Source organism: Ziziphus jujuba, chromosome 8 (genome assembly GCF_031755915.1).
Source record: "Ziziphus jujuba cultivar Dongzao chromosome 8, ASM3175591v1".
Classification (NCBI taxonomy): Eukaryota; Viridiplantae; Streptophyta; class Magnoliopsida; order Rosales; family Rhamnaceae; genus Ziziphus; species Ziziphus jujuba.
In genome coordinates this window covers 13,351,720-13,423,808 of record NC_083386.1, presented here as the reverse complement: position 1 = coordinate 13,423,808, position 72,089 = coordinate 13,351,720, and the positions used below count along the sequence as shown (strand labels likewise).

Below are 72,089 nucleotides of genomic sequence, written 5' to 3'. Positions count from 1 at the left end.
AAGGACTTATTAACCGATTCTACACATAAGTTTGATAAAAGGCTATATTTTCACTTGTTAGTGCTTCACTAATTAGTTTATTTGTTTTTAAAAGTTTCAATCCTAATAAATTTTTTATTTATTTTTCATATTCATATTTTATTTTCTGTTTAACCTTGCAAGTCCTATATAGGTTGATAAAAATTATTGAATTGGCGACGCAAGTGAACAAATATCACGTCGCTTGTTCGCATAATGGTTGTTTTTTTCCCCTCTTTAATGATCTTGTTTTTCAAGTATTGTTTATTTTTTGTTTAAATCTACAAGTTGCTCTAATTGAATTTTATTTATAAAAAAAAAAAGCACTAGCGACGTAGTTACCACATTATACGTCGCCGGTTCCCTTTCCAAAATCAATATGGTGATCCAGTTTCTTCATACTGCGTCGCCAATTCATGTTTTAATTTTTTCTTCTTAATTTTTTTTTTATTGTTCATCTACAAATATATCTATGTAGCAATCCAATGAACATATATTCCACTGATCTAAATGTAGAATTGTACCACACAACAAGGACTTATTTACCAATTCTACACATAAATTTTATAAAAGGCTGTATTTTCACTTGCTAGTGCTTCAATGATTAGATTGTTTGCATTTAAAAGTTTCAATCCTTATAAAAATTTTATTTGTTTTTCATATTCATATTTTATTTTCTATTTAAACTTGCAAGTCTTTATATAGTGTGATAAAAATTATTGAACTGGCAACACAAGTGAACAAATATCACGTCGCTTGTTCGCATAATGGTTGTTTTTTTCCCCTCTTTAATGATCTTGTTTTTCAAGTATTGTTTATTTTGATTTTAAAATTTGCAATCCTAATAAAATATTTATTTGTTTTCATATTTACATTTCATTTGTTATTTAAACTTTCAAGTCTTCATTTTGTTTTAAAAATGATTATTGAATCAGCGACCCATCTAAACTTAATCACGTCGCCTGTTCCTCTCTATGATTTTTTTTTTTTGGCCCCTTAATTATCTTGTTTTTCAAGTACAGTTTATTTTGTGTTTAATTTTGCAAGTCATTTTAATTGTATATTTTTTTTAAAAAAAAGTAGCAAAACGGCGATGCTATTACTATATAACACATCGCCAGTTCCCTTTTAATATTTTTTTTTATTTGGCTTATATTTGAAGTACAATTTATTTTGTGTTCAAGTTTGGAAGCCTCTTAAATTGTTTTTGTTTTTTTGGGGGAAAAAAACTTACTAGCAACGTAATATTTTTTCCCTAGAGTCGCCAGTTCCTTTTGAGATATATGTATATATATTTTGGGTCTTTAAATATATTTATTTGCCCCTAAACCCCTAAAATTACCAATAATAATGAAAATAATAAGAAACTAATATGGCACGTCTTCCAACGGGCTTTCTTGTCAACCATTAACACCAAGTACATATGTTAGGGGAAATTGAGTTTTGGAAGCAATCTACAAAATATTTTAAGGATTTGAAGGTCTCTCTCCCATTAGGCTATCGGGTTTCTTTGAAGGGTTTGAAGGATTTCAACGGTTTATTTCCTCAAAAATTTTCCTTTTTCATATTCTTCTTCTTGCCGTTGGTTGGATTGTGAGCACTTCAAGTTTTTTCCGTGGATTGGGTGGCTGGGTTTTCGCCTTCGCCAGTGCCTACTGTGGTTGTTGGGGTTTTACCTTGCCATCACCATTGACTACTTTGGTGGCTTGTTGTTCCTCTTGCTTGATGGATTTGTAAAGGTGTGCTGTTTTTTTTTTAATGATTGTATGTTTAGCTTCTTGTTGAAAAACAATTATATTATGTGTTGATATTTTACATTCAAGATATAGCCGTTATAAAATGCGAAGGAAATAAAAAATGATGTCATTTTAGGGAGAAATATGCCTCACAACAAATTACTGATCTTGTTGCCTTTTATGGTTGAAAATGTTAAATGACTATTAAGGGAGATACAAGTTAAATAAATTACATGACCTATGGATGTTTATTTTTGTTATTAATATTAATCAGTAATTATAGTTAATATTTTGTTTTAAATGTGCATGTATGTAGAATTATGGATCCTTTTAATGATCATGCCCTTTCAGATAAGGATGATGATGGATCGCCATCAAGTGATATGGCCAGACCGACTACGTCATCCACAGAGCGTAGAAGAAGAGGAGCTACATTGATGAAAGGCCTTATGACGGATTTGGGGGGCAGAAAAAGTTTGAAACCTCAATATAATGAGGTTGGCGTTGCTATTAACCATGTGGCTGTTCAAATTACCAATTTAGAGGGCTCGTTGGTTAGGAGTACAATTCCAATTACTATTAAAAAATGGAGAGACGTGCCAAAGGGGTTAAAAGATAACATATGGGGTTCGATAAAGGTAATACATTATCGTTAATTGTTTATTATTGGTCAAATTTATTTGATGCATATTTTATATGTTTTTGCATTAGTAAATTTATGCATTTTACTTGTATTTCTAACTTACCATATTTACTTGTTAACCAATAATAATAAATATATATGTTTTAAATTTGTAGCAATATACGAAAAAAGACAAAAGTTTAAAGAAGAGAACTTTAAGCAATTGTGCTGAAAAATGGAGAAAATTCAAGAATAAATTATATGTACAGTTTATTAAACCATATATCGACACATCCGAAGTGTTTGAACATCGACCCAAAATGTATACATTCATGACCCCAGAGGTGTGGAATGAATTTGTGAAACAAAAGTTGTCAGATGAATTCAAGGATGGTTTTATGTAATGCATGTTAATGTTACTTGTATAAAATGTGTTATGGTGACTTACATTATTTGGGTTTTCTAATATGTACATGTGTTTATAATTTTTGTAGGCAACAAGTCGCCAATATTCTGAAAAACAGAAATTAAATAAGTATCCGTATCGAGCGGGTACAATGGGATATGCCCGATTGGAACAAACCATTGTATGCAATTTGTTTTTATTTACATTTAACTATATGTAATTTGGCCATTGTTAATAACTTGCATTATTAAAATTTATTTGTAACTTTTGAAGCAAAAAGAAAGAGGCACCCAAGAGTCTATCGACCGAGATGACTTATGGATACGGGCGCATATGGGGAAGAATGGAAAATATGCAAATGAAGAAACTGAAAATATGGTGGAAAAAATTATGAGTACACTTTTTTATGATTATTTGTTGCATATATTATGATTTTGTTAAATCTTATATCGACTGAGACCTTTAATCATTTCATAAATATATTGTAGAATATCCTAAAGAACAAAGCAGCAGAAGAAGAAATTGATCATTCACCTCCAGTTGATATCCTCACACAAGCATTGGGGCATGATGAATATGGAGGTAGGCTTAGGGGTCGTGGCAAAGGATACACGGTGGCAAACTTCTTCCATACCCCTAAGCAACGTCCATGGAAAAAGACTAAGGCCCCGGATAATGAAAAATATAAGAATATGGAGAAGCTGATTGTTGGTCTTGTGGGCATCCTCGAAACTGAAAGCAACAAAGAGAAAGTATGCAATCTCCTATCATCATGTGGTTTTACCCTCACGTCGCTTTCTGCTATATCCGATGATGCTGCTTAGGAGACCCCATCTGCAGCTATGGTAGATCCTCCTCCCATGACGTCTGCAGAGGTATTTTGACAAGAAAAAAAAAACTGTATTTTGTGCATTAATATGTATGTTATGCGGTTACATATATGTTTAAGTGAATGTCATGTTGTCCAAGTGGGTAGCTCCCGTGGTTAAGTACCCTATCTATGCCCATGAGATCATGGGATCGAGTCTTTCAAGTGACGGAATATTATCATGTGAATATATATTAATTTGTTTTTAACTTTGTAGGGCGTAAAATGCAATCTTGCACAAGGCAATGTCGGCCATATTGTAGCACTGACACTTTGGTACCTTTTATGCCAACCGATATGTGCCATGGTACAAAGCTAGGTGCACAAAATTATAAGGTCACTATCGATGAGGTGATTGATGCATTTGCACCTTTGTCTGTTCCCTCATTTGACCTTACATGTGTCGGTGATGCTGAAGGTGCCTTTGTTGTATGGCCGAGACATTTTGTTATTTTGCCATCCGATGAGGTATTGTTTGATTGAGCTATATATAATAATTAATTTTGTATATGTTTTAACTAATTTCGTTTTTGTTATACTTCAAATTTTGTTTGTTGATATTTGTATGTTTTGACTAATTTCGTTTTTGTTATACTTCAAATTTTGTTTGTTGATATTTGTAGGGGAGTCTGAAAAGTTCACATGTTGAGGATGATAAAGATGATGATGTTGATCCCATTGTCATTACCCCACCGATCCGCAAGTTGCTGCGTCGGATCAAAAATGTCAAGAGCGATAATTTACATACATTTCAAATGAAAAAAGAGATTTTTGCGGAAGAACAAATGTTGTGCATAGCTAAAAGTGACATATCTGATTTTTGCTACATGCAAGAATTGTCTGCCGAGTGTATCTTGTTCTATATAAGGTAACCTAAATTTTGGATGTATTTATAATTAATTATTTCGTTCAATTATTTATAAATTTTTTTTTAAAAACTATATTTACTTGTAATTGGATTACGCAGGTTTTTATGTGATGGATTGACGGGCACACCATTTGAACGGAAATTTTGCTTTGTTCATCCAGCTATTATTGCGCCGGTTGGTCATACAAACCCTCATGAACTGATGATACATATAGTGAGTAAATGGCAAGATGCATTGCCAGATCAGCTATGGTTTTTTCCTTACTGTGCAAGGTATATTGTGTTAGTTTTAATTGAATTATGTTGTTAAATATTACTTTAATAAAACCTCATATTAACTAAGATATTTATTGGTGTTTTTAGCAATCATTGGATGCCTTGTGTTGTTGATGTTTTTAGCAATTTCAATGCTTATTTGATGATGAGGTAAAAATTTACTAAAAGGCAACCAAAAAAAAAAAGAAGAAAAAAAATTGGAACAAAGGACAAATAAGTAATGATTCTGCGTCGCCGATTCCATCCAAAAAAAAAAAAATTTTTTAAACAAAAAATAAAAAATTAAACAACCATAATCAGTGCTTATTTAAAGATAAGAAGAAAATTATAAGAATACAAAAAAATATATCAGTGGCGACACATTATGAAGGATTATGCATCGTCGGTTCCATTCCCAAAAAAAAAAAAAAAAAGTAAAGTGATGCCAAATTTTCAAACATGATAACTTGTACTGGAAAAACAAAAAAATTAAACAACCACCTAAGAAATATTGCTTCACATATTTAAGAAATAATTTCAATGGGTATAAGATTGTAAGGTAAAACAAATTCCCAAAAAAAAGAAAAATTTTCTCCAGCGATGCATAGTAAAGACTTATGCGTCACCTGTTCCCACTAAATATTATTCCTTCACATTTTGAAGAAACAATTTCAATGCTTATTTGATGATGAGGTAAAAAGTTATTAAAAGACCAAAAAAAAAAAACAAATTGGAACCGACAACAAATAAGGAAGTATTCTGCATCGCCGGTCCATTCAAAAACAAAAAATTAGACAACCATAATAACCTGTACTGGAGAATGAAAAAAGTTAAACAACCACCTAATCAATATTGCTTCATATATTTAAGAAATAATTTCAATTCTTATTTGAAGATGAGATAAAAAATTATTTGAAAACAAAAATAAAATATTTGAAGCAGTGACGCGTAGGGTTGGATGATTCATCGACGGAACGAAAAAAAATTAAACAAACACCTTAAAAATATTACTTCACATATTTAAGAAATAATTTCAATGCTTATTTGATGGTCAGATAAAAAACTATTAAATCAAAAAAAAATTATAATCGGCGACACAAAAGTAAAATTTATACGTCGCTGGTTTGTTTCAAAAAATATATTAAAGCGATAGCTAAGTTTAAAACATAATAAACTGTACTAGAAAAACAAAAACAGTAAACAACCACCTAAAAAATATTGCTTCATATATTTAAGAAATAATTTCAATGCTTATTTCAAGATGAGATAAAAAATTATTCAAAAAGAAAAAAAAAAAAATTGGAACCAGCGACCCGTAGGGTAGGCTGATGTGTCGCCGGAATTAAAAAAAAATTAAACAAACACCTAAGAAATATTACTTCACATATTTAAGAAATAATTTCAATGCTTATTTGATGGTGAGGTAAAAAATTATAAAAAATCAAAAGAAAAAATTATTTATCATCGGCAACCATAACGAATGTTTATGAGTCGCATGTTTATTTTAAAAAATAAATTAAATTGATAGCAAAGTTTAAGTCATAATAACCTATGCTGGAAAAACAAAAAAAAATTAAACAAACACCTAAGAAATATTACTTCACATATTTACGAAATAATTTCAATGCATATTTGATGGTTAGATTAAAAATTATTAAATCAAAAAAAAAAATTTGAACCGGCAACACAAAAGCAAAATATACACGTTGCCTGTTTGTTTCAAAAAATATATTAACTTGGTAGCAAATTTTAACACATACTAACCTGTATTGAAAATACAAAAAGGTTAAACAACCACTTAAGTAGTATTGCTTCAGATATTTAAGAAATAATTTCAATGCTTATTTGATGGTCAGATAAAAAACTATTGAGAAAACAAAAAAACAAAAAAAAATCATTTGGAATCGGCAACACAAAAGGAAGTCTTCTGGGTCACCTGGTCCATTCAACAAAAAAAACTTTAAAGGGATAGCAAATTTTAAACATAATAACCTGTACCAGAAAAACAAAAATAACCACCTAAGAAATATACTGCACATATTTAGGAAATAATTACAATGCTTATTTGAATATGAGAAAAACATTATTAAAAAGGAAAATTTTATTTTCTGAACCGGCGACTCAAAACTAATGTTTCTGCGTCGCCGATCCATTTCAAAACCTCAAATGGGTAGCAAATTTTTGAAACATAATAACCTGTACTGGAAAAACAAAAAAAATAACCAATCACCTAAGCAATATTGCTTCACATGTTTAAGATATAATTTCAGTGCTTATTTAAAAATGAAAAAAAAATATTAAGAAACATAAAAAAATTAATTTCATATATCAAGCGACTCATTAGTAAATAGTTGCATAGCTGGTTCTCGAAATCATAAAACAAAAATACTATTTGAATTACTTGCAAATTTTAAAAGAAAATAATCTGTACTTGAAAAATAAAAATATTAATCACCACACTAGTGAGTTTCCTCTATATTTTAAGAAATATTTTTAGTATTTATTTGTAGATAAAATAAAAATAAAAACTAATTAAAGAACAATAGAAAAAAAGTTGATCTTCTTATATGCAGTGACGCCGAGAACCAGAGTCGCTCATTTTTGTTTTTAGCGACCTTCGGTTTATGCTTTTCGTATCGTCGCTTTATGTCACTAAATGTCAATTTTCTATCTATTTAGGGATGCCGTATAAAGTGCGTCGCTTGTTGTTTTATTTAGCGACATGTTATTTCTCATTTTTGTATTACGTCGCATGTTTGGTGACGCTAAATCACGTAGTGCTTGTATTTAGCGATGCCATGGAAAGTGCATCGCTTACTGTCTTATTAAACGATGTTTTATCGCGTATTTTTTTATTACGTTGCAAACTTGGTGTCGCTAAATCGCTATTTTCGCATAGTATTTTGTGCATTTAGTGTTTGTATATTTATCGTTTTTGCTGGTCATATTGCTTGTTTATTGGGTGTTGTCATTGCATGGACTGTCACTGCATGCTTTAGTCGGATGAATAAAGGCAGACTTTTTGCGTTTTCATTTTCTGTTAGGGGATTCTATTTATTTGTAAATTATGATGTATTGAGGGTTGGTGGTTGTATGAAGATATTCTTGCTTGCGTGGTTTCTTTTACACTAACTTGTAGGTAGACTATTAAAGGATTGGAAAGAAAGCTTTCTCCCCCTTTTGGATTCATCCCCCTTTTGGTTTTATATCTCATGGCCTTCAGTCTGAGAGGAGGTTGTATTGGATTTACAAACAGTGGAGTTCATTTCCCACGTATAAGCAATTGGACACTCCACCATTGTCTTCATGGAAAGCCACTTTAAGGACTTGCCTTCTGCTATGTCTAGTTTTGCCTCTTAAACAAGTCATGAACTTATTGAGAATTTAAGTATTTTTCGGTCAGAATTGAATTGTAATGTTCTACGGTTCACCAATAAAAGCTCAGAACCTTTGCATGCCAAATTTTTCATATATTTTATATGTATAAGACTTCACCGGGAAAAAAAAAAAAAGGATAATAAATATTTGGGTGGCAAAATGAATTTTTATTTCGTTGTTTTAGTATCAAGTTTGGATTTTTTTTTTTTTTTTTTTTGCCCTTTTCATCCAATTTTTAATTAAAATAAATGAAAATTTTAATAATTTAATTTTAATTTATTTCTAAAATTATATATTAATATAATTTATAGGTGTAAAATAAATATTAAAATTTTGTATGTAAATATAAATATACAAATTTAAAATTTTAATTCAATATAACATTTTTTATTGTAAATATAAATATAATTTGTATATTTTTCACTTTTAAAAAAATAAAATAATTATAAAATAGTTCAATCCATTTTATCCCGCACCAAATATGAAACAAAAAATCCACCTTCAGTCCAGAATTATACAAAATACAAAACTATATTATTCTATCCCGTCCAATCTAGTCCATTCGAACCTATCCTATACACCAAACGCAAAGCTCATAATAAAGTGGGTAAATGAGGTTAATGGAATAAAAGTTCCAAATATGTGTCTTTAGATGCAACATAATAAGCTTAAATAATGGAATTGAGGATATAATAATGATTAGATAAACTAGAAAAGGCTCAAATTCATAACAAAAATGGCTTAAATCACTTTTTTTAGTCATGTAATACTTCACGATTTTGCCTCGAGCTTAATTATGCAATTCTAGAGTTTAATTTAATCAAATACTCCAAATTTATTGAACTCTTCTTTAAAATACGATCTAGATCATGTTAAATGGATTATGTGCTCAAATAAAAAAAAGAAAAAGCAAGTAATAACATATTAAATATATCTTAGGCATATAAGCATACATAAAAACAATAAAATAAAATAAAAAACCGATGAACGGGGCAAGAAAGAGGCACATTTTAGGAGGTTGGGCGAGTTATTTGGGAAGTCACCACAATGTTTTAAACGACGAAAGCGCCAAAAAGAAGCATTTTTGTTGTTATGAGACGGGTTGTAAGCGTTAGGGCATTGAGGTGTTGGTTTTTAGGGAACTAAATTTTAATATTATAAGAGTTAAATATACTTTCAAATGGATATGGAATTAAAACATAAAAAGTATAAATAATTTTTAAACAACAAAAAAAACCAATTAAAATTTACATAAACATAAAATTAATAAATATACAATAAAACTTGCACTTCTAAATTAAATAATAATTTATAAAGGTAAGATATTTTTTTTGTAAAATGAAAAATAAAAAGATTAAACTTATCTATATTCGTAAGGCACGTGCCTCACTATTCAAGGCACAAAAATATGAATTTTTGTATCGAGGATATATGCCCCATCTCCTGAAATGTGTGTCTCACTGAATAATGCCCCAAATTTTAAACCTCTAGACATATTATATATGCTTCGTTTTATAAGGCAAGCCCCAGGCGTAACCCCAAAACAATTCTTTGAAAAACAATGGCTACCCCAACCCGGCCTTTTCCATTGTAATTTCTATTTATCTTGGGACTGTGCCAAACATATTACAACATTATATATGGCTTGCCTAGCCTCTTTGATCTTGAAATAATAAACCTTTTGAATCCTATGCAGTAAATACACTTTCAAAAATTTTTAATTTTAATATCAAACTAAATTACCATTTATTTTAGAAACTTAAACATATAAAAGATAGATCTTTCATTGTCAAGATATTTTTATCTTCCTTAAAAAATTAGGATATGACAATTATTTATACTTTATTAGGTTACCATTATGTCTCCAATTGTACAATTTGAGAGATAGGCGTTCTCAGAAAATAAAATATTTATATATAGCCGCTTTATAATTACTACCTATCAGATCATGTGCATATTTGATGACATGACCAGTTGATGTGTTACGCTTATAGAACCTGTCTTTGTTTACTGTTTTGGACAAGAAAATGAGAGATCAGAAGCAAAACGTGGTCGCTGAAATGAGGGTTAATGTCATCATCATCATTTATACACTTCTTGTTATTATAAATGTTGTCAACATTAGTAGTTGGATACATGATGTTAATTACACAGTACAAATTTCAATTGCTAGCCAACTACTACAACATTAAAATTTAACTTATTTAGCCACTATACAATCGTCATCCTTTGCAACTAAACTCTAAGCCAATTGGATGAGGCTCTTTGTCCTTTTTTTTCCTTTTTTTTGGTCTTTATTCGTATCAGACTGATGATGAATCTTAGATCACTTTAAAAAGCAGTTTTTTTTTTTTTTTTTTTTTCAAATCAATTCTTTTTTTCTTTTTTTTTTCGGTTTACTGAGCTTGACTTTTTGTATTTTGATATTGATGATTTTAAATGTGATGATACGTATTTTATCATTGGAGTATATGGAGTAAAACTGAAAAATGAGACGCGAGATATGAGACAAGACAATTTAATGTTGAAAATTAATTAAATATGGGGTTAATTATAATTTAAGTTTTTTTTTTTTTGAAAAAAATTATAATTTCATTTTAAAAAACTATAATTTAAGCTTTTAATTCAATTTGTTGTATTTTGTTCTAATCAGGATTTTTTAGCTAACGCCGGTTGATAGGCCTGTCCCATATAAATCTAAATCTTTGCATTTTGAACCCTGTTAGTGTTGTTTTGTCATAATTTAGCCCTCTAATTTCAAAATTTTTATATTTCCCTTAAATTATCTTGCTTAACATCAATTTGGGATGGGACCGCAAACTGCTATTTGTAAAAAGGAAAAAAAAAAAAAAAGGATTGGACCGAGAAACAAGAAATAAAATTTGAAAGTCTAAATTTAATATCCTAAATTTAACATATGAAACAGTAATTTTAATGATTGAGCACTTTGTTTTTATATGCGGATTTAAATTTCATAGATGAATGGGACGACCTAGGACGACATAAGGAACAGGGGAAAAAAAATTGACAGTCAAAAGCGCAAAGTTTTTTTCAAATTAAAGGATTTAAAATGCAATTAACAAGTTGGGTATTGGAAATCGGTACAGCTGAAGGTAATATTCATCAAAGAATTAATGCAGTTGACTTGATCATGGAGTAAGAAGTCAAGAATGGCGGCATGTTTCGTCGTGGATGCTGCCTACACGAAGCTCTTAGGGAGATAAGTTGAAATGTGTTTTCTCACTTAGGGAGATAAATTGCCATGAGCTTGCAAGATATTTATATAAATATAAATATTCGCACATGTTTTAATTAACTTGCATACGGATATACATGAAAAAGAAATTTTGACGGCAAGAGAGCAATCAATATCACCTGATTAGATATAATCAATAAAATATTTCCTCTATCCACCAAACATACAACCAAACGAAAAAAAAAATACATATATATATATATATATATTCATGCCAGATTACATATAATTAAGTCATATCGAATAGCACAGGTTGATCAGCAGAATATTTTCCTATGTATATTATATACTTAACTATTGTACTATGTTTACAAAATATTTAATGCGTATATCGTAACATGGATAGAAGACCCAATTAAGAGTATTGTCTTTACCCAAAAAACAAAAAAACAAAAAAAAAACAAAAAAACAAAAAAAAAAACTAAAAGGGTATTGTCTCTCCAATAATGATCGGTAAAATTTGGTAGAAAATATTACATATAAATGTTGCATTATATCATGTGTGCGACATTTAAAAATTAAATGTGATATAAATTTAACAAAGTGGAAAAAGAAAAAAAAAATGGATCATTCAATTTAATTATTGAATATTTAATTATGGAACATTTGTTACATCATATTATCCATTTAATGATATATATATATATATATATATATATAATTTTCGAAATTTTAAAGAATAGTTTCTCTAAAATTAAAAGTATCTCTAATCAATTTTATAAATAAAGAGTTGAATATATTAGAAAAATCCAATGATGCTTTCTATTGTTGATGTTTAGTTTGTTATTTATAGAAAAAGTGATAACGAAATTTACCTATTAACACCCTCACTTAGTTAAAAAAAAGAATAAAGAGTAAAATATATTGGTGAAGTGTTGTAAAATTAAATTCAAAAGTGATCATTGGAAGTAATGTAATTGAATAAAAAGTGCATTTATTATAACAAATTATAGTAACAATCAATTACATAGTGAATTTGGAGTTGCTCCCATTCCTGACAGTGCCATTACCCTTCTTCTATATGTTATGTTTTTACATGGTGGATTACATAGTGAATTTGGCGTTGCTGCCGTTATTATTTAGATTTTATGGTTTGTTATGTTTTTCTAATGTTAGCAAACAACGCAAATATATATAAATAGAAATAGAAGAAGAAAAATAAAGTTTGATTCTCCACATTTGAAGATTAAATTCACTTTTTATTTTGATTTTGCACATGAAAATATATATTTTACAGCTAGTTTACCGACATTTGTATTTTTTTTTTTTTTTTGTGAGATAAAACATACATGAAAAATAAATTATTATTATGATAGCCATTTATAATGGCAAAAGAAAATTGTCTATCAAAATGAATTTCATTTTAACATTTTGAAATGGCTGTCACTTGGTTTTTTTTTTTTTTTTTTTTTCCTTTTTTGAATGCTTATAGTTTAGTAAGAAGGGTAATTATCATTTAAAATATAAACTAATTATACACATTTTAAATAAAACCTCTAACAAAAAATTAAAAATCAAAAACAAAAAATATACACGTTACTAGACGAGGGGGTTAGTTGTTTGCTCTTTAAAATAGAAGGGGGGGAATTTCATTAAGCTCATTTATTTTTGCATTAATTACAGTTAGATTCTATACTTTTGGAAAATCTTCACTTATACCCCATCTATAAGTTTTTAATGGTTAATTTAATAGTTAAAGGACATAATTGTTTTTTTAAAGTATTATTCAATAAGAAAATATTAATTTTAACCTTTTTTATAATTTTTAATTGTAAAAATTAACTGAAAATTTGACAAATTGTTCTATCTTGATAGATATTAAAAGTTACAAAAAGATTAATGATGATTTTTTTTTTTCCAAATTATAAGGGTCTAAATGTAATTATAACTAAATTGAAGGGGTCCAAATAAAATATATCTTTGAACCAAAAGAAAAAAATAAAAAGTTCTTTAGAAAATAATGATTTATTTCTCTTTTTAAAAGAGAGAGAGAGAGAGAGAGAGAGAGAGAGAGTTTAACGTTATTAATGTCAGCTAGTCTTTAAGAATCAAATTGTCAAATGAACAAGACGATTTTTTATTTTTTATTTTTATTTTTTGGTGGTAATAATGGACAAGACGATTTGATCACATGATAAGAGTAGAACACGCTAAGCACCTTGTGGTTGGAAGATAGAGGTAATGCTCATAATAATGAGGATTTCTTTGCTGTGGTTGACTAATGACACTTGATTGGGAACCGAAGTAATAGGTACTACTATTATTGTTATTGTGTATTAATTTTAGTTAGGTGGAATCATTACTTTCATCTCAATTCAAAAAAGAAAAAATAAAACTCCTAGCTCCTTTTTTTTTTTTTTTTTTTCCAATATCAATGGGGTAATGTGTGTTCTACATTCCCCATATTGAGTTGTTTAAATATAGTTCAATTTTATCTAATATTTGATTAATTGAATAAAAAAATTATCAAACGACATTCAAAATTCGTAAATCTTATATCAAAGTAAACTCCAGGAGATAGATAATACAATGGTGTGCTCATCTTGGTCCAATTTCATCGATGGAGGTCGGAATCTTGTAAAAAATTTCAATCAAATTTGATTTTGATAGATCTCTCAAACAATGAGTAATCTTGACAAATAGAGAGTTGGAATGGATTTAAAGGTTTAAAATTGGGTTGAAGAAGGTATGGCACAACCTAAAACAGCTAATATCTGACAAAATTTCAAGCCAATGTGCGCATTCGACACTAATTTGGCTAGAAATTTGGAAGGCTTGGTCAGACTTCCATCGTAATCTGGCTATAAGGTGCATCGATCAAGATATGACCAAAAAACTAGTTAAAATTTGATGAGAAGCTTAGTAGTGAGCTATAGCTTTGGACCATAAATTTGGGTGTGTTTGGTGGCCGTTCAACATGAAATTTAGTGGTCTGGCTTCTCTTTGAGTGGGCAATACAATGCTCTAATGTATGTTACTAGTAGGTGGCCAAAGATGAGTCAATTTCAGCAAAACCCAATGATGCATGGTGGTGATTTCCTAGGTTTCGATGGGTTGGGTTAGGTCTAACCAGGTCACATTTTGGTATTTTTGAAACTTAATGAATGCACACTCCCCAATGCATATATATAGGGCCTTGAGTCATTAATAAATAAAAAATCGAGACTGATTTGGACATTGATATATTATTGATACTCAAAATTTTTCAGAACCATAATAATTCAACTATAGCTCCAAATTAAGCATATCGACGGTCTATAAACTTGTATGATGAGCTTTAGGCAATGGTTTAAGAGTAAAAGCCAAAATCCATCTCTAAACAAAAGTCAAACTTCGACCCACTTAAAAGTTCAATCCAAAAATTTCAAATTCTAAATGCTTTCTTGGGATGGATCATTACAACAGATCAAAGAAAACTCATCATTTATAATTCCAATATTTCTAATTAAGTAATTTTAGGGATACCATAATGTTTACCAAATATTATGACAAATAATAAAACTACATATTAATTGTTGAAAAAATTAATGCCATAGTACATGAAGAGTAAGAATGTTTTGAAGAAGAGTTCAATAATCATGGACACAGCAAAATCATATGATTTTTAAAAGAAAATTAAAATCTATGTTTGAAAAACTAAACGGATATAAAAGTTTGTAAAAGTGATGGTGGGTTTGGAGTTTAGAGGAGATGAAATAGATTGTTGCAAAAGCAAAGGCGATGGTAATGGATTTTGGCATAAATAGGGGTATTTGATAATTAATAGTTTTGGCCATTTGGAAGAGACAGAGAAGGAGAAGGAGAAGGAGAAGGAGAAGGGAAAAGAGTGCCCACTTGCTAATTGGAATGTGATGATCACCATTACACTAAAATATTTTTTGGTAAAGCATTCGTTTTATGTTATTGAACTTCGTGTTTTTTTATTTTTTTCACTTAATTAAAAATGTAGCTTATTTAGAGCAAGCTTTAAATGTCAGTTAGTGTTAGTTAAAGTTTGTTACATGTCTTCAGATTAAGAAAGAATCACCAAAAGTTCTGCTAAAGCAAAAATTAGTTTTTTGACAATCTGATTGATGTTCAATAAACAATTATTTTAAGTTAGTTAAAAGTTATAAAATTAGAATTTGAGCATTTGATTAAAAAAAAAAAAAAACCAAAATAGACATGAATGGTTATTTCCTTATGTGTGTGTGTGTATATATATATATACATATATTGCTACTATATATAAATGTGTAAGAAAGAATTTTATTATTAGTTAAAAGATATAATAGTAATTTTAATTTCAAAGTTCTAATTATGTTAGAAGGAGAATCTAAGAAGCTATTCCTGACTACGTTTTAGATTCTAACTTTTGAAAAGTATAGTATTAAAGAATTTAAAATTTATAGGTTTACCAAATACTACATTTAATGAAAAATTCACCTATAAGCAACAAGTGGAGGTCTAAAGCAATCTCAAGCACACACTTAATTAACTACAAATTTAAAAGGGAAAAGATGTAAGCACAAAATTGAAAACCATTGAAATTGTGTTGGTTTTTGGTTTTTATTTTTCTTTTTTTTCAAAGCATAACTATTTTTTCTTAATTATCAATTAAAGCTATTTGAAATACCTAAAGGAACCCAAAAATCTTGATGAAGAGAAAAACCTTAGATTTAATTTAGGCAGTGCTTCTGCTTTTAAGTATACTGAATTTAGTACGATGAAAGAATCTTTATACAATTAACATGGAAAACACAAAAATCAAAAACAAAAAATAATTCTTTGTTATGGGATCGCATCACTAACCTCTATTTTTTTTTTTTTTGTGGCTTACTTCTTAAGCCAATAAATGTTGTGGGTACGTTTGTCTTGTGGAATGAAAGTAAGAGTAGAATAACTATTCTATCAGATTATTTGTTCCTATGTTTGGTATACTTTGAATTTCGAGAATAGCTATTGTTGGGAATAGTTATGTTTTTCAAAAGGCTCAAAATTATTATCCCTTCATTTAAAAGATAAATATCTTTACATATTTAAAATATATTTAAATTTAGTTTGATTATCTTAAATCGAAAATACATAAATAACCATAAAATTTAACTCTAAATTAATTTTTACCTAATTTAACATTTTTGGAAAGAAAATAATATTTATAATGACTAAATTTGAGCTTAATTATGGATAATAACCAAATTTATCAATAAGAATATCTATTCCTTTTCCTTTTTATAATTTCTATTAATAAATATTTATATTTTATTAGAAATAATTATTTTATTTACCAAATATACTCTAGCGAAATTATGAGTGGAGATTAACCTCCTAATCTAAAAGCAGTAATAACAATAAAATAATAATAATAACTATAACAATTCCTGATTAAAAAAAAAAAAAGATTTATGAGCGTAAAAACAAAGGGTATATACCAATTGAGTAAACTTTAGTTGGCAAAATAATAATAATAATAATAATAAAATTGAAAAGAAAGCAACTGTTCTTCAACTTGTCCCATTGATGTATCATGGACATATCATGTATCGCCTTTGAAAGTTTACACTACATATAAATATAAAATAAAATTGGTGTTCTCCTTTTCTTTTTTTTTCTTTTTTTCTTTTTCTTTTAAATGGAAAATTGGACTTTCTTGAATATTTCTGTGAGAGACTCACGCATTTAATAGCCTTGCCATTTCCCTACCTCCATCCCATTTTACACCATTTCCATCCCATTTCACAACTGTCCCATTGATGTGGACATATCATGTACCACTTTTAATGTTTATACTACATATAAATATAAAATAAAATCGTTTTTTTTTTCATTTTCTTTTAAATGGAAAATTGGACTTTCTTGAATATCTTTGAGAGAGACTAGCGCATTTGATGGCCTTGCCATTTCCCTATCTCCTTCCCATTTTACACCAATCTCCATCCCATTTTACAGGATTTTCTTTTGCCTCGTCAATTAATTAGTAAGGGCTTGTTTGATAAAGTTTAGGTATCGTTTCGTAAGATATTGGTTTTTGGTTTTACTATTTAAATTTGTTTACTTTGTAAATTTAAAAATGTTAGTGTGAATTAAAGGTTTATCATAGTTAACTACAAATTAATAAAAAAAAAATGGAACCCAAACTCAAAATAATTGAAATGGTTTTCAGAATGGTATTTTGTTTGTTTATTATTATTATTTTATTTTCATTCGTGTTTACAATTATTTGAGATGCCTAATAAGTTTTAATTAATATTAATTAACACAGTCAAACATTTGAAGTAAAATAATTATACATAATTAAGTAAAAATAAAAAATCAACACGTTTAGAAAATGACAACTTATTTTTTTTTTTTTTTTACTATTTAATCTATTATGTGAAGTTTGCTTACTTCAAATGCTAGTTAGCATTATTTAGAATTTGTTATACATTTCAACTAACTGCAAATTTATTAGAGAAAAAAAAAGAACATAAACAAATTAACAGTTTAAAATGGATTTTAATTTGGTATTTATATATATAGTTTTTTTCCTTAGCAAATTTGTTATTATTTAATATATCTAACAAATTCTAACCACTCCTAAATTAAACTTACAAAAATTTGAAGTAAACAATTACTACATAATTAAGTAAAAAAAAAAAACCCAAAAAATAAACATTATCAAAGGCACCATCATTAATGAGTTTTCTAACGTTTTTGTATACGTTTTGAGACAAAGAACTATTTGCTTTATTGATCATAAATCTAAGAGAACTAATGAAAAGAAAATTAAGGCATTGCAACTTAATGATCACTTTATATCCACGATTATTAATCGGGCTTACGTACAACATGATTAAAATATAAGACAAAACATGTAGCACATAGAGCTTTAGCTAGTACCATATTGAGTTTTATACCACGCCATCAACCGCTAACGGATAAGCGGGATTCAACTATGTATATCAAAATGACGTAGGATCGAACCGAACGAAGTTTAGATATTCTTCGTTGATCCAACCATAGGTCTCCTTGAAGGGATTCACACCTGAACTACGAGGGTAACTATCTATGCAATCTCTCCACACATTAACATCATCCAAATCCCTAGTTACCTCCCAAACACAGTTGTTGCATTTGAATCCTGCTCCTAACCCTATCATCAAAATCTTGTCACCTTTCTTTAGCCTCTTTTTGGCCTCCATATAACCTAAAGCATACCAAAATCCACCAGATGATGTATTGCCAAACCTGTGAAGTGCCATTCTAGATGGTTCAAGATCATATTCACTTAGCTTCAAGCTCTTGCCAATACCATCGATAACACCACGACTACCTGGGTGGACGCAGAAGTGATCGATGCCAGACTTGATGTTCAAATCAATCCTGGCATTTTCAGTCTTGGAAGAACTAATAATTCTAATTTTGTTCCGTGCAAGTAAAATCATGTAGCGAAGTTGTTCGCTTAGTGGAAGAATTTTAGGTAAAAGAACTTTAAGGTTCGATGTCAACGCCTTAGCTGCTACTTTTGTGAGATTCTTGGAGAGATGAAAACCTTTATATCCTTCTTCATCTTCTACTTCTATGCAACAATTATACGCTTCATCATCCGAACCTGTATGGGTTCGAACCAGGCAGTTCAATTTCAAAATGGAACGGTGCTTTAAAGCCTTTTTGTTCGTGAAGAGCATCGAACAGCCTCCGCTTCGGAAGAGAATGTTGGAGATCATCATGGATCTTTCTTTCCCGCAGTACCAGTTGGTTCCCATGCATTCGGTGCTCACAACAATGGCATACGAGTTCTTTTTCGTGACGAACAAGTTCTGGACGACCTCGACAGCGATGATACTAGCACTGCAGCCCATTCCTGACAGGTTGAAGGACTTGATGTCCTCCCTCATTTTATACCTGTAAAAAAAAATAATATAAATGTAATGATGACCCATTTTTTAGAGTAAAGTAGTAAATCAACTAAGCATAAGGATTGATAATTGAAATACGAATACCTGTTGACGATCCGAGATGTAAGAGAAGGTGAAGGAGCAAATAAAGCGACGTTGACGATGAGTATGGAAATTTCCGACGGAGGAATTTGCGTTCTGGCAAAGAGCTTGTCGAGGGTTCCGAAGATGATTTCATCCATCTCCGAAAAGGCATCGGAGAGAGTTGGACATTGTTCTCGACCGGCCATGACAGTTTTCGGACCATAGGTTTCTTCGCCAAGGCCTGAACTGGCCATGGTTTTCAACATGAATCTGTAGTCTTCGAGTCCCAGATTCTTGTTTCTCAAGATGATTTCGGCGCTGGAATGGACATCGACCTTCTGGAAGTCGGCCGGTTTGAAGCATTCATAGGCTAGCATGTAGCAGGTTCTGTCTGATGATCTCCATTGAAGAACAATCTTCCAGAGGATGGAGATGGTATAGAATACGGAGAATAGACAGACTGCCAACATTGGGAACTCCATATGGTGAGAGATATTCATTAAAGAGTGGTACTTAGCTTGGTATTTTTTTCTTTTTGCTTTTTTCTTTTTAATGGAACACGAACATATACGTATCTCCTTTTATAGTCATTTTTCTTTGGACAATTCCTTTTATTGAGTTTTTATTTTTATTTTTATTTTTATATTTTTTTAAATCTTTTGTAGAGTTTGAAATGTGATTGTGCTGAAAGTTCAACATTTCTCTTCAGTCAGCCCACACAAAAAGAAAAAAAAAAAAAAAAAAAAAAAAAGAAACTGTCTATTAATTTTATAATTTTCGTCCACTCTTTCCTGGATTGGAATTTTTCGTCCACTCCTTCCTGGCTCCAACCATGTCCCCTTCATCACAAATAGACACTCATTTAAAATTTCCAGCTCTTTTATATTTTTCCAACCATGTCCCCTCCTACTGATTTTTCCAAACCTCTCCCGTCACCATACTCGCCATGTCAATTTTGATTTTGTTTTGTTCTTTAATTTTTTCCAACCCCTTGTACTACTACAATTATAGCTCGTATGTGTGTACATATATATATATATATATATATAGTCAGCCTTGTTGATTAATTTTATATTAGAATATTTATTATTAGCTTTTGAATTGACTCAAAAATTAAAATTAAAAAAAAAAGAGAACTTTTGTATATAAATTTCAAATATATTTTTTAAATTTAAATTCTTGAATAGTTAAAAAACAGTAACACCACTGCTAAAATGTGATGGATCTTAGTTCTTTAACAGTACCAGTTTTATTTTTGAAATTTCCTCTACTTTTCTTTTTTTAAAAAATAAAATAAAAGAATTAAAAGTGTCTCCAATTTCCACACCTACTTTTATTTTTATGTTTTTTTTCAACATATCAATATAGTGTTGATAAAAACTAAATTACTAAATAAATAAACAAAACAGAATAAATGTTAAAAAAAAAAAAAAACAAAACAAAACAAAACTTGTTGAGATAACAAAATAAAAATTTGACCAAATTATATTTTATATTTGAAAACATTAAGCTTGTAGGCTGCATAAGCTCAATTTTTTTATTCTTTTTTTTCCTTTTTGGTAATGGCATAAGCTCATTCAGTTGGAAAGTAAAAGGAAAAAAAATATGGATAGTCTAACTTGCCAAAACGAAAATTGATTTTATTAAATTATATATCCTTATTAAATGGTTTAATATATTTTAGGACTAACTGCACTTTAATATCATGAATTTGAACTTTAAACTTTAAACTTGTACAATTGGGCCCTCAGATTTTGAAATTCGTACAAATTAATCCTGTTACATATGGACTATTCATGGCCATTGTCTGTATGCATTGCATGCTACTTCTTTTACTTACAATTATTATCATCAACATTTAAATTTTTACAATTTAAACTCCCAACTTATAAACGTACTGTTTAGGTATTCAATTTTTCAAATATTTTATTTTTAAATACATTTATATACTATTAGCCATGGGAGATACTATAGGCCATGGGAGAGAAAATGACAGTAAAATTAAAAGAGAGTACCAAAATCAAGATCATTTACATTAAATTCGATGGGGCCCAACAAAATGTTGAGAAGAAATAACATGTTTTTTCGATGTGATTGACATGACAAATATGGGTAGAAACACGGAGTTAAGAGATAAAATAGCGGGAATCATTACAACTAGGGTGGCAGAAAAGACTTAAATTAATTTTTTGAATTTTGAATCTTTAAATATATTTTTAATGATTTTTCCAGATTATTAATTAATACTTCCTATGCATTAATTTAAATAAATTAATTCAAGCAAAAAAAATAAATAAATAAATTAAATTTAAAGTCTTGTCCAAGATAAAACATAAATAATTAATATTCCCATTTTCTGAAAAATAAAAGGGGGAAAAAATTATACTATAGAGTATGTACACGTCAAGTTCATGGTTTCATATTAGTTATAATGTACCTCATTAATTATATGAATCTATAACTGTTTGAGGAAAAAAATAATAATAAGAGAAAAAAAAATCAAACAAACAAAATGGTTTAATGATTCATGGTTTGACAGTTATGGTTAACCTTATTAGTTGTGATGAAGTATGTCTAGGATCTCGACTACCTATATAACTCTAGTCACGTCTCTTTTGCAGGCATTAATTTGAATGTATATGATGGATTAAGCGGTACTCAGCATTACACAAAATTTAAGTTTAAAATATATTTTATGGAACTCAGTGGATCTAGGTGCTGACACGTCTATTTAATTGACCAACTTATCGGCCATTTAATGTCCTTCTTATCCTTGTTTAGAGGGTTTTTGGGCTTGGACATGATATTTGCTTGATATTGGTGGGCATTGTTTGCCGCTGTTGGTGGGCATTGTTTGCCGCTGCTTTACGGTGACTGCTTTGGCCTCGTGAATTAGCCTTACCCATCACATCATCTTGAAATGCTGACTCTTCCCTCCTCAACAAGCTCCACCTCTGAACCATAATGTCTAGAGCATTTCATATTCTTCGGTACAAATTCATATCCAAAAAAAAGTAAAGCTTTAACTTAGTCATACAGATTTTTAGTTAGTTAAAAGAAAGAAAAATATATATTTAAATTTTTAAATAACCTAATTTTTTTACTACCATGTATGCATGGATCCCAGTTTATGATCACAAGCTTTATTCATTATACATATGATTGTGAAAATTTTAATAATCATAAATAAATGTTTCACTTATAACTTATTAAAAGTATAAGAATTTATTAAAATTATGATTCAATTATATCTTAGAAGAAAACGATTTTGAAAATATTTTTACAACTGCATTCAGTTGTTATATTGAGCTACCTACATACCCATTCTAAAAGGATTAAGCTAGTTGTAGTTCTTAAAATATTTTGTTTGTTTATTTGGAAAACTTAGGAATTTGGATTTAACTTGACGATATCGGAAATTTTGAAATTTGGAAATTTTATATTTGAACTACACTTAACATTAGACTAGGCTACCATGTATCCTTTACCGAATAAAGTCAACCATAGTTCATTGGAAAGGATCTGGAATTTTTAGAATTTTTGAGTTTGATTGATTTTATGTATAACATTCCTTACAAAATTGCATTGGAATTTGTTTGCTTTTGACTAAGTATGACAATTTGATGGTGTGGATATTGGAGTAGACTTTTTATTTTATAAAAAATATGCTTTAATTTGTATACCATTGTACAGTGCTCGTTATTATAAGTTTATATACTGGTAGCACGCTTAAATTGAACCTATGATTAGAAAATTATGACTTTGTCATGAAATTTATAATTTATTTTTTGGTATTGGTTTTTGGGGATACATTTTATAGAAACACATGAAAAAGAGGGGAAAAAAAAATTTCAAAATATTTGCTAACATATGTCGCATGTCAGCATTTGGGTGGTTAAGAAATTTGGATCCTATGTGAACAAAGACCTCAATTTTAAAAGAGAGAGAGGGAGGCTGACAAGAAGGAGAGGGAGGACAAAAGCAGCTACCTTCCTAGCCAACTTCCGGCCACCATCTTTTCTCACCGGCCCTACCATAAAAAAAGCAGCCCAAATTCCAGCCAAACTGCAAATTTTCACTGCTACATTGTCTACGACTCACCACAATCGGGCCAATTTTCCATGATAGTGACAAGTTGTCGTTTTCCTTTTTTCAGAGAGTTTTCGACTGAATCACCACCTGTTTTCACAATTTTTGACCCTTTTAAGCTTAAATCCAAGGTTCTTTTAGCTCAATTGAGTTATTTTGAGAGATACAATGAGCTTATGTTTGGATTGAACTTTTCTAGCAAGATTCCGACCACCGCTAGTCATGTTTCTGAGAGATGACTTTGAATATGCAATCCTCGTGCGTCAAACTTTGCTTTGATATATGTGTTGTAAGATATATATATATATATATATATATATATATATATATATATATATATATATATATATATTTGTAAGCATTTATAATCTTGGTATTATTTTAGGCATCCGTGTGAATTATAGAATAGATCCTATGGATGAGCTGGAGAAAATTGTATTTTAGGTGAGCGATATGTTATCTATAAGTTATATTTTGGGGATATAAAATTAATTAGATTCATTTATTTTTCTACTTTAATTAATTATCATATTTGAATTGAAGTGCAAATTTCAATATTCTCTTAAATTTGATGCAGATTATAAAGTAAAACTGACCTTTATGAGACAATACAAAGAATACGTTCTAAACTAAAGTTAAGGATTATAATTGATAAACAGTTGGAGCAATTTTAAAATGCAAAAAATATATTTGGTATGGATATGGCTATTCAAATGGGAAATCAAAAGCAACAAGGTAAAATATTAAATTTAGTTACATTTAGATTATATAAATTAAATTATACATTAAATTTATTTGTTTATAGTTTTATATCTTTATGGTGGGAGCCATTTGGTGGAAGTTGTAAAGAGCTTCAAAATCTTACCATTTGAATTAATAGTTTGACTTGTAGTGCCATTGGATGTGAAAGAAATTGGAGTATTTGATCAAGTATAGTATTTTACTTATTAAATATTGATAAATATTATACATGGTGCAATTTAAATATTAATATTGTTCTTTAAATAGATGCACTCAAAGAGAAGAAATCGTTTAGAACAACAAATATTAAGTGTATTTGTTTTTGTAAAGTAAAATCTTCAATTAAATGTAGGATATAAGAAAAGAGTATTAGAAGTTGAGTCCTATGATTTTATCTACCTATTAGATTTAGAATCTGATTATGAGTGGATAATTGAAAAGAAGATTCAATCGTACCTGATGATACATTTTAGATGAATGTCAATCAATGTTTCAAACTTAAGAAGGAAATAGCAAAAAAAAAAAAACAAGTAATTGTAGTATATTAAACAACTTAAGTATATTATCTTTTGTAAAATATTCACTAATATAGTAACATAATATATTTACTTATTTGTACATCTAAGAGATTTTACCAGTGAAGGAAAGGGAAAACAAATAGTTAATATTGAAGAAAATGATAGTGATGATGAGGAAGCACATGGCAATCATATAGAGAGTGATGATGAGTTGAAGGGTGACGATGATATTGATCCTTATGAATTTGAAAGTTGACATTATTTATAATTTACTACTTATTATTCATTAGATTTTTTTATTTTTTTATTTTAAAAAAGTAGCATACATTAAAATTTTATTTTATGGATGTAGCTACCATTTTATAATTTAGATGTTGAATTTAGAATTAATAATCATATTTAGATTGATAAATGATAGATTGATATTATTATTATTATTATAATTATGGGTAGATTTAATTGAATATTAGATATATTAGTATTACAAATAATACAAATTATTGATTACTATCTGCGACTCAATTCGATAAGTTTCTTTTTATGAAACATTGTTCCAATTCAAAATTATTGAGTGCATTGTTTCAAATCAAAATTATTGAGTGTATCATTTCATTTCTATGTACATTTCACAATTTTAACGAAATGATTTACGTTTCAATTCACATTTTGACAACATTGGCTACATGCACTAGCTATTAAGCCATGACAAGCCGAGCCAAGTTGCCAACCAAACAGTGCATAGAAGCTGCCACATCATCATGCCACACCATCAACCACATCAGCTACCACTTGTGCCACATCACCTGACGCATTAGCAAATCAACCACGTCACAACGGTCCAGTTTTTTCCTAAGGTTGTAGATATCCATTTATTGTTTTTGGTATTTGCATGTGTATTCTAGAACTTTAGTATTTGTAGCTTTGCTACAACTTTTTGAAATTGCATTTTTGCTCCAAATTTGTTGAGATTTGAATTTTGACCCTGAAAAAGTCAAATCCGATGTTTTTGATAGTTTTTGATTAAGCCATTGTAATACACGATGTTAATAGAGGAATCATCATTGGGAGCTATGATCAAGCTTACTATCATAAACTACACATTTTAGAGACCTTAGATGGAAGATCTACTAAATCATAAGGATCTGTTTTACCCTTTTTTATGCCAAACGAAAGAATCATGATCTCACCAAAGTAGCAATATGGAAGAAGTTGCACAAAAGACAAATGCACATGCCTTCTGAAAGAAATTGGAGTGCATGTATCATGTTAAGATTGCTTGGAATAAAACATTGTTAATGAAGCATTTGGTGAATTTGAAGTTAAAGAATGGAACTTTTGTAGCTGAGCAAATCAGTGTGTATAAGAGCTTAGTAAATTAACTATCGATGGTGGACGTACAACTAGGGGACGAGGAATAAACACTTTTCCAGACAGTTGGGAGACATTAGTAGTCTCTCTCAGTAATTTGGTCCCAAACAACAAACTTACCATGGCTATGGTAACAAATGCTCTATGTAAAAAGGAGGTCAGAAGAAAGGCCATAAGCAACAATCGGTCACATGCCTTTGTCACTGGAATCGAAAGAGATAGCTATAGAAGATAGTTAAAACAGAAGGAGAGGTAAAAGCCACAGCAAAAGCAGATCCACAGATGGAAGGAGGCTAATGTACAAGTGCCATTATTATGGCCAAGAGGGTCACTTAAAGAAATACTATAGGAAGATGTTACAAAAGTAAAGATAAGAAGCAATAAGTTAAACAAGGATGGTAAGATGTTAGTAACTGTTAAAGAAGAAATGACATATTGTTCCATACATGAATAAGCATGCCTTTACATTTCAAGCTAAAATGTTGAGTGGGTAGTCAATACTATAGCATCTTACTCTATTACTCCACATATAGAATTTTTAAAATATACAAAGTAAGAAACTTTAGTACCATGAAGATGAAAAATACCAGTTTTGCAAAGATTATTAGAACTAGTGATGCTCAAATAAAAACCAACATTAGACAAACAATTACTTTGAAAGATGTTCATCATGTTTCAGACCTTCAACTCAACTTGCTCTCAAGAGTAACCTTTGACAAAGAAAGCTATGACAACCACTTTACTAATGAAATAAGGTGCCAAGGTCATTCGAGAACATATTTGTAGAACACTTTACAAAACTTATGTGAAGATTTGAGCAAATAGCCACAATATTATAAAAGTTGAGGTGTCTTAAAATCTATGACATCAAAGACTCAGTAACATGATTGAGAAAGGATTGTTTACCTTAATGAAAAAAAAAAGAAAAAGAAAAAAAAGCTTAAAGAATTGTCTACCTTGATGAAAAAGAAGTTTATCACTATTTTCAAGGATACTATGTTAGATCCTTATAATCATTGTTTGTATGATAAGTAACAAAGAGTCTTATTTAATCATCTTCAACAAAAGATATCAGAGTTGCTCAATTTGGTGCATCTAATGTTTAAGATCCCTTAGAGATGGAATCAATAGGTGGCAATAGATGCTTCCTGACCTTTGTTAATGATACATTTCAAAAGGTATGGGTTTATTTTATGAAGATAAAGAACAAAGTTTTAGATCACTTTAAATAATTTCATGCCATTATAGAGCATGAGACAGGAAATAAGCTTAATTTTCTTTACTCAAACAATGAAGGTGGATATATTTCCTGAGAATTTGAAGCCTACTATAGAGAATAGAGTATTTAATCTCAGAAGATGGTCCTTCACACCACATAACATAATGGAGTAGCCAAAAAAAAGAATCAAACGATCATTAAAAAAGTCAGAAGCATGATCAATATGATTAAGCTGCTAAAGCCATTTTAGGGAGAAACTATTCATGCCGCCTGCTTTTGATCAACATATTGATATCAATACCAATGAATTTTGAAATATCTGGAATGCCTCATACTCTCATTTAAAAGCATTTGGATGTTTAATCTATGCTCATGTATCCAAAGAGCTCAAAGAGAAGCTTAATGTGATGACTACTCTATGCATCTTTGTAAGATATGGAGATAAAGAACCCAGATACAGATTGTGAAATCCAAAAGCAAATAAGGTTATTAGAAGTAGGAATCTAGTATTTCATAAAAACTAGCCAATAGTAGACTTTGAAAAGCCGATGAAGTCTTCTAGTTCTAATACCTATAATTTTGTTCTTGATCAAGTAAAAGCACAAATTGTCATAGATGATGATGAGTTGCATAGAGAATTGCATAAGTAGACAAGAGAGAGAAGATGATATTGAGCAAGGAGAGTATTAATCACTAGAAGTTACAGGACCATCACATTTATCAAATGATAGTATGCCTCCCTAAAATAATAATTTAGAAGTCTAAAGATATGAACGAGATTGTATTCCATCAATGAGATATCCAGATTTTTAATATATTCTATTTATTGAAAAGGAGGAGCTAAAGACTTTCCAAGAACCCAAATCCCATCAAGACAAAGAAAAGTGGTTGTAAGTAATGCAAGATGAGATAGACTCTTCACAGAAGAACTATACTTGTGAGTTAGTTGAACTTCCAATAGAAAAGAAGACATTAAAGAATAAGTGGGTGTTTAAGCTTAAGAAAGATGGTAACGAAAATGTGGTAAAACCCAAAACCCAACTGGGTTTTATTTTTAAAAAAAAAAAAATTGACTTTGATGAGATTTTCTCACTAATGATGAAAATGATTTCAATATGAGTTATTCTTGATCTAGTAGCCAGTTTAGACCCCTGCAGCTTGAGCATATAGATATGAAAACAACATTCTTTCATGATGATCTACATTAAGAGATTTTTATGGAGCAGCTAGAAGGTTTTAAGGTTTTAAAAAAAGAAAATCATGTTTGCAAGCTAAAGGAAAAAAAAAACTCTTACAGCCTCGAGCAAGCACCTAGACAATAGTACAAAAAGTTTGACTCTTTTATGGTAAATCAAGATTATAAGAAGATTAACATAAACCAATGTGTTTATACTTAAAATTTCCAAATAGAAACTTCATTGTGCTTCACTATATGTCGATGACATGTTGATCGTTGGACAAGATGCAATGAAAATTAATCAGATGAGGAAGGAATTATCCATGTCTTTTGATATGAAGGACTAAGGATTAGCTCAACAAATTTGGAGAATTTGAATAGCCCAAAATAAGAAAAATAATAGGTTATGGCTATCTCAGTAGAAGTATGTTGAACGAGTGATAAAAATATATGGCATGGATAAGGCAAAATCAATTAGGATTCCACCATCAAATCATCTCAAGTTGAATCATAGATTATGCCCATCGTCCAAAGAACGGATAGAGGAGATGGCTTCAATGACTTGTTCTTTAATAGTAGGAAGTCTAAGGTATGCAATGGTGTGTACCAGACCAAACATTGCTTATATAGTTGAAACTGTAAGTAGATTTCTGCCAAATCTTAAGAATGAACATTGGGAAGCAATTAAGTATATTCTTAAGTATCTTAAAGGTTCATCTATGCTTATGTTACAAGGGAGATAATTCAGTTTTAGAAGACTATGTAAATGCAAATATGGCCGGAGATTTTGATAATAGAAAATCTACTTCAGGTTATCATTACACTTTTAATAGAGCCGTATCATGGCAATTAAAATTGTAAAAATGTATAGCTTTATCTATGATAGAAGTAGAGTACATTGCTGCGGCGGAAGCAGATAAGGAGATATTATGATTGAAGTGTTTAATTCATGAGCTAGGCAACAAGCACCAGGACTACAAGATACATTATAACAATTAAATTGTCATGGATTTAAGTAAGAATTCAATGTATCATTCCCGAACAAAGCACATTAATATTCGTTATCATTGAATACGTGATGTGGTAGAGCATAAACTGCTAATGTTGGTGAAGATTCACACAAAAAAGTATCCAAAGCATATATTTACAAAAGTTATGCAGAGATATAGCTGGAATGGATGGAAAATGACCATCAATTTTTGAAATACAACTGGAAAAGGAGAATTGTAAGGTCCAGCCTCCTCCTAAAGCCCAGTCCATTAAGATTTTAACTTGTTCTCTAAGTTTAGTTAGTGGTTAAATTTACTTGGTAGTTAAGTTACTTTAAAGAAAAGACAACCTTCTAAGTCTATAAATAGATGCTAGCCTTTTAGTCTTGTATCACAAACAACAAGATTTTTTTAAAACTCCATAAGGAGCTTTGAGAGAAGTTTTATTTGTGTATTAATTTTTAAGAGAAATAATACATCTTTTTATTTTCCTCAATTATTTTTGTTTTTCCTTTGTTTTCTGTGTTTTTCGTAGTAAAAGAATCACAACACTAGGTTCATGGTTTAGCATTTATGGTTAACCTTATTAATTGTGATTAAGTATGAGCAGGATTCGACTACTTTATAACTCTAGTTACATCTCTTTGATCAATTTTTATAGATATTAATTTGAATACACTTTTTTTTAATCATTTTATAAAAATATTCTCTTTTCTTGAATGTTTTGTGCAATAACCTTATGAGTGTATGTTTAAAATGCATACCAACTGATCAAGCCTCATTTGACAAATTTGAATATACTTAGCACTAAACAAAATTTAAGGTCTTAGCATTGAACAAAATTTTAGGTTTAAAACATATTATACATAAAAATAAAATAAAAAAAATGTCATTTGTCACATTAATGATGGATCACCAATAGATCTACATGGTGCCACAACTATTTTTTTTTTTTTTTGGGACTAAAATTAAAGCTTTATTTTATGACATAGATTTTTAATTTGTTAAAAAAAGTTAAAATTATATATATATATATATATGCATATACATATCTAAACCCAATTAATTGCTACCTATATATATATATATATATATTCCCACTTATGATCACAAGCTTTATTCATTGCACGTGTATATGAAATTTGAAATTTTTATTTTCACTCTTGTAGTTTATTTTGCACAAATTTGTCTGGAAACAATTTCATTTAAAAATCAAGTAAACTTGTCCTCCTATATTATCTATTTTCCTGAAATCTTTGACTATACGAAAATATTTTTTTTATATATCACATATATAGGTAAGAGGGTAATCACTTTCCATTTAATTACTCACATGTGGAATTAATTCGCTCTTTCGTTTAAAATTTTAGTTTTAAATGAGCTACATGTTAAATCCTAAATGTAACATGATAATAAATTTATAACATAAGAATATTGCTATTATTTATTTATCTATTGACATCATTTGGGAGAAAAAAATATATTAATTAAACTAACCAATTAAGGGAATCCAATGCAAAAGACACAATAGACTGGGGAGGGGAAGGAATGTTCCCCTAAAAGAGCTCACATGTTGAGAGCAAAGCCCATAGCTTTGATTTGTAGAATTTTATTTTATTGCAGCTATTCTTTGCTTTCATTTGTGCTCTTCACTTCCCCTAAAAAAAAATAATAATAAAAAATAAAAATATTATATTATGTAACATTTACCCCATATATTCTGTATCACGATTGATAAAGAATCTATAATATTGTTCAAAATGTGATTTGTGCTTGATGAGACGATCGTTTTGCCCATTTTGTTTCTGATTGATGTACGTGGGCCTTTATCTCAAAGTTTTCAGGTTGGGCCTTATTAAAAGTCCTCTTGGGCTAGAAACTATAAATAAACTAAAGCCCAACACCATTGCGTCCATTTCCCCCACTCAATGGATGAGCAATAACCAAGCCACTTATCTCATGAAGAAAACATGAGTTTCTGTTGCCATCCCAGCGATAAAAAAAAACTTGAGTTTTCAACTGTATTTTATGCAAATTCACCGCACTTTGAAGATTTTAAAATATAAAAGTTATTTGATCTCCAATAGAAACTTAGTTTTGAACTGAGAATCTACCTGTCCATGGACATTAAAGTTTGCAGAGTGCAAATATGTAGCAGCAAATTTTTCATTGTTTTAAAAAAATCCTGGAAAAGTTTAAGCTACAGAAATACAAGGTGGGTAAAGTACAATAATTGGTCTGCTATAGATTTAAATCTGCATTGAATCTCATAGCTAAAGAAAGCTAAATAGACTACGTGTTGCAGTATATGAAGTTATTGTTCTTAGAGCACTAGTGGGTTATTTATTTATTATAATTATTATGAAATAGTAATGGGTTATTGAAAGTTAACTTATCCTTCATAATTTTCTCGTTCCTATGAGGAAAATGGTTCTCTGTTTTCCTCCCCAAAATTAGAAAATTTCACCACAAAAGATTTTGAATTTAACAGTCTTGAGTTTTATTATACTTAACATGCAAGATGGGTTTCTATTGTAGTACAAGTTGAATATTAATGAAAGTGTAAAGTTTGAATTTCTAAATTGAAAAATATTAGGAGCATCACCAGCGGTGGTGGGCTCTATGCCAATGTGTCAATTACTAATATGTTTGCGGTAATGATTCACTTTCTCATGGGTTTTTTGGTATTTTAGTTTTAAAATGTCATTCTTAGTGTTAAAAGGTAAAAAATGATTTAAAATGCCTCCAATCAACCATAACCATAGTTAATTGGCAGCTAATACAAAATCTAAATTTCTTACAATTTAATTCTAGAAGCAAAAATCTAAATGATTTTTAATAAAATTTTAGTGAATATAAAACCGAAATATTGAACTCAAATTAGTGGAGGTACTCAATACGAGCACCTCTCCAAATATAGGCGTATGCCGCTAAGAGTGGCGCGCACACGGTATTCTTTAGTAAAAGGCGAAAGAATAGTTCGCTCTGTGCTCACCACACGGCTCCGTATGTATTAAAGCGCGTCTGCTGCTTTAATTTATAGCTGACAATGTGGTTTGCGTATTTTCTTTTCTTTGCTATGTGGGACTAAATAGTTCACTTTTTAGCGTATATTTTCAGTCTTGTGCAAAATGGATCTTTCCCAGACATCTTATTTTACTCAGATTATAGTCCTTAAATATTGCTCTATCACAGAGGACCTTGCCTTCTCCTTAGCCATAACCCACATGCACGGTTTTTCTCCCACAATATGTAATGTCTACCCCACCATATTTGTTAGTTTATATGTCCCACAAATAATTACAATGTATGCTCATCTTAGTGAAATTCTCACTTATGTAGCTAGGTCCTGTGACCCCCCTGTATGTAAATTTTACGGTTGGAATTGTTCAACTAGTTTATTATCTTTCATTTCGGTTCCCAGAAGTAGGTATAAATATATATATATATATATATATACACACACATATATACGCGCATGAGTAGTTCTGCTACAGTGGATTTTCAGGAGCATGTTATTGTGGGGTATAAGTCCATTATGGCAAGTTATATATATCTTGTACATTCAAGTTGCAAGAAAAATTTAAATTCTTACTCAGTATGGTGATCAAAGATAGAAATGTTTACAATATTTTGGAAGAAATTGAAAGATATTTCTGAAAATTTATGGTGAAATGCTTACCCAACTAATAGCTAAGGCTCTTCATCGGATATATATAGTGAGTTTATTTTTTATGTTGTTAAAAGCAAATTATAATTTGCAGATACATAGATTTGTCATGGTTGCTAAAATCCCTTTTATATAATATAAAAACGGAAAAAAAAAAAAGGGGAATTAAGAAGAAAAAAATTCAAAAAAGAAAATTGAGCTCCGGGGCAGTTAATGAAGATAGCTCCAGGAAATTTACCAGAAAGCAGATAGCTCAATGAAAGTTAATTAATGAAGATGGCTTTCAGATCCAGAGTAGATGTGATTGGACCGTACGATCACATAAAATAGATAAATGAACCAAGTCGTGGTTGAGAAATTAGCATAATAGTGAAATTGATGGTCATAATAGTGAGAATTTATTGTGCATCAGAGGTAAGTCGTACTCTCATGATCAATAAATATTTGACAGGGTAGGTTTGGAAATCCTCCCATGCCCAGCTCAAAGGAGAAAACGAAAAAAAAAATAAATAAATCAAATAAAATAAAAATCATAGTAATTTTGTGATGTTTTAAATGGCAACTGGAGTTAACGCCATTGAGATAGGCATAATGTGTTATAGGAAACAATACTCATCTGATGTTGGTGATTTGGCAGTAGACTGTGGGTAATAACCGGATATATATAATTTTTCGACGAAGCATATTAGACTTCTATTATCCATCATAGCGGCCACACTAAACTTATAATTAGCGACTATCAAAATTGGTAATATGTGTATCACCTATTACAAAACAAGTATACGAATCCACTGTAGCATCATATAGGTAGAAATTTGAAAACAAGATCTACAATTTTGATAGTTACTTAAATATTTGTTAGCTGTGGCCAGTTTGTAACTGATAAGTAACATGAGCTAGAATTATGAAAAGAGTACTCAATATTTAAACAAACAATATACTATATGAGGAGAAGTTGATCATAGGAGACCCAATTGCTTCTAGCAGCACGTACTGCATAAAGCATTTTTAGGTTTAACCAAGCGATAAAGCCATTAAATAAAAATAATAATAATAATCATAAAAAGGAAAACACGTACTGCACAAAGTTCCAATTTTTAAGTGAAAATGAGATATATATATATATATATATATATATATATATATGTGAAACAATCTTTATATCTCAAAACTTCGCTCAACAAATTTTGATGAAATATTCCAGAACATTAATGATAATTAAAAGAAACTTAATTAAAAACTTCTTAATGATAATGATCAGCTTCTAGCCCAGTGCCACTACTCCATCCGAACGAAACTTAGATATTCATCGTTGAGCCAACTATACTTCTCCATGAAAGGATTCACTAAAGAAGTTGGAGGGTAACTATCTATGCAATCCTTCCACACATTAGCATCATCCAAATCCTGCATCACTTCCCACACGCAGTTGTTGCATTTGAAACCTGCTCCGAAGCTAATCATCAAAATCCTATCTCCTTTCCTAAGCCTCTTTTTAGCCTCCATGTATCCCAAAACATACCAAAATCCACCAGCCGATGTATTACCAAACCTGTGAAGTGCCATTCGTGATGGTTCAAGATCATAATCACTAAGCTCCAAGCTCTTACCAACACCATCGATGACGGCCCTACCACCGGGATGGATACAAAAGTGTTCGACGGCGGATTTGAAATTCAGCCCAATTCCCATTGTCTCAACTAATGCCGAGCTCTTAGTTTTACTGCTTTTCCTCAGCAAGGGGTAGTAGTGAAGTAATTCTTTCAATGGAAACATTTTGGGTACTAAAACATGGAGGTTTAGTGTAAAAGCTTTAGCTGCTGCTTTGGTGAGGCTTTTTGTGAGTCGAAAACCTCTGTAACCATCATCATCTTCTACTTGTATGCAACATTGGTAAGCTTCATCATTCGAGCCGAAATGGGTTCGAGCTAAGCATTTCAGTTTCAAAATCGCTTGGTGTTTTAGACTTTCGTTGTTGGTGAACAACATGGAGCATCCACCAATCCGGAACAAACAGTTGGAGAGGATCATTGCCTTTTCTTTCCCACAGTACCAATTCGGACCCATTGATTCCGTGCTCACAACAATGGCGTACGAGTTGGTGTTTTTGTAAGCTTTGAACAATTGGTGGACAAGATCAATGGCAATGAGACTCGCACTGCAACCCATCCCAGAGAGGTTGAAGGACTTGATGTTGTCTTTCATCTTGTATCGGTTGATGATCCGAGATGTCAGAGAAGGTGCGGGAGAGAACAAGGAGACATTGACGACGAGCATATCGATCTGCGACGGGGAAATTTTCGTCTTCGAAAAGAGATTGTCCAGTGTTTGGAAGATGATCTCGTCCATCTCGTATAATGCATCATCGTGCGTTGGACAATTCTCTCGTCCTTCCATGACGATCTTCGGACAGTATGTCTCTTCGCCGATGCCTGAACTGACAATCGTTTTCAAGAGGAATCTGTACTCTTCGAGCCCCAGATTCTTATTCCTAAAGATGATTTTCGCGCTGGCGTCGGTGTTCAATTTCCTATCTTCCGAAGCTTTAAAGCATTCATATGCTAACATGTAGCAGGGTTGGTCTTTCCAGTACTGAAGAACCAGGCTCCAGATCAGGTAGGTGAAAGAATAACATACAAATACTATTAGACCCAATATTGCCATGGAAAAAAGCTCCATGGCAAGAGATATCGAAATCTCTATTTTATACTTCAAATATTAACTATGTTATGTGCATCTTTATATATATATATATATATATATATAGAGAGAGAGAGAGAGAGAGAGAGAGAGAGAGAGAGGCTGAGTAGAAATGTGCCTGGTTGTTAAATTGATGGCACTGTCATCTAACATATAAACAGATTGATGGCGCCAGTTAAGTTGATGGGCAAAGTTGGTTTAATGATTATGCCAAAATTAGACATCACATCATACAAATATTGGTATCATGTATTGCCCGATAATCTGGACAAAATTTTTCAGGGTTAAAGAATGATTATATAGAAATTTATAGTAAGAATTTCTTGAGAAATATTACAGAGTATAAACCTACATCTTTCAACAATAACACCTTATTTAAATAATTTTTGATTTTCTAAAAATTAAAATGTAAACAGAGAAAGAGTAATCAATAAGATCAGGAGTTCTATATTACTTATTAATTATTGGTTATTGATTCAATTTTTTTTAGAGTTAAATTGAATTTTTTTCTATGTGGGTGGTGAGCCTGCGAAGTTTTGAGGCTGTTACCATTCTATAACTACGTATTTACCAAAAAACGCACATAGCCATCTCTAAGCAAATGCTGTCTCTGTTGATCAATCTCTTTCTTAGATATTTGATTCTTCTTATAATTTTTTATACTTAGAACATCTCCAATGCTAAATCTCATTTTATCATTAAGATTTTTAAAATTTAACATTGATATAAGTCTACAATGATAAATGTTAATATCAAATTTTAAAATGAACTCTCCCCAAAAAAAAAAAAAAAAAAAAAAAAAAGCTAAAATATAGCATTGAGAAATATAAAAATTTTTATTTTATCAAATGTTTGAAATTTTGAATGTATGAATCCCACTATATTTTATCTTTTAACAATTAGAAATTCAAAACTACATTACTAAATAGTAAGGATCCCACAAATTTCATTATTATGGATCTACTATCAAAATTTACCAATCACACTTTTATGCCAAATTTAATTAATAAACTTTACAGCATACAAGCAATTTGCAATGCAATTGGAGGAGATGCTTTATTAGCTTTAGCATTTTCCAGCTACTTTAGCTCAGTCCGTACAATAAAAACATCAAGTACCCCTGCGATTTTGGCATAGCCATTAATTGGATGGAAAAGCAGCAGCTAGCAGCTACAATCAATCAAGTCCACAGAAATGGCGAATCAGCTGGATTTCCCACCGTTGGAATACATTTTTGCCCATGTCCAAGTTTTTGACCATCTTCTTTTTTATTTATTTTCTAATCATCCAATTTGTTACTTTATTTACAATTCAGTAATTTTGTTATATATAAATCATAAATGTGATCTCTAAAGGAGGAAGCTTAAAATAAATAAATAAAGCGCAACTTCTCTTCATAAAACTGGAAATTAAAGAGAGAAAGATTGAAAAGGATCAGGTCCTATCTTTTTTTTTTTTTTTTTCTATCAATGCATTTATCAGGACCTATCTCTTTTTTTTATTTTTTTCTTTCAATGCATTTTATATAGATTTGGTTCATAATGAGCTGCTTCATGTAGTACACAATTGGCCTTGCTGGGAGTGCGCTACACCATTGGTGTTGTTCGTCATAATCTGGAGGGATTTGAAATGGTAAAACCCCGAGAACAGAGTTGTACGTAGAGAGGGAAATACTACGTGGCTACCATACACAATCCATCTCAACCAAATAATAACGCATAATTTAAATATTTATTAAATTAAAAAAAAAAATTACATTGAAAAAAAAATAAATAAAAAAAGCAACCCGTGGGATTTACTAGTTTTCATTAATTAGTGATTGATTTAATTTTTTAAAATTTGACATATCAAACCTACGTATATAATAATAATAATAATATGTTTAGAATCAACTTAACAAATCAAAAATTGATAGCATTTTTTTAATTAATAATTTAATATTAAAATTTTAGTTATAAATAGTAAATTTAGTACTTATCATGTTTTTATGTGTTCAACATAAAATAAAAATTATATTTTTAATGTATATCAAAACTGCACGTATACTCATATAATTGATCTCTTTAGTAATGCTGTATATGTTATCCTCATCAAGATAAACAAAGAATCAACAAATCACAGGACTTGGTAAAAAACAACAAATCTCATGAATTTCGTTTTTTTTTTTTTCTTCTATTAATATTGTATTATATCAATATTACTTAGGTTATGATTAACAAATATTATTGATCAGTTAATCAAAATCATGTATGTGTCCATGCTGGAATATTTACAATCCTTCCATTTGTTCGCATGGAGATGAACATATTTTAACACCGCTTTTTAATCCTTCGATGTCCACGTTCTAACCCTATGCTCCTTGAAAATTAACCATACATAAGATGGAAAAAGGTTAATTACACAATACTGTTTTGAATTATTATATATTTTTTTGCATTTTAAACCCAAATAAAAAATGAAATAAAATAAAAACGAAAATAAAAGTCAAATTGTCCTCCAAACTATTGTTTTATTTCTCACAATAGTCCAATTATGTGGTTTTGTCTTATAAATTTTGGCAAAATCAGAGGTACATCACATAAAAAATGAAATAAAATAAAATACTTTTTTTTTGTGGGACATAAATAAGATACTTTCTCGAGTTACATTAATTGAGTATGGTAAATAAAAAGTTTGCTCTTGCAATTTTAGATGAAATTACCAAAGACCCCAAATTTTAATCTTACCCCTACAACCACTGAACCCAATCCGATACCACTGTCGAGGCGGTGTTGGATCTGAAGGACGGTTAAACGATTTTGAGCTTCATGTAAGAAATATACGCAATATGCAACTTGGAATATGGTTTTGTAATCCAAAGCGAAGAAATTGAAGAAAAACAATCAAGATTTGCTCATTCGATTCTTTGACTGGGGGAATAAGAAGAGCACAATGCATAAAGCATAAAAGCAGGAATGGAAATTCCAGAGAACAAACACCTCGAGTATGCACTTCCATACATCCGTGGAATTGGGTGAAACAGAGTTCATCAAATTCTATCTCTTCTCTGCCAAGGACGGTGTGGGTTGGCACATAGCAGCATGCAGTGTCCGACAGTATGTCATTGACGATGACTAAGAAGGAATAGTTAAGAGGTTTGGGTCTTTTGGTAACTTCGTATGAGCATGGACAGCGTAGAGTCCAAATGGTAGTACAAATAGAACTTGCCATCCTTATAATTTTATGAGAAAATGCTTATTGGATTAAAACGACAAAAAAAATAATAATTCAAAGAGTAATGTGAAACTTTTTTAGTGGTTGGGGGGCTGGATAAGGTGGACCTAAATATATTCAACCTCAAGGAAAATGATCTCTACATTTTCAAATTAGCGTACAAATATTAAAATTGCATAATTTTTAATAATAATTTGACAAATTGAAACTTTTTTTTTTTTTTTGGGTTTATTCAATGAGGTTGGGAATTCAAACTCAAGTTGTTTGTTGACTGAAAAAAACTCAAGTTGTTTGTATAATAAGAGATTGGCAAAATCCTTAAGGGATAGACTCATGTCATTAATTAGCATTTGAACTTCTCGTCTATGTATAACTCTCCACCAATCCATGCATATATTTTTTTTTTAACTTACTTTAATTTTTGTTCTCCATTGTCTCGTTTAGGACTCCAATGAACAATAATGTGACTACACACTAGCTCACACCGTTGTCACGGTCTGATTTTGCAGCTCACTTGGGCTTGGATGACGGATATGGGCCATTATTGATGAAATATTCATACAAATAATCCTTATGAAGCCCTTTTCGGTTTCTTTGTAGGCCTGGCCGAACACAAGCCTGCCTTAAAAGTGTCCTAGGTGAGGTTTAGTAAAGTGTCCTTGGTTGGCTTCAAATTTTTAAATTTTTGTTTTTTTATCTAATTATGTATAATTTTTTTGCCTTAAATATTTATTAATAGTAAAGTGTGTAAGATATCTAAAATAATTTTAAATTTGGAAAAGAAAAAAAAAAACAAATACAATTTGAAATTATGTGACAACCAGTGTAGACGGACGCAAGAGTTACTGACAAATTAGCTGATGACTAATCCCATACCATTCAGGTATAGAATGAGAAACGATTCGAATATAAAGATACTAAGACTGTTCCAAAACAGTTGGATTAAGGATTTGAAAAAACTTCAAATGAGAGTGATCAAAGGATGAGTGACCTCTTAGGAATGTGTAAATAAAAAAGCCTTATACTGAGTGCGATAGAGACGGAGTGTCACTAAATAGGAGATAGTATCAGCAAAAAGTAACAAGTTTTAGGAAGCTCTAAACAAAGAAACCTTATACTGAGTGAGATGGAATCAGAGCGTTAATGAAAAAGGGATAGCAATGGAGGCAAATAAGGAATATAATATTAGCAAAGAGTAATAAATCTATCAATAAAGTATGGCAGAGTGTTACATTATGTTTAATTTCATGTTTATGGGATGGAGGTGGGGCGTTACTAAATAGGCGATGGCAATAGAGGCCAATAAGGGATATAATATCAACAAAAAGTGATAAATCAACTGTAACAACTCGTACCAAAATATCCTATCGTACAAATTTGATCAGGTTTGACCAAGTGAATAGTATATGGGTCCAAGTTAACTTTTTCAATGGTCAATATTTTTGGTTTGACTGATAAAAAGTTATGGTTTTGAAAATTTTTAAGCATAAGTTTTATATCTGTGTCCAAACCAGTCCTCAATTTTTATCTATTAGTGACTCAGAGCTCTATATAAGCCTCGGTAAGTATGCAAACAGGTAACCAATTTCCAAAATATCCATTTTATCCTTAAAATTTGAGAAATTATATCCTAGACCCGTGGGTCCCAATTGGATCGTTTTGACCCACGTCAAACCAGGTCATCACCATTTTTGCCCATTCTGGTCAACCACCACTTACACGCACTAGCCAAGAAGGAAGCCCACATTGAGGTGAGCTTAACCATGAAATTTCATAGTGAACAGCGGCCGGACGTGCCCAGATCTAGCCAGCGAATCGGCTGTGGCCGGCAATGTGGGTCACCAGATTTTTTCATTTTTCAGCATTTTAGGCCAACCCATAGACCATTTCTACCATTTTTGGATGCTCTAAGCTCATTTTCATGGTTATTTTGCCTAGATTCCTCACCGTTTGAGAGATACAATAATGGGAAGTTTGGCTGAAGCTTCAATCGAGTTTTTCGGCCACCGGAGGAACTTTTGGATCAAGGTGAGTATACTGCTGTGTTTCTTGTCTCTTGGGCTTTCCCTGGATATAAAGTTTTTGAATTTTGGAGGTTGTTTGATAATTTTTTCATTTTTGGGCTTATTAGTAAAATACCAGATAAATTGGGATTGTGTTTGGATAAAATTGATAAAATTGATTAAAATTGGAGTTGGATTAGTGAAATTGGATATTATTAGGACCTATTAAGAGGTTCAATTTCAAATATTAAGCTTCGGGTGAAAATCTCCAATTTTCGGTACTGGATCCTAAGGGTACGCAGTATAATTGGACAGATCAGTATTCAATTTGAGTAATTTTATAGTTGTACAAAATAATTTAAGATATTTGTGTTCACAAATCTCTTTGGTTTAGTTATTGGAGCCTGAGAAATATTTTTATTATATTACAGACACTCATGCTGATTCTAGAGGCAGACCTGCAGGGAAACAGAAGTGAGCATCTGCAGTACTGTGAGTGGTTATAATTCTTAAAATGTTTGGGTATATAGAATAATATAGTTTAGATATTTTATTTATATACCAATTAATTAAAATGTTTGTTTTACGCATATATGAATATCTGCTTTTACCTATATGTGTTATCATTTTATGTGGATTTTAATAAGATTTTTAATGGTTTCTAACTTTGATGAATTTACAGTGAGCTTGTGAATTATGTTAATTATATATTCTTGTATTTGAATTGAAATTTTAAATCATTTCAGAAAATGATTGATTTGAGAAAGCAAATTGTAAACTTTATAATTTTAAGCATGTTCAAGTATTTCAAAATTTTATATACTTAAAATTGGTTTATGGTGAATATATTTCACTGTGATATTTTCGGTTTTAGTAGAAAATGATTATTTGAAAATTTTAAAATATTTAAATAAGCAAATAAATTTGAAAATTAAATAAGGACTTATGATATAATATTGTTCGGAAAAGTATTTGAGATATTACAAGATTGTTTTAAGGATACTGTATCGGTTATTTTTAATTAATGTACCATATAGTACCAAAATTTCAGTTTAGTATTATATTACAATGCGCTGGGTTTGCCACAGTACCATGAGATTGGTTTCACCCAACGGTTTATTATTGTCACGGACTGTAAGGTCAGGTTTAACCAACGGTTTAATATTGCCACAGTGCTGTGAGGTTGGTTTCACCCAACGATTTATTATTCCCACGGACCATGAGGTTGGGTTTATCTGACGATTTATTATTGTCACGATGCCGTAAGATTGAGGTCATCCCATAGGTTATTTATTATTATGGATCATAAGGTTGGGTACGTCCCAACGGTTTATTATTTTCTACGATGCCTTTAGATATTAAGTATCGTAAGGTGGGTATATCCCACAATTTACATTTTGTTACATCGAATTGTACATTATATATGTTTTGAGTATATTGATGGTTTTCAAATATTGTGGCTATTGCTGCACTTTTGTAATAATTTTGTAGAACTACGTTTTTAATATTTATGCTCAATTTTTACATCTTGATTAATGTATTTTATAATATTATATTGATTATTCACTTTATACCTTTTGAGCATTCATTTCATGACATTGAATTGGGGTACAAGTTTGGATTTTGTGAAATGATTTTTAAATGGGAAACTTTTCAAACGAGTGGAATGAGAGGTCTTAAGAGAAAAATTTTATGGAAATAAATTATTATTTTTCTATTATACTATGCCACTTATTTAGATTTCTTTATCCCATGTTTAATTGTTTTAAATTCGTTTCCTAGGCCTAGGCAGTTAGTAGCAGTCTATCTCGTGCACCGTTCGTTACTTTGTTCCCTCTACTACAGCAGCAATATCTATCCTTTCTTTATTATCTTTATCTTCCTGAACTTATTTACTACTTATTGTACTTCTAAATTTTGTCAACACTCTTAAAATGTTCTAACTTAAATATGGGACTCAGTAGAGACCATATTACTTATGTGTGTAGTTATGGCCTGTGGTACCTTAGGCCAATTGTGAACTTTTATATTGCTATGGATTTATTTATGTTTATATATTGAGTTATTATTAATATTGTTTCGGTTGTCCACGTTTTAAGGGAGGTTCCATTGGATATCTTTTAAGGATTGTCCAGTGGGACTTCACTAAGCAGGACTACCCAAAGATCCTGGAAGAATTCCTAGAATAGGTCCTGTCACAAGCCAATAAAGATAAATGGGGTGTTACATTATATTTAATTTTATGTTTATGTTTTCTTTATTAGCAATAGACAAAATTATACATCTCACATAGTTACAACTTGAAAAAATATATATATATATATATAGTTTTGATCTAGTAGGTTATTTAATTCACCTTGTGGTGCTAGATGTAAAACAAAATTAAATGGCAGTGTTATTTAAACAATTATATGAGAATTTAATTGACTTTTATTAAAGGATTCATTTTACCTTGTTAGATTTTTAGTATTAAAAAATAAAAATAAATATTTTAAATTAATATTATCATATATGATTTGACAATTCACTCCTAAAAAGCCAATAAAAAATTGAGCTAGATAGTTCATTAAACCATTACAGTACACACACATGCGCACGCGTGCGCGCACACACACATATAAACACCAACTTAAATTGTGTTTGAATTGGTAATTTTTTTTTTAATTTTATAGTAAATGTAAATGTTTAATAAATTCTAAATACCAATCATTTGATCTAAACTAATTATATACAATTAGAAAGAAAAAAGTTAAAAACCAAGCCGTTCATAATTTGAGTTTTGCTATTTGTTATTAATGATGATTTTCAACTTATGTATCAAGTTTTAAAATCTTGCTATTTGTCACCATTAATGACAAAATCATCATCTTATATAGAAAAATTTAATTAGTTCATCTAATTCTATATATTTTATTTTAAAACTCTAAAAGTAAATCATTTAATAGTAGCCATTTAAATTGCCATTTGACATATAAGTCACATTTATGATTATAATAATAATAAATAATATTTTTTTAAATTTTAATTGAAATATTTAATACTATTATTTGTTATAATAAAATTCATAGAATAAACCATTTAATGTTAATTATTTAAATTGTAATTTTGACATTTAAGTTCTATTAATAATTATTCAATAATAATAATAAATAATATTTCTCATAATTTTGTTGTTTTTATATATAGATTTTTAACATGGTGGTACAACTCCATAAGCACCTTACAACGTTAATAAATAAATAAAGGGCGCCTTAAATAAAGAAAAATTGTCATATCGATGCTACATAAGAAGATAATTACTAACATATATTGGTTTCCCCTTTTCATAACGTTTTTTTTTTTTTTTTTTGGAAAAAAAAGTCAAAATAAAAGTAAAAAAAGAAAAAAGGAAAGTGTAATGATATGGTTTATGGGCTGCCACATGTGAAGTTCTATTAATTATTTTATTTTTATTTTTAAATATTTTTTAAAACGCTTATGGAGTTACCATCTCAAATTTGGAGAGAGGATTTCCCTTAGGGAGAACTCAAGAAAAAGTATGAAACACCAAACAAATTTGGCTTGCCTTCTAGTGATGTGCAGGTATTCATAAATATGCATGCTAAATGTAAATGGAACTAAATTCAAACAATTATAAAAATTATAGACAATCTTCAATCCGGTTTTCTTTTTCTTTTTTTCATTTTGTGGTAAAGGTTGTTTTTTTTTTTTTTTTTTTTTTTTCATTTTGTGGTAAAGGACTTTAAAACAAACTTCTTTCGAACCAATATAAAAATAATAGAAATGATATGAAAATGACAATGAATTTGTAAAGATTGAAAAGCTAAGTACCCAAGAAATTATAATAGATTAATAGAATTAAAAAGAAATGCGAAGGAAATAACTTTCAAATAATAATATCTATTGATATAGAAATAAATGTAAACGATAACAAAATGACAATAAGGAAGGGAAAAACATTAATAGATCTACTAATCAAAATAAAATGAATTACAAATGTGAACAAACTTTGAAGCTAAGAACTATGGAGAAATGAACAAAATTAAGCAAGAATTTGTGGAAAGCCTCTGACCAAGTGTTTGGTCTTGTAAAACTGTCTGAGAGAGTCACTTTCTTCTTGCTCAAGACCATCTTTTATAAACCTAGGAATCTCATGCTTCATAAGGCAAATCTTCCAAGATGAAGACAATCTAACGACTTTGATATCTTCAAATTCCTATATATGATGGTGGAGATGTTCCAATTAAAGCGTATTTTCCTTTTTGATTTTGGTCCACGACTTATCAATCAAATGTATCGATCCTTCAATTAAAAATTTGGTTAAAAATAATCAATGTAAATTTGGTCTAATTCAAGCCCTACTCCATAATCAACAATATTTCAAAATGTGATAGTGACCCTATTAGGTCCTTCGATTGTTCCACCAAAATTAAAATTGTTATTATTAATGATAATAACAATAATAATGGGAGAATTTTAATCAGAGACAAAATCATAATGTTGCAATTCCCAATATAATAATGAAAATTAATGTCTTCGAAGATTTATCTTGATCTTTGAAAAGGTCGTTCAACAAAAGTAGGACAGTTTTTGAACATCTATAATAATGATTATAAATTGTTTATATGCTATGGAAATTGGTCTTGTTTAAATCTAAGTAGTATAAATGTATAGTTAATTTTAAAATTATTCTCCAATTTATATAATATATAAAAGTAAGATAGTGAGCAAAAATTTTTGCCACATGTCATTCTTTATATTCATTCTGTTTTTTTCCAAAAGCATTAAAAAATAAAATTGTCTAAATATTCTACAATCTTAGAATTATTAACATATATCATCTTTATATTTATTTTATTTCCTTCCAAAAGGCATTACAAAAAAATTAAAATCCAAAAATAAAATTATTTAAAAATTTACAATCTTAATAAAATTTGAAAGGAATAATTTGATCTTAATTTTTGAAAATTTTTCATAACGTGTGGGCATTATCAAGACTTGACTATAAATCCTTGCAATAACGTGTATAACGGTTTTACATAATTTATATAAATAATATCTCCACAGATAATTTACATAAATAATATTTCCATAAATAAAAATTCTATAATTTTCATAAAGCTTGAAAGGAAAATTTTGAAGTTGATTTTTAAAAATTTCCATAATATGTGGGTACAAAAATTTTATTTTTGGTAATGGAATGAAACTTGGCAAGAGGAATTTTTTCTGCTTATTTGGTTTCTTTTTGAATTTTTTAAAGATAAGATAAAATATATATATAATAAAAAATATTTTTATTACTAAAAATATTTTACACAAAAACTTCATACACTAATATATATTTATATATGAATATACAATAAATGTGCAATAAATGTAACTTTATTGTAAAATAATAAAATCAATATATGATAATTAATAATGAGATTAGTCTTTTCTATTAGAAATTTAAAATGGATAATACATTTTTGTTCAATATTTTTCAAAAGGCATTCAAAATGTAATATTATATATATATATATACATACATATAATGTGGAGCAATATAAAATCGATTTTATATCAAATGTGAATTTCATATTTAAAAATATAATTGAATATTTTTTAATTTTGGGTTTAGGGTTTAAATTAACGTAAATTTTTTTTGGTAACTATACAATGTAATGAAAATTATATAATATTAATAACCACTAATCTGATTTGTAATATGACTAAGTTGATTTTTTTGATCTTATTCAATTTTGAATTTTGATTGTTATCCCATGGTAATTTTATTTTATTAACAAGAATGATAATATTATTAAATAATTATTCTACTATTAATGATAATATTATTAAATAATGATTTTACTATCTAATTATTTTTATAATTATATTATTATATTTGTGAATATAAAAAAATGAATAAACTTGAACTATAATAAAATTTATTAAATTTAAATTTAAACTGAAAAATTAATAATTATCTATAATTTTAATATCAATATAAAAGATAATTGAATATTTTTCAAGAAAATATATCAAGGTATGGTTTTTATTAATTATAAATTTATATATCTATACAGTATTTGATTAATATCTATAAAGGTAAGATATTCGATATATGGTACAAATAATTGTAAATAGAAATAGAAATAGAAAATAATTGTTTTATTAAGAACATTTTAAATATACATGAAAGCAAATATCCTAAAATTAAAAAAAATATACATATTAGATAACGGAAGAGATTTATGGGAATACAATTATTATATTTAAATCAAATTTTTTATCCAATCAAATTAAATCTCTTATATGGAAAAATAAGTATATTTTCAAATTTATATATTGATGGAAAGTTAAAGATATATTTTAAAATATAAATTTCAAGAATCAAAATTTAAAAGTCAAAAATTGAATTAAAAAAATTGAAATTCAAAATGATGTTTTTATCGAAAAGTCTCACAACTCTTTAAATAGAGGGAAAAATAAAGGGAGAAACCAAAAAAGAAAAGATGTTGGAAAAATAGTTGAAAAAGATTAAAAACACATAGAAGAAAAAGTCAAATAAAAAAAAAAGGAAAAAAGGAAAGTATAGAAAAAAAATATTGGCATAATAATTGATGTTATGTGAAAGTCTCATGTTATAGACGTTATAGACGAAGATTTTCTAATATAAAATTTTATTTTAAAATTATTTGCCAATATTTTAGATGCAATTGAATATGATGAATTTGAATTGTTTAGTGAGTATAACATTGATTATGCAATTATTTATGTTTTTATAATTGAATTTTTTTGTCAATTTTATTGAAAATATAATTGAAAAGGTGGTTGTAAAAAAATAATGCTAAGCGCTAAGAATATTGTGGAAAGGCAAGCAAGTTCATTGATATTGTACTTCAAAACTAGAAGTTATTTTATCCATAATTATTTTAAATGTTAAATGATAATCTTATTTGCATATATTATTGGACGGTTTTTTATATATATTTATTTATTTTTTCAAATAATACAAACTTAAGTATATTTAGTAGATGAATTTAAATGTGAGATTAAAAGTTATCTAGAAGTAATTATCATACTTATTATCCCAAAAGATTCAAAAGTTATATTAATTTAAAATTTTTAAATTTTACATATATTCCAATTAAAAGTTTTATTTGTGAAATGCTATAATTTTTATTAATAATTATCGAAATCATCTATTGTGGTTACACTTCCCATGTATTGCATGGACTTAAAACAAGTATTAATATGCAGAAGATTATTTATGATTGTTAATTAATTATATATATTTTATAAAATATTTTTTTGAAAAAAGTGACTTTTAAGAAAAAAATTATTTCTAAAAAAACTTTAAAATATTTAACAAAACCTTGGGAAGTAGATATTCATTTTAAGAATGTCTAAGTTATATCAAATTGACATTTATTTTAGACATTACCATTAAAAAATAATTTTTTTAAAACATTGTCTATATTTTTTATATGTTATATTTATTTTCTCAATTTACATCTACATGGAAGGTGCTCTTGTACCAATGCTAAACCATGACCATCTTGGACATTATTCCCCTACTTTACACGTCAAAATTTTGATATTTGTAACAGAGCTTTCGTCCAACATTTTGTGCTAAATAAGTAGCAAAATTAATACCATGCGATCTACAGAAGTAGAAGGCCAAAAACGTGGTTTTCTTAAGAAATATTTGGAGAGCGTAGAAAAAAACCAAAAAAAGAAAAAAAAAAAAACCAAAAGATCAAAAGAAACTGTAAACGATGATCATCTTATGAGAGTAATAAGGAGAAAATCTCCAATGAAAAAAGGACAAAATTTTGAGAAGCTATTTATCAGCACTAACAGATTTCTCTTAGCACTGGTTAAATGTTAAATTCACTTAATTGTTAAGATGATTAACCCTCGTAAAATGTTTCTAGACTTTAATTTTAGTCCTGGAGTCCCGCATATGAGCCAATTTGAAATCATATATAAGTTCTCATATTTGTGTATTACACTCCAAAAAAAAAAAAAATAAATAAAATAAAATAAAAAGTCTTCATATTTGTGAGTGACGAGTAACATATTTTGAAAGTACTGGAAAATATTTTTGTCCAAGTGCAAAAAATTTTGCCTGACCTAAAGAAAAAGTACCATAAATTTTGAGAAAGCTATAGGAATAGCATTGAAAAATCTACCTTATTTATGGAGCCTAGAATTTTGCGGTGGTTACTTTGAGGGTGTTGATTGACCACATATATGATGGAATAAGAACTTATGACAGTAGTTGCATGCACATGAGAACCAGGTGTACTATTCACCCCAAAAAAAATGAAAAAAAAAAAAAAAAAACCGAAAGAGGAACCATGTGTATGGTCGCAATTGCATCAACATTTATACCCTCACAAACTATTTGAAACTTCATCACTGAAGGATAAGGGGTTCTTTTGTTTGCTTAATGCATGTTTTCTTCACCAAAAAAAGGATAAAGGAGGTAGTTCAATATCTCTATATTCAATTACTATACAATGGACTTTCATATTACCGTGGAGCTTTTGCTGTTATTTATTTATTCATATATTTTTTTATTATTATTCAAACTTAGGAGTTTATCCGTATTTAGTATTTAATTATAAAACTTATAAATATTTAAATGCAGTTAGAATTCATGATAATATTTTCTTCAATGGCTCTTTAAATCGATAATTTTTTTTTATCAATTTTAGTTGCCATTTAAGAAATATGTATATATATATACACTACTATATTCATTTAAAAATAAAAAATAAAAACTCCTTTTATGACTCTATTTAAAAATTTTATCAACTTGATATGGCCAAAAAAATTCTAAAAGGTTGATGTAGCAAGAAAGAAAAATACATTGTGATAAAGAGAGTGAAGTGTTCGTCAATCTAAATGTCTATTTAAGAGAGTTTTTTTTTTTTTTTTTTAACCAATAGCAATATTTGAAGGTAAAAAACTCTTTTGTTATAGAATAAAAATGTTTGATAAAAGTCATTAAGTATTTGTGATATAAAAAAATAGTATTTTAAACTATTTTAAATAAGTCCAAATTTTAATTTTTTTAGAAAAAAACTTCTTTTTTATTTTATATGAAAAGCCAATAAATATTTAATGCACCTTTTTATTTACAGTCAAATATTTATTAATTTTTTAATAAAAATTATTTTTCAAAAAAATTTATTATATAAATCTTTACGAACAAAAGTTTTATTTTTATTAGCTATACCAAACGAACACTAATTCAATAATGCAATCTTTATAAAAAATATATATTTTTCTTAAAAATAAAGGAAATAATAGATAAATACATGATTATTAATTGTTATTATTTTTTAAAAGAAAAACAATATATGCACATCACTAATTTTTTGAAATTTAGATAAAACCATTAAAGATAGATTTTTTTAGCTCAGTGTCCATTAAATCAACATTCATATCATATAGATTGGGAGCATTTCCAAACTTTATGCTAATTAAAGATGCTTTAATATCCATGCTTATAAATTTTTTATCACATCCCACCATAATTAAAATGTCCACATCATGATTAAAAAAAAAATATATATATATATATATATAGCAATAAAAGAACATCTTCAATAGTTCTTTCTATCCTTATATTTATTTTTGACACATCAAAAATTTATAGCCACTCAAGAAAAATATCTCCAGCAAGTCTATCTAAATACCCTATCAAAGATGATATAGCAAGAAAAAAACAGACACTCCCAAAATGATTTTTTACTTCTAGGTGATCTATAGATGTGAAGTTCCTTCAAAAACAAAATTTTCCTTAAAGAATCAATTTTTTTCTAAAAATTTAAAAAAAAATTAATGAAATATATATGATTAGTTAATAACTATAAATAGTCTATTGTGTATTACCATTTGAGAATAATATTAAAATTGATCTTATGTTTATAGTACATAAATTTAGATAAATATCAATTTTTGTACCACATAGGCAATGATCCATATTCATAGTATCTAATATATTCAACTTAAAAGCTATTTCTTACAAGCTAATATCAGGTGGAATGATTCTTTTATAAGCCTTGGACAATTTCAAAAACTTAAATTTAAAAATTAATAAATGATTTAATAAGATATTAAAATTTAACTTGAAAAAGTTAAATCCCAGATCCGATAAACCATAAATAAATTACAAATCTTAAACTTTAAAATAATTTAATAAGTAATAAAATAAATTCTAATAACAAAATTATTAAATCAATCTGAATTTGATTATATATAGTATATATTGTTGCCATACTAATAAATACATCACAGTGTATATTCATGAAATATTTGACTCGGCACATAGCTAGCAATATCTTCGTGAAGATTCTGTCCAAGAATGACTGTTTTGGCAAGAAAACGAGGGACCAGGCGAAAGGAGTGGTCAATATTTCTGGACAAGTCATTTATTATTGTTCTCCACCTTAGTAGTTGGAACTCTTTAATGCAAAATTTATTCACCCAAAAAAAGAAAAAAGAAAAAAAAAAGAGTCTTCCATGCATAAACTTAGTCTTACTCACACATAGGGGAGAAGCTGTCGGTCGTGGCAACATAGGAGACATGTACATATTATGTGTATGGTCCCACTATAATGGACATGTACACTCATCAAGACATAAGCATCTTTTAACACTAAAAGACCAATATATAATTTATGTGAAAAAAATAGTCTTTTCATGTTGAAAGATTGCCCTGCCTACCACGCATGCCACTGTAGCAAATTTATGTTTATAAATATTATATTTTTTATTTTTAAAATTTTTCGATTTAGATACTAAATTTTCAATTTATTTCAAATTGATTTAATTTCAATTGGGTTAAATAAATTAGTAATAGTTTTGCTCATAATTAATATCCTTTTTTTTTTCTTACAATCTATGCTGCTTTTGATCCATTATTAGAAACGAGTTTTTATATATAATTGTAACTAATTTGTTTGATAAAATTGAAGATTGAATTAATCTGCTACAAATTGAAAATTTTAAAATTTAATTTGTTATTTTTAAAAATTAAGGACATAAATTATAAAATTTACAAGTTAAACATATTAAAGTATATTTAACTATTGATTTTAATTTAATAAAATAACTATAAATGGGCATACCTTTGCAACTTTGCCTAATGGACCCATGCGCATCAATAAGACGATTCGTACATACATGTTTATGGTCCCATCTCTAGTTAAAATTTGTGTTTTATGAACCCATTTACTAGCACATTGATAGTTAAGTTCATTCAGATCTACTTCCGAGGTTTGAAAAGTTATCGCTTTAGCTCCCTTATGTTTAGAAAATTATTAATTAGGACTTTTGAAATTGATTTTTGTATTTTAACTCATAATAATGATTTGAAAATTTAGAGCCATATTTTCTCCTGTATTTATATTATATTTTTGATAGGAGGGTGATAAGATTTAAATCCAGATAAATAATAGCTTTTATTATTGAATTGTCTCTGCATAATGAGTCATATCAAGTAATTATAATATCTATATCACTTTATTAAATTAATCATTTGAAAATTTAGGACAATGTTTTCTTCTATATTTATATTATATTTTTGATAGGAAGGTGACAAGATTTAAATCTAAATAAATAATAGTTTTTATTATTGAATTATCTCTATATAATCAGCCATATCAAGTAATTATAATATTTATATCACTTTATTAAATTAAAATTCATCTTTAAAAAATATTGATCAATTATTATTTAAAATTTTAAAAAATATTAAATATCAACTTAATGGTATATTATAAAATAATATTTAGAAAAAACAAATATATAGAATCTAATAATTAATTAATAAATATAATTTTAAATGTTAAATTTTGATGAGTTGAAAAATAAAAAATTTATATTAATTCTGTATTAAACATAGAATTCCCAATTACATAATATTAAAAGGTAAAATATATACAATATCTTTATAAATTATGTATAATTGACCGAAATCCATTATAATGTGGGGCCACGTCCATTATAACAGGAAGACTTGTAGTTTATAATATTACGTGTATTCAATTGCTTGCTTTTAATCAGTACGAAAAGTAGTTCTTCTCCATGTGCGGAATTTATTACATAAATCCTAATATTTGGCTTTTAAAACTTTCTTATGGTAATTAGTTGCAAATTTAAATTGTTAAATTAGATCAAATATAGCTTAAGTGGTAAAGAATTAACCGGTAAAGAATTAACAACAAATTCTATAAATATATACATATGAAAATATTCTACTGGGCAAGGTGGGGCGAGTTATGTTGTTCAAATGTTACTTAATTACGTGTAATTCGAAATGAAAATTAAATATTACATGTTTTGCAGTGTTGGTTGGGCGACATGAAAAACAAGACATTGTCTAGTAGAAAATGATTATGTACATACATATAAAATTTTGCTACAATAAGTGCAGACCTAATTATATGCATTTTAAAAATAAAATATACACAATTATTCTATAAATTACATGTAATTGAATATTAATCACTTTCATAATATGGGAGCCATAAATCCATTATTATAGGGCTATATATATATATATATAGATTTTACATTGCTAGCATCCGCAAATTTTTAAATTATGGATATACATTAAAAATATCAATTTTTTAAAAAATCGTTATTCGCAAATTTAATTTATGAATGTAATCCATTATTATAGAGCTTTATATATATATATATAGATTTACATTGCTAGCATCCACAAAATTTTAAATTATAGATATACATTAAAAATGCTGATTTTTTAAAAAATCGTTATTTATAAGTAATCTCTTGATAACCTTTTTTTTTTTTTTTTCTAAAACCATTTTTTTTTCATACATACGCAAATTTAATTTATGAATCCATACTATATAAAAATAATATATTACATATATTTTTTCATACATATATATGTAATTTGATATGAGATATTTCAAAATTTAAACTCAAAACCTCCATCATATATAGTTCTAATATCATATTCAACTACCATATATAAATTCTAAAACTTTACATTTAATTTTAAGTTAGTAATAATTCAACAATTAATATATATTATGTACATCTATTGCGCCTTTGCGATAAGTTACAAAGTGTATATATATATATATATATATCATATAGAAATTAATATCATTCAAATAAAATCATATAAATTTCACTTTCACAAAAAATAAAAATACATTTCAGGTTCAAGATCAGATGTATCCTCATGGACATTGTTTTTCCGGCTATTGTTTAGTTACAATATTCCAAAATTGCAACAAATTATGAAAAAAGTTAAGAAAAATAGATTCCTCCATCATAACAAACAAAAATAAATAATCTCCCATTTATTAATTAGTCAAACCTAACAAAGCTCAAATACTCATCATTGATCCAACCATACTTCTCCACGTAAGGGTTTATCACATCTTTTGGAGGGTAATTTTCTATGCACTCTTTCCAAACATTCTTATCATCCAAATCTTTCACCACCTCCCAAACACAATTATTACATTCATAACCTGCTCCAAAGCTTATCATCAAAATCTTATCTCCTTTCTTTAACCTCTTCTTTGCTTCCATATAACCTAAAACATACCAAAGCCCACCTGATGAAGTATTACCAAACCTGTGAAGTGCCATTCTAACAGGTTCAAGGTCATACTCGTTCAGTCCTAAACCTTTACCGATCCCATTAATCACTGCATTTTCAGTTGGAGGCACACAAAAATGATCAATCCCAGCTTTAAGATTCAAGCCTCCTCTTGCTGCAGTTTCATGGCTAGGAATATTCGATTTCTTACTTTGACAAAAAAGAGAAAATGCAACATAGTAAATCAATTCCCTCAATGGTAAAACTCTACGTACTTGCATTTGGAGATTCATAGCGAGAGCTTTGGCTGCAACTTTTGCTATCTTTTTGGTGAGTCTGAAACCTCTTTGTCCGTGTTCATCTTCAACTTGTAAAGAGCATTCATATGCTTCATCGGACGAACCCCGGTGTGTTCTGATCACGCTTTTCAGTTTCAGTATAGCTCTGTTTTTCAAACTCGGCTTGTTCGTGAGAAGCATGGAGCATCCTCCTGATCGGTAGAGACAGTTGGCGAGTATCATCGGCTTTTCTTTGCCACAATACCAGTTCGGTCCCAGAGACTCCGAGCTGACGACGATGGCGTTGGAATTGCTGTACGTCTTGAACAAACGCTGGACGAGATCGATGGCGACGAGGCTGCCACTGCAGCCCATACCGGAGAGGTTGAACGTCTTGATATCGCCTCTCATTCTGTACCGGTTTACGATACGGGATGAGAGGGAAGGCATGGGAGAGAATAATGAGACATTGACGACGAGAATGTCGATCTGCGACGGAGGAATTTTCGTCTTTCTAAAGAGACCGTCGAGCGTGTCGAAGAATATGTCGTCCATCTCGGAAAGAGAGTCCACCTGAGAAGGGTTTTGTTCCCTTCCTTCGATGATGCTTCTCGGACCGTACGTTTCTTCGCCGAGTCCGGACTTGACCATGGTCTTGAGAAGGAATCTGTACTCTTCCAGACCGAGATTCTTGTTCCGAAGGATTATTTTGACGCAGGATTCTGTGTCGAGCTTTCTAGCTTCAGCGTCGGAGGGTTTGTAGCATTGATAGGCTAGCATGTAGCAGAATGAGTTTCTCCATTTTAGAAGCAAGTTGCAGAGATGGAAGATTGCATAGAGTAGTGGGATTAGAAAGATCAACATGAAAATGAACTCCATGGCCACAGAGAGAGTTTTTTCTTTTCTTTCTTTTTATTTTTTATTTATTTATTTATTTTTATTTTTTTGGGGTAATATGGAGAGAACTATTTATATATTTATATGTATATAATTTTGTGTTTAGTGAAGAAAGTTCTATACAAGTGTTATTTGGAAGTCCAAAGTCTCTTTTTATATACTAAAAAGTGAGTATAAAGAATTACTATGTACATAATCAATTAATAAATCCAGCCTGTTTATAGCAGTTGGTACTATAGTTTGCTAATGTAGGCCATAGAATATTAAATGGAGGGCCTAGACAATAAGTACACTTTTTAATAACTCTAAATTTAATGTAAATGATAAGCATAAGATAAAACCCACATGTTATTCATTCAGCATAAAATTAAACATATTTAACTCCTAATAAAACCCACACTTCATTCATTAAGATAAAACCCACACTTTATGCTAACTTACTTTTTTTAACCAAAGAGGAAAATTTTAACTCCAACCTACCTGATTGAATCCAAAACAATGATTATTATTAATAGGAGTTGCCATTTGAACCGTCTCAAAAAGAACTATAATTGTTTCCAACAAATATATGAATATTTTAGAGACAATAATGTGTTATTATTTCATTATTTCATCTATTGATAAATTAATATAATTTAAATAAACGTAATAAGTGAACCAAATTATAAAACAAATGAAACAATGTTAGCTCACATGCCATAGGGTAATAAAAAATAATTTTTGCCCTATCAATTGAAAGCCGGTTAAATACACACATTTTAGTTTTCAATCTTTTTGGATCAATTAAGATGGCATTGACCATTGGTAATAATTTTAAAGTTCCATCTGGGATAGCTGGTGCTAAAATTCCACTTTTTAGTTAATACAAAAAAAAAAAAAAAAAAAAAAGAGAGGCAGAAGAAAGGGTTAAAAAAGAAAAAAAAAAAGATTGCGAAATGTTGTATAGAATAAAATACTACTTGAAGTAGTAAATTTCTATGTTAAATTATTTCAGTAAAATAGTAAGTATTCGATATGAATGTCGATGTTACGCTGTATAATCCAAAGTACACGATTTGTAATTCACCAAAATATATATATATATATATATATATATGTTCTGTAAAAATATCTGTTCCCCATTCTATGTCCCCATTCCATGTTGTATTGTTGTACATATTATATGATCTGTTCCCCATTCTGTGTCCTCCCCAATAACCCAGTTGCCAACTTTTTCGTGTCCATGAATTATGGTTTAAACAAAATAATTTTTAAAATCTTCATAGTTTCATACTTGTATATTAGCGTTGTCACTTTCTTTTTTATAAATAATTAGTTGTCATTTGATTTATTTTATATATTTTCTATTTTTGGTTTTTCTTTAAAAATGAATCAATTTTTTTTTTCTTCAAATGACTCGCGTACTTGCAAACTTCAATCTATATTATATACAACGTTTTTTCAAAGATTAAATATATCTGTTTGCATTAAATAAATAATAATAATAAAATATTAAACATACCTTACCAAACGAATTTAGTAAATTAAGTCATTCATTGTCTACAAAATTGTTCTTAAATCTTAATTGATTTCCGCACATGCAGGAGATCAATGGTCATTAATCAGAAAAAGGGAGATAAAGATTTTCTTTCTTTTTTTTATATATAATTAAGTGACTATTTAATGATGACTTGATTTAAATTTAGGTGCAGTACGGCATGTGTATTTTATAAGGTCCCTTCATAAAAAGTTGTAGACGGTCAGCCTCACTGACACTCATAACAATTCTGTAGGTAACAAAGTGTTTTATACATTAATAATGTTAGGATGCTAAATAAATTTAATATGTTCATCAAATATTATATATTAGTATTTAGTTGGTTAATATTTAAATATATTTATTATTTAAAATTTTTTTTAACAGTTATCTTTTTATAATTAAATTATAATTATATATTAAGTAATAAAATATTAATATGTAGTATTTGATACATATTTTGTATATTTATTTGGTATTTATAATATTATTTTTTATATATTAATTAATTTTTTTTTCTTGAGTTTGGTAGACGATATTTATCATCTAACGCTCATGTGCAGTATTTACTATGATTAAAGTTAGATCCTTCAATTTAATTAAATAGTATTATTATCTGTCATGATCTTGTAATTAATTAAAGTTGTATTATTTGTTATATTGATAACGATTATTAATTTATGTAAAAAAAAATTAATTAAAGACATTTAATTATATTAGTTTTATACTGATTTCAAAAATAAATCACTTAATAAGAACTATTTAAACTACCATATTATATATAAGTTTTATTAATAATTATTCACCAATACTAATAGATATAATTTGTATTAATTAAATATTACCATGGGGTTTAATATATATTAATTATTATTATTGATTAACATCCTATTTAGGATATTTTATGCTGAACTTTTTCATAAAAACTTTTTAAAAATATACGTTTTACTAGTTTTAGTTAGAAATTTTTTTCAATGTCTAAAGTTTTTCAAAACATTATTTAAATATTTTCAAAAATCGCTTTTGGATATTAAAAACAAGAAGTAATATTTGAGAAGCCATATACCAAACGAGGCCGAATTCGATTTCAGATGTCACACTCAAATCTCGATCGGTTCAGTCTTGCACTTTTTCTTTTTAAGCTATTTCCTTTTTGTTTTGTTTTTTAAGAGAAATTAAGTTCATGGATAAGAAAATACGTGGAAAGTTGTAGTGGTTCAAAGTGATACTAAAATCTTTAGTCGTTGGTATACTTAGCTATACATCAAATCACAACTTATTTTGGTAGCATGTGGATATTGTATGTTGTAATTGATGTGTACATAATTACCAAAAAAGAAAAAAAAAATTGGTGTGTACATAGCACATTGGGTCCATTAATTGAATTTATTGGACGCAACCAAAACCAAAAGAAGAACCAAAAAAAACAAAAAAAAAAAGACTTTATTTTAACAAAATAAGAGCACGACCATATATATTATCTTAATGACGTTAACAGATATATACTCTTAGCAAGAAAAAAAAAAAAAATCTTCTTATGTGCGTATGTGTATATAGATATATATATATATATATATATATATATATATATATATATGTTGAGTTTATTTTAAAAAAATGAGAGCATGGCCAGATATAGCATCTTAATGACGATAACATGCATAAATTCTTAGCAAGAAAAAAAAAAAAAATCTTCCTATGTATGTATGTATATACATATGTATGTTGAATTACGCACCATTGTCTCTAAAAGTTTTAAGTTAATTGGAAATTAAAAGTTGTTAACTATTTTCATATTTTACCTTAATTAAAAGGATATACAAAATTGCTTTTAATAAAGTCGCTTTCATAATTAAATATTAAATATTTTATATATAAATATCGTGTATTAATTTTAGCTAGGTTCGTCAAAATTAAAAATAAGTACTACTACTACTTTTTTTTTTTTTTTTAACGATAAAAAGTTATGCTTTTGTATATTGCATAATTGTTATTTTTATCAATTTTGAATACATTAATCAAGTTCCAAAAGAAATTAACATCAACTATCTTTCAAAATATTAATATCAACTATCTTTCAAAATCTTACCCAAGCCCAAGATTTTTAGGAAGTTGAATTTGTTTTATGACCCTTGCAGGCTTGATGAATTTATTGAATTGGGTGCTGCTTCCTCTTTTAATCACAAATATTAGCAAATTCAAAGATGATACACATAATCTGCTTCGATTTTGAAAATTTCAAGTCATTCTATGTAACATCCCATATCGGTTGGAAAGAAAAACAAAGCATGACTTATAAGCGTATGGATATCTTTCTCTTCAAGAGGCCTTTTCCTGTGACCCACCGTTGTTCTAGGGTCGGGAAGAGCAAAACCGTGCGGGCTGGGCTTAAAGCGGATAATATCTTGATGCGGGTGGTCTGGGTTGTTAAAGTGGTATCAGAGCCGGACCCGGATCGATGTGCCAGCGAGGATACTGGACCTTAAGGAATGTGGATTGTAACATCCCACATCGGTTGGAAAGGGGAATGAAGCATGACTTATAAGCGTGTGGATACCTTTCCCTTCAAGAGGCCTTTCCTGTGACCCACCGTTGTTCTGGGGTCGGGAAGAGCAAAACCGTGCGGGTCGGGCCCAAAGCGGACAATATCTTGATGCGGGTGGTCTGGGCTGTTACAGTGGTATCAGAGCCGGACCCGGATCGGTGTGCCAGCGAGGACGCTAGGCCCTAAGAAGGGTGGATTGTAACATCCTACATCGGTTGGGAAGGGGAACGAAGCATGGCTTATAAGCGTGTGGATATCTTTCCCTTCACGAGGCCTTTTCCTGTGACCCACCGTTGTTCTGGGGTCGGGAAGAGCAAAACCGTGTGGGCCGGGCTCAAAGCGGACAATATCTTGATACGGATGATCTGGGCTGTTACAGTAGAGGGTGGATTGTAACATCCCACATCGGTTGGAAAGGGGAACGAAGCATGATTTATAAGCGTGTGGATACCTTTCCCTTCAAGAGGCCTTTTCCTGTGACCCACCGTTGTTCTGGGGTTGGGAAGAGCAAAACCGTGCGAGCCGGACCCAAAACGGACAATATCTTGATGCGGGTGGTTTGAGCTGTTACAGTGGTATCAGAGCCGGACCCGGATCGGTGTGCCAGCGAGGACGCTGGGCCCTAAGGAGGGTGGATTGTAACATCCCACATCGGTTGGAAAGGGGAACGAAGCATGGCTTATAAGCATGTGGATACCTTTCCCTTCAAGAGGTATTTTCCTGTGACCCACCGTTGTTCTAGGGTCGGAAAAAGCAAAACCGTGCGGGCCGGGCCCAAAGCGGACAATATCTTGATGCGGGTGGTCTGGGCTGTTACAGTTGTAACATCCCACATCGGTTGGAAAGGGGAACGAAGCATGGCTTATAAGCGTGTGAATACATTTTCCTTCAAGAGGCCTTTTTCCTGTGATCCACCATTGTTCTGGGGTCGGGAAGAGCAAAATCGTGCGGGCCGGGCCCAAAATGGACAATATCTTGATGCGGGTGGTCTGTGTTGTTACAATGGTATCAGAGCCGGACCCGGATCGGTGTGCCAGCGAGGACGCTGGGCCCTAAGGAGGGTGGATTGTAACATTCCACATCGGTTGGAAAGGGGAACGAAGCATGGCTTATAAGCGTGTAGATACCTTTCCCTTCAAGAGGCCTTTTCCTGTGACCCACCGTTGTTCTGGGGTCCGAAAGAATAAAAACCGTGCGGGTCGGGCCCAAAGCGGACAATATCTTGATGCGGGTGGTCTGGGCTGTTACATTCTATATGAGACTTCTAATATATTAGTATTAATCAAAAGATGAAAATCTTTTGTCTCCATTTACTTATTAAATTAGGAATATCAACTCATCTATTTTTGCTTAATTATTTTATTTTTTAATAATAATTTTAAATAAGGTGACAGCATATTTATTGATAAATAAAGATGGAAACATAAAAACGATAAATAAATAAATAAAAAAGACATAAAATTAAGACCTTTAAACTAATATTTGTTATCATATTTGGACCTTTAAAATTAATTTAAAGGTTCAACTAGATACGTCTTTAATTAGCTTTGAGGCATCATGTAGAACACACAAAGACCTAAAATAGGTAAAGAGTCTTCATGTTTCTGTACATTTTCCGTTAACAATTTTTGATAAAAACAACGAGTATCATTTTCAACAAAAAACAGAACACCAAGTACCTAAGATTGCTTTCACCTTCTTCAACCTTGTGCATGTTGGGCCTTCAAACTTGAAAATTTACATTAGATCTTCAATTTATAATTTGTTTCACATTAGTTCATTAATCTCCAAATTGATTTCCAAATTTATTAACGAAAATTTAAAAATTGAAAAAACTAACTAATTTTCTCAATTCATAAATAATATGAGTAAAAAAAAAGTCGATTAATTGATTAATGAGAAAACTAGTCAATTTCCTCGATTTTCAAATTTTATGTTAATCAAATTAGAAATTAATTTGTGATAAGAAGAATAAAACCCTAGAAATTCAAAGGCTGAAGCTAATGAACAAAGAGAAAAGTCAAAGTCATTGTTTTATTGAATCTCAATAAAAAAATAAAACTTGCTTATAAGCTTTCTAACCAACTAAATATAAGGACTAAAAAATCCCATATCGACTCAACGAAACTAACGGCCATTTACTAATGAGAGCCACATGGCTAACACTAAACTAATTACACCTGTTTAGTTTTTCACTTTAACTAACAATGTGCAATGCAAATAACCCACTTCGGAACATCATGACCTTTAGAATTAAGCCACACAATTAAAAAAACACCTGACAAGCACATGTGACTAAAACACCCTGCATAAGAAATGTCTTCTTCTCCCTTTGTCTTCATTCAATAGATTACACTTGTTCTTCAAGCTTACAGAGATCAACTGATAGACCACTACCATATTGCACCATGCAAATACAAGAGTTTCCAAGAACCACAAGAAAACTAATCATTACTATCTATAATATTTAGCCTTTGTCTAAGATATAAGAATCAAGTTGTACCCAGCGGCTTAGTGAATATATCTGCCACTTGTTTTTCAAAGGACTATTATATATTATATCCAAGTATTTTTCAATCACCTTATCTCTCACAAAATGTAAATCGATTTCAATGCACTTCACACAAGCATGAAACACTGGATTAGCAGCTAAAGCCACCGCACTAGTGTTGTCACTCCACACAATTGGACAATTTATATCAAACTGAAGTTCTTTCAACAAATTTTGTAACCAACAAATTGAAGAGAGGATATGAGCTAAAGCCCAGTACTCTGTTGTGCTTCTTGATCGAGCCATTACCCATTGTTTCTTGAAACTCTAAGAAACTAGATTACTTCCAAAGTAAATATCATAGTCGTTTATAAAATTACGATCATCAATACTACTGACCAGCCAATCAGAATCAGCAAAAACTTGGACATGGAGAATTTTGTTTGCTGTTAGCTTCAATCCATAAGAGAGAGTTCCTTCCAAATGTCGAGGTATTCTGTTACAAGGATCCCAATGAACAATAGTAGGTGCTTGAAGAAACTGGCTAAGCGTGCTGACATAATCTGAAATATCTGGATGTGTGAGGGACAAATATTATAAGACCCCTATAGTACTCCTATAAACAACAAGCTCGATGAAAAGATTACCATCATATTAAGACAATTTTTTGTTGGAAATCATGAAAGAAGAAACTGGCCGAGCACCATCTTAGTTTTTCTTCAATAAGTTTGAAATATATTTAATTGGCTCAAAGTTATAATAGAACTAGTTTGAGTAACCTCAACACAAAGAAAATAGTTTAAAGGTCCTAAATCTTTGAGAAAAAAGATGGAATGCAATTTCTGAATAAGCTGAGCTATGTACTATATATTATTGCCTATAATTAAGAAGCAATCCACATAAACTAAAATCAAGACATAAGCCAAATTAGTTTTCAAAATAAAGAACCAAGTGTCAGCTTGTGAGTTCTGGAAACCAAAACAATATAGAAGCGTCTTTAATTTCTCAAACCAAGCTCAAGGAGCTTGCTTGAGACCATACAAAGACTTGACAATTTACATACAATGAGCAGGAAATTCAAAATCAGCAAAGCGTTGTGTATGGACCATGTAAACAGCTTCATGTAAATTGCCAATAAGGAAGACATTATTAAAATCAAACTATCTCACCTCCACACTATAGGACAATGCAGATAAGAGAACAATTCTAATAGTTGCTGGCATAATAACAAGACCAAAGGTCTCTGTACAATCTCTTCTAGGGGTTTCACGAAAGTAGATGATAAAGAGGGAGAAGATGGAAACAACTAGTGTCTCGAAATTAAAGACCTAACATAAGTACATGACAAAAATCATGAGTTATGGTCTGTGAAATAGATGAAGAGAAGCATTTTAAGAATTATGTTTGTTAGGATTATTATTAAATTATGTTATTGTTTATCTAGAGTTATTAGAGATATATACAACAGTGTATACTTTGCCTAACGGTATTAGAGTTTTATATCAGTTATGATGTACTTCACGTGTATATATATCTATACAATTGTTATAAAACATATACTGCTCACGTACTTTGCTCCCTGTTTTGCTTCATGATAACAGAGCTTTGCTTTCCTGTTTTGTTTCATGGTATCAGAGCTTCCTAAAGCAAAAGTTATGTCAATCGTTCCTCTATCTTCTACCATACCAGATCTCTCTCAGGTAACCTTACCCAATTATAATTTTTCAATTAAGCTTGACAATGAAAATTATTCCCTATGGGCATCTCAAATACTATCAGCAATCATTCGGAGTAATCTTGGAGGTTTCATCAATGGAGATATACAACCTCCACCAAAAACGATTAAAAAAGATGTCTCTCTCGAGCAAGCTAGCACTGCCACACCATAGTTGATACCAAATCGAGACTACCAGTGGTGTCGTTGCCTTGATCAGGCATTGCTTGGGTGGATCCTCTAGTCCATCTCACCTAATGTACAAACAGCAGTGGTGAAGCATACTTCATTCCAGCTTTGGACATCACTTGGAAAGCTCTTCGGCAATCATTCTAGAGCAAAATTGATGTAGCTAAAGCTCCAATTGCAGTCAACCAAGAAAGAATCATTGTCCATCAGTGCCTATTTTGTCAAGATGAAATAGATTGCAAATATTTTTGCTCTTGCGAGTCATCCAGTCCTTAATGATGAGTTTATTATGTATCTCCTTCAAGGTATTCCTATTGAGTAAGATGTTGTAATTCCCAATATTAATTCTTAACCTATACTTTTAGATGTTGATGACGTTCAGGCACTACTGATGGGACAAAAGATGCGTTTACAAAGTGTTATATTTGTCATTGCACCAACTGCAAATATTGCAAACAAAACCAAAATAGTTGATCGATCTAGTAAGAAGAAACAAGTGGCCAGAAATTTGAATATTTTGGTCATGATGGTGGAACTGGTCAGGGAAGAGGTCATGGTGATGGTAAAGGAAGGGGGCGTGGGAATTCTAGACCAATTTACTGTCAATTATGCAGAACAGTTGGTCATGTAGTAAAAGATTATTGCCACAGATTTGATCAATCCTATACCAGAACAACATCACATATAGGTAATGCTTCTGCTTATTATTCATCACCAGACATTGTGGCAGGTGCAGATTGGCTTCTAGATGTTGGAGCTACCAACTATATGGCAGGAGAGCAGAATAATATTCAGAACAAGTCAGAAACAATGGAACAAACAGATTGATTGTGGGTAACGGCCAAGGCCTGTCCATTAAAAACACTGGTAATTTTTATTTTCATTTACCCATTGGAAAAATTTGTTGAAAGATATGTTGCATGTTCCTTACATCAAAAGAAATATTTTAAGCATTGCAAGAATTACAGCGGATAATAATGCTATTAGTGAATTTGATAATTATTTTGTGTATGTTAAGGACAATGCTATGAGGAGGTTTTTACTCTAAGGCAATCTTGAAGACAGTTTATATAAAGTTCACTTGCTTAAAATTCAAGGAAAGGAGAATTCAATCCTTGATGAGACCATTAGGAATCAAAAGTCAAATTTTCTATTTAGTTTTGAATCGTCTTCAAATAAAGTATGGCATTTTACAAGGCCATCTTTCGTTTTATATTTTACATATTATTGCTAAATTAGCTTGGCAAAAACTATAGAATTTTTGCTCTTGCTTCAAATTCCAAAAGTTACTTTCCTCTTGAACTTGTTTATTTTAATGTTTGGGGTCCAGCTCCTGTTTTGTCTAGTGAGGGGTTTAGATATTATATTGCGTTTGAAGATGATTTTTCCACGTTCACCTGGATTTATCCAATGAAACTAAAATCTAAAGCTTTAAATATTTTTTTTGAAATTTAAGGCACTAGTTGAAACTGATTTCAGATAAAAATAAAAACTTTACAAACTGATTGGGGTAGAAAATTTCGACATTTTCTAAATTTATCCATTCATTTTGGAATACATCTTCAACATCCTTGTTTTCACACCCATAATAAAAATGGAAAAATTGAAAGAAAACATATATATATATATATATATATATATATATATATATATATATATATATATATATATATATATTATTGAAACTGCCCTCTCATTACTTGCCCATAGTTCTTTACTATAAAAATTTTTGTGGCATGCCTGTGAAACTGTTTGTTTTTTAATAAATAGGCTTCCTATAAAAGTGCTGAAATTCAAATCACCATACCAAAAATTGCTTAAAAGAAACTTTGACTTTAATTTTTTAAAATGTTTTGGGTGTGAGTGCTATCCTTTTTTAAGGCAATATAAGGATAAAAAATTTTCCTTTTACACTGAGAAATGTGTCTTCATTGGATATAGTCTCATTCACAAGAGATATATTTGTCAAAGCCTATCATCTGTCAAAACATACATTAGTTCTAATGTCATTTTTAATGAGCTGTCTTTTCCTTTTTTTCCTCAATTAAAAATAGTGGGTCCAATCTAGAGTTATCCATTTCCAGTCCTTCCTTTAATCCTTTAAATTCCCACATTGATCAGGTGAACTAATCTCAAGGTTGCCTACAGGTGTAGTTTCCCATGACGACTCCACCTCTTCACAAGGTAATTCTTCTAATTCATCACTTTTGTTTTCTAACAACAAGACCCCACCAAATGAACAACACCCATCCAATAATTCTCATTTATCTCATTCCACCTCTCCACCGAATTCCTCTCTTGAACCCGCCATATCTCATCATTTGCCACAATCCATATTAGATTTACCTTTAGCTAACCCACAAGCCAAAGCAATTGATCTCCAAATTAACCTACCCATTAAACCAACTGGCTCCATTCATCCAATGATAACCTGCTCCAAAATTGAGTCCCTTAAGAAGAAAACTTTTAACTGTGAACAAAGCAACCTGCATTTATGAGAACCTTTAACTCTTAAGGAAGCCTTATTGTTGCCAGAATGGTCTCAAGCTATGAAAGAAGAAATCCAAGCCTTATACCATAATAAACATGGGTTTTGGTTCCTCCTAATCCAAAGTTCAATGTCATGGGCAACAAGTGGGTCTTCAACCTAAAGAAAAAAGCCAATGGTTCTGTACACTGTTACGAAGCAAGATTGCTGGCCAAGGGGTTTCATCAGAACCTAGGTATAGATTATGACCAGACCTTTAGCCCAGTTATAAAGCCTTCGACCATACGAATAGTTCTCTCCCTTGCCATATCAAGAGGTTTTCATCAATCCACCAGGTTGATGTCAACAATGCCTTGCTCAATGGGGTCCTCGAGGAAGAAGTTTATATGTGTCAACCTCCAGGGTTTGAAGATCCTACTAAGCTGTATCACTTATACAAATTGAGGAAGTCTCTTTATGGCCTCAAACAAGCACCATGGGCATGGTATGATCGGGGTCTTTACTGTCTTATTTCAATGGGGGTTTCAAAGGTCAAAAATGGACTCATCTCTTTTCTTTCGAACAAATAATTTTGGTACTCTTTGGATTCTTCTTTGTGTGAATGATATTCTGGTCACTGGTTCAACCATTCAACTTGTTCATGCTTTTATTAAACAGCTTTGACAACAGTTTCTCTTTAAAATGTTTAGGACCACTATATTTTTTTCTTGGTATTGAAGCATAGAGAGATTCTTTTGAACTCTACTTATCTCAAACCAAATATATCAATGACCTTATTCTCAAAATCGGTATGGCTGAATCCATGACAATCTCTACTCTAGCAAGCTCTAGCATTCAATTAGCTAAGAACATTGGCACCTTTTTCAAGGATGTGTTTACATTTCGAAGTACTATTGGAGCTTTACAGTACTTGACTTTTACTCGACCTGAACTGTCCTTTATTGTCAACAAGTTGAGTCAATTTATGTAGTGTCCTACAGATGTTCATTAGAAAGGTTGCAAGAGGGTACTAAGATATTTAACCGTCCTCTCATCAGACCTTGTTTGGTTATATTGATGCTGATTGGGCATCCAATTTTGATGATTGTCGTTTTACGGGGTGGGGGGGTTAGGGGGGGTTGTATATGTGTTTCTTGGTGACAATCTTGTGTTTTAGTCTTCAAAAAAGCAATAAGTGGTGGTTGGGCAAGCACTAAGTCAGAATACCGTGCTCTTGCTAATGGTGTTGCTGAGCTTACTTGGATACAATATTTGTTGCATGAGTTAAGTATACAACTTCCTCAAGTGCAGGTGCTTTTGCTTCCAATCCTGTGTTTCATGTTAGAACTAAATATATATAGAGATCGAAGTTCATTTTGTTAGAGACAGAGTGATTCAAAACAAGCTTGTTATTCGGTATGTTCCTTCAAATGGGCAGTTTGCAAACATCTTACAAAGGTCTTACCTAATGCTCGTTTTCACTACTTTTGATCCAAGCTCAATTTGATTGTATTCCCTTAAGCTTGAGGGGGGATGTTAGGATTATTATTAGGATTATTATTAAATCATGTTATTGTTTATCTAGAGTTATTAGAGATATATAAACAGTGCATACTTAGCCTAATAGTATTAGAGTTTTATGTAAGTTATGATGTACTTCACTTGTATATATATCTTTACAATTGTTAATAAAACATATACTGTTCACATACTTTGTTCCCCTGTTTTTCTTTGTTATAACAGAGCTTTGCTCTCCTGTTTTGTTTCAACTGAAGCACAATAAAAGGATGGAAAAAATCAACTTCTCGACTTAAGGAGAGGATTATGAAGAAATAATAGTAGAGTGTAAAGATAAGAAAAGAGAATTAGTGGCAAAGAGAGATTTAGTCTCACCTAACTAAATATATTTGGAGATATAAATTCCACAAGATGAATGAAGGCATTTGTAGACTTCATGATCTACGCTATAATCAAGAAAAACACACTTATGTCTATGGAACCATACCTAATAAATAAATAATATAAATTTAATTGTCATTTTTTAATTAATCTATATTTTATAAAAATTTATACATATTGGATTACATTCTAGAAGTTCCAAAAGATAAAAAGTTACTAAGAAAAAAAAAGTTCAATTTCGTGGCAGTTTTGCAAAGAAAAGGAAGAGATTGCACATTTGTCAATAATAAATTTTAAGTTACAAATAGAAAAGGATCGAAGGTATTAATTTGTGATAAAAATGGAAAACCAACTAACTTAACCACTAATGTGGTTTTCGAAGAAGTTTTTTAAAATTTGGATTAGTTATATTGAATTAAAAGTTTTAGTTCAATATTGCTTTTATGATATTTTATATTTCATTTGATTATAATTGCTTTTTGTAACTTATTATTAAAATAATTGCGATTATACATATTGTACATTGCATAGGTCTATAACTAGTTTCATTAAAAGTTAATTATCAAACCTTTTTTTTTTTTTTTTTTTTTTTTTGGGCCCGAAACGTTAATAATCAATCTTCCTGTTTCACTAAAGATTATCATCAAGCATCTGCAAAATATTAATATTATAATAGTTATAATTGAGAGTAATACTACAAACACAATCTAATTTATCAACACATTTACCCAGGATACATATGTCATTATTGAATTAGTTAACATATTAAAATAATCTAAAAGTGAATAAGTGAACCCTTGAAAAGATAAGTATTATTAAGTACAAAACAATCAAATAATAATACTTATACTCTTGCTAAATATGTTGGTAAATTAGATGATGCATTTAGTATTACTTTATGATTTAATACACTACATAGCTCATCTTATGAATCATATATGGGTAGAATCAACTAATTATGAATGAAAATATTAATTTACAATATTTTAACCATTAATGGTGATCAATTAAGTTATCATATGATCCTACTAAACTTAGAAAAAATAATTTTTGTTTGCATAATTTCCTTTTATGTCCTAATTTAATAGTTAACAAAAATAGATTAGCCAATATGAATCTCATTTTCATTATCCACATTAACATATCTTTCAAAAGAAGCTGGAAGATTGTTTCCAAGTGATCAACTCTCATATATATATATATATATACATATTAACAATTTTGATTTTTTGTAACTATATATCTCTCAAATTATAATGGAAGACTTTATCTAAATATATATATATATATATATATATACAGTCCGTCTATGGTGCGGACGGTTCTCATGCGAACTACAATATTGGTGACGGTTTTTCATAGTATTGGTGATGATTTTCTAAGAAACCGTCGTTAATACTATGAAAAACCGTCACTAATACTGCGGTTCTCATGCGGACAGTTCTCACCGTAGAATTTTCGTATATATATATAAAATGAAAGACATGATAAGCGGACAAGTAATAAATATTTCAAACTAATTATTTTAGTTTTAAATCACTTATTAAGATGTCATTTATAAATATGGTTAAAAATATCAATATCAATGGATATATTGATAAAAATATTGGCTCTTTAAACAAAAATATCGGACACCAATAAACCTTTCAAAAATATGAAAATATTGAAATAATTTTTTTATATCGACCCTTCAAATATACAGAAAGATCAAAGAAATTATGGACTTTAAAACATTCACACACACACACAAAAAAAAAAAAAAAAAAAAAAAAAAAAAAAAAAACTTGTCATGTCACACTATATCATTTATTATAAACTTAAAAGATAGTTTTTACAAAAACAATGATATATATAGAATTCACTTATCAGGACATCTTAATTAATTATTCATGAGTGTGCCTTGATGGTTTTTCCACGAAGACCTCACTTCTCAGCCTTTTGATTATTTTAAGTGTTAAAATGTAAAATTATTTTTGGATAAAAATGAGTTCAAATATAGTTCATTTTGCCATTTCAGGATTTTAATATATAATTTAACTTATTTAAACCATCAAGACATCTTTAAGTCTAAGACCTAGAAAAGATTCAAGGACTGATAATTAGAAAGGTCCTGATAGAAAATCCATCAAGACATCTAGATGAGAGACTAACTGTTTATACATATATATATATATATTTACAAATCACAATCAAATATTTAAACAGTTAAGATAGAGAAAACTACAAATTAAATCTTCTTAAAACATCCTCTCTTTTTTTTTTTTTTTTTCAAGGCAAAACACCTTTATGGTCCTTACATGTTAGCTGTACTTGTTAATTAATGTTGAAATTCCATGAATAATGTTGACGGTTAGACAAGATCAAAATATTAAAAAAAAAAAAAAAAGTGCCTCAAACCCATGACCCTTTTAGGTACAAATATGAGTGGCTTACCAACTAAATCAACTTCACTTAACAGAAGCAAGTTAGTCATGTAATTATGGTATGTGAACTATATTAATTAATATATGTGGTTGTTTACTTGTTTGCCCTTGCATGTTAACATATCCAAAAATACATGAGAAATCCGAATAAAGTCTTTCTTTTTTTATTTATTTATTTTAAGAGGTGACAATTTCTATTACCAAAAAAAAAAAAGTTACTAATTTTTATTTTTTTTAAGGTAGATAGTTTTGCCAATTTGTTAATGATGCTTTATCTAGGTGATTTTGTGACGATTAGGGATAAACCAATGTGATGCTATCAATTTAAGTGTGGACAAGTGCAGGGCACTGTCAGACTACTTTACTAGCAAAGGTTAATTGGTATCTAATCCCATATCACTTGGATGTGGAACGATGATGGTTCAAATGTAAAGTAGATACATTATGACTCCAATGTAAAGTAGACACATTCTTAACAACATAAGCCTTTTTTAGAATAATTAGCTTCAGAGTTTAAAAAAATTCTCTATTTAATGTACTCCAATAGGAACAATACTAGGATGGGTGATCTTCTAAAAGACTGAACAAAAACCTCATACTGTTTAAAGTGCAGTGACTAAGTAAAGGACAATGTCGATTGAGCAAATGTAACAACCCACCTCCATATCCAAAAATATATGAGAGATCCAAATAAAGTCTTTTTTTTTTTTTTCTTTTGCGAGGTGACATTTCTACTACAAAAATAAAAGTTAGTAAATTTTTTTTGGGTCAATAGTTTTGCTAATTTGTTAATGATGCTTTATGCAAGATATTTTGTGATGACCAGGGATGAATTAGTGTGATACTGTCACATTAAGTATGGATGGGTACAAGGCATTGGCAGGGTACTTTATTGAAAAAGGTTAGTTGATGGACAATCCCACATTGCCTGGTTGTAGAACGATGATGGCATAAATATAAAGCTGCTAATTTATTAATGATGCTTTATGCAAGTTATTTTCTAACGACTAGAGGTGAACTAGTATGATACTATTACGTTAAGTGTAGATGGCTG

The 72,089-nt window shown here is 29.7% G+C and overlaps 3 protein-coding genes and 1 non-coding gene across 4 annotated transcripts; all 4 read right to left on the bottom strand.

Moving 5' to 3' along the window:
• Positions 1 to 18,140: 18,140 nt before the first annotated feature.
• On the bottom strand, positions 18,141 to 19,933 carry LOC107413579 (3-ketoacyl-CoA synthase 19). Its single transcript, XM_016021565.4, has 2 exons — positions 19,369 to 19,933; positions 18,141 to 19,270 (listed from the first exon to the last, which is right to left on the bottom strand). The coding sequence occupies exons 1-2, from the start codon at positions 19,845 to 19,847 to the stop codon at positions 18,328 to 18,330; spliced, it is 1,422 nt and encodes a 473-aa protein (XP_015877051.3). The 5' UTR covers positions 19,848 to 19,933; the 3' UTR covers positions 18,141 to 18,327.
• Positions 19,934 to 32,335: 12,402 nt separating this feature from the next.
• LOC112491122 (U5 spliceosomal RNA) lies at positions 32,336 to 32,452 on the bottom strand. Its single transcript, XR_003055428.3, has one exon. It is a non-coding gene; the product is annotated as a U5 spliceosomal RNA (small nuclear RNA).
• A 1,781-nt stretch (positions 32,453 to 34,233) lies between these two features.
• LOC107413586 (3-ketoacyl-CoA synthase 19) lies at positions 34,234 to 35,919 on the bottom strand. Its single transcript, XM_016021576.4, has one exon. The coding sequence runs from the start codon at positions 35,795 to 35,797 to the stop codon at positions 34,397 to 34,399; it is 1,401 nt and encodes a 466-aa protein (XP_015877062.3). The 5' UTR covers positions 35,798 to 35,919; the 3' UTR covers positions 34,234 to 34,396.
• Positions 35,920 to 54,243: 18,324 nt separating this feature from the next.
• Positions 54,244 to 55,896, bottom strand: LOC107413576 (3-ketoacyl-CoA synthase 19). The gene has a single exon (XM_016021561.4). The coding sequence runs from the start codon at positions 55,771 to 55,773 to the stop codon at positions 54,379 to 54,381; it is 1,395 nt and encodes a 464-aa protein (XP_015877047.3). The 5' UTR covers positions 55,774 to 55,896; the 3' UTR covers positions 54,244 to 54,378.
• Positions 55,897 to 72,089: the final 16,193 nt, after the last annotated feature.

What these genes read in the sequence shown, in the direction of transcription:
- LOC107413579 (XM_016021565.4), bottom strand. Translation starts at nt 19,847, where the DNA reads ATGAATATCTCTCACCATATGGAGTTCCCAATGTTGGCAGTCTGTCTA. An exon ending in ACATCTCGGATCGTCAACAG is followed by an intron (nt 19,271 to 19,368) that starts GTATTCGTATTT and finishes TTTTTTTTACAG; the next exon opens with GTATAAAATGAGGGAGGACA.
- LOC107413586 (XM_016021576.4), bottom strand. Translation starts at nt 35,797, where the DNA reads ATGGAGCTTTTTTCCATGGCAATATTGGGTCTAATAGTATTTGTATGT.
- LOC107413576 (XM_016021561.4), bottom strand. Translation starts at nt 55,773, where the DNA reads ATGGAGTTCATTTTCATGTTGATCTTTCTAATCCCACTACTCTATGCA.